At 33.4% G+C, this 72,089-nt stretch overlaps 2 protein-coding genes and 2 long non-coding RNA genes across 6 annotated transcripts; 1 reads left to right on the top strand and 3 right to left on the bottom strand.

Moving 5' to 3' along the window:
- Window positions 1-21,540: 21,540 nt before the first annotated feature.
- LOC120086846 (protein ENHANCED DISEASE RESISTANCE 2-like) lies at window positions 21,541-22,903 on the bottom strand. Its single transcript, XM_039043659.1, has one exon. The coding sequence runs from the start codon at window positions 22,745-22,747 to the stop codon at window positions 21,869-21,871; it is 879 nt and encodes a 292-aa protein (XP_038899587.1). The 5' UTR covers window positions 22,748-22,903; the 3' UTR covers window positions 21,541-21,868.
- A 2,563-nt stretch (window positions 22,904-25,466) lies between these two features.
- Window positions 25,467-33,265, bottom strand: LOC120085991. 2 transcript variants are annotated; one of them, XR_005484106.1, is made up of 4 exons: window positions 33,081-33,265; window positions 32,852-32,981; window positions 32,660-32,754; window positions 25,470-25,841 (listed from the first exon to the last, which is right to left on the bottom strand). It is a non-coding gene; the product is annotated as an uncharacterized LOC120085991 (long non-coding RNA). The 2 variants fall into 2 exon arrangements; XR_005484105.1 differs by lacking the exon at window positions 33,081-33,265 and having other exon boundaries at window positions 25,467-25,841; window positions 32,852-33,074.
- A 15,357-nt stretch (window positions 33,266-48,622) lies between these two features.
- On the top strand, window positions 48,623-53,171 carry LOC120086384 (probable protein phosphatase 2C 59). 2 transcript variants are annotated; one of them, XM_039043004.1, is made up of 9 exons: window positions 48,623-48,782; window positions 49,060-49,310; window positions 49,874-50,001; window positions 50,178-50,276; window positions 50,378-50,536; window positions 51,359-51,445; window positions 51,526-51,617; window positions 52,438-52,512; window positions 52,676-53,171. In XM_039043004.1, exons 2-9 carry the CDS (start codon window positions 49,228-49,230, stop codon window positions 52,832-52,834), a joined length of 882 nt encoding a protein of 293 aa, XP_038898932.1. In that variant the 5' UTR covers window positions 48,623-48,782; window positions 49,060-49,227; the 3' UTR covers window positions 52,835-53,171. The 2 variants fall into 2 exon arrangements, with proteins under 2 accessions (XP_038898932.1, XP_038898933.1); XM_039043005.1 differs by lacking the exon at window positions 48,623-48,782 and having other exon boundaries at window positions 48,789-49,310.
- LOC120086385 lies at window positions 53,009-54,742 on the bottom strand. Its single transcript, XR_005484193.1, has 2 exons — window positions 53,922-54,742; window positions 53,009-53,815 (listed from the first exon to the last, which is right to left on the bottom strand). It is a non-coding gene; the product is annotated as an uncharacterized LOC120086385 (long non-coding RNA).
- Between the last annotated feature and the right edge of the window lie 17,347 nt (window positions 54,743-72,089).

Genomic DNA, 72,089 nt, shown 5'->3' on the forward strand with positions numbered 1-72,089 from the left:
GGGGATTGAACATAGTGGCCACAACTTCTCTTTGGAATAGAGGACTCAGTCATAGTAGGACTATGACTTATGTTCATTAGAAGGATCGGTGGTACTTAATGAGTTAGATGTAACTATAGGAGCATAACGGTTATTGGCCGAGCTGTATTTACGAGCGATCTGTGAAGGGTTGTTGCACTGTTGATTGGTTAAGATGGACACATAATGTATCTGTAGTAAGGATAGTTCAGCTGTCAGTCTTTAGTGGAGTGCCTGACAGTTAACGGATGGTGGATCCCGTGACTAAAGAGTTTAGTCAGTTATTCATGTAATGTTGAAGCTTCGAGCTATAGGTTCATAAGGTCCCCTTAATAGCTCAATAGATTCAAGTTGAGAACCAGTTCTTAGTGTTGATTTGAAATGTTTAAATTGACAAGAGGTAATTCGATTATATATGATATGATCGGTGTGGTATATGAGATACATCTATTGGAGAATTAATGTAAATGAGATTTACATTAAGGACCATGGAATAGAAAAAAAGCTATGGTTTATATGTTTCATGAGATGAAATATTAAAACTATAGGTTATAAATATAGTATAATAAGTTGGTTATCATTTATATTTATAATAATATTAATTATTGGATAATTATCTCTTTTTCTCTTATAACCAATTGAGTGGGAGGTTATTGGTGGTTTCATGGTAACTGTGAGATAAAAGAAAAAATGTTTTCCTAATTTTAGTAAGATTTACAAAATTGTGAATTTGAGATTTCCTCTCTTGGAAAATACTCACGGGAAGTTGTCGAGTAAATGAGATTTACTAAGCGACAGCTTGGATGAGCTAAATGATCATGGAGTGTTCTTAGGTGATAGACACTCAGCTAAGCGATTAGCTAAACGATCGCATAGCTTTTGCTAGACGATCGCTTAGTTTTTCCTATACGATTGGGCATCGACCTACACGATAGGTTCTTCCATCTGCCAGTTGCTCAATCGTTTACACGGTTGTGTTTCCTCCTGCTTTCTGCCTCAAACCAAGTCCACACAGAGCTCACCCTCTGGATTCTCACACCGAGAATACCAAGGTATCCTTCTTAGTGGCGTCATACTCAACTCGACACTGTCGAGGTTCTGTGGAGGCCGTTTGTGGTGTTCGAGGTGTTCGTGACTTTGGCGATCGCTTGGTTCGAGTGCGTGGCATTCATGCAGTGTAGCGGTCGTGTGTTGCCGTGTAGTTGTGATCAAGCGTTTCTGATCAAGGAGCTTTTTGATAAGTCTGCAAAAGTGTGTTACTCTTGTCCTTGATCATTTGTATAGCATGCTGTAATTTATGAATTTTTGCATAACCGTATGTATCCGTTTGTGATTGTAATAGTAAAGTTCATATACGATTGTAATTTGGAATGATCTTTCCGCTACTCATGGAAATCCTCGTGTACAATTTCCTTCACAATAAACTTGGGCATACCTCAATATCATCTTCCACTTGTCCTAGACGATATGTTGCATGTCCCACAGACCCTGACTCTCTAGGTGACCCTCGAACACTTTAGCCATGAAAGCCTTTGTAAAGGGATCAACAACGTTGTGCTCTGGTGCGATCTTCATGACTATCACATCACCGTAATGCACAATCTCCCTGATCAAGTGGTATTTCTGCTCTATATGCTTACCTCGACGATGACTCTGAGGCTCCTTTGAATTTGCCATAGCCTCGTTGTTATACAATAAAGAGTGATAAGAAAATCCATATTTGGAACAACTTCCAAATCTATGAGGAATTTCCTCAGCCAAACAGCCTCCTTAGCTGTTTCACAAGCGGCTATGTATTCGACTTCCATAATGGAGTTCGTGATGCATCCTTGCTTGATGCTTCACCACACTATAGCCCTTCCAATCAAAGTGAACACTGAACCCGGTGTCAATTTGCGAGAATCTCTATCAGTCTGAAAGTCAAAGTCTGTGTATCCTGTAAGGATCAGATCCTTATCTCCATACACGAGCATGTAGCCCCTCGTTCTTCGAAGATACTTGAGAGTCTTCTTGACCGCCGTCAAATGATCAAATCCTGGATTGGACCGATACCGACTGACAATCCCTACTGTATAGCAAATGTCGAGTCTGGTACACAACATTGCATACATTAAGCTTCCTACAGCTGAAGCATAGGGAATCTGTCTCATCTTCTCAACTTCTTGAGGTGTCTTAGGACAATGATCCTTAGACAGTACAATTCCATGCCTGAAGGGTAACAAACCCCTCTTGGAATCCTGCATCCTGTATCGGATCAACATTTGATCGATGAACGATCCCTAAGATAAGGTTAACCTCTTGTTCTTATGATCCCAAATAATCTGGATCCCTAGAATATACTGTCTCTCACCTAAATCTTTCATTTGGAACTGGGCAGCTAGCCACTTTTTAATGTCAGTTAAATATCCTACATCATTCCCAATGAGTAGGATACCATCCACATACAGAACCAGGAAAGCTACCGAGCTATTGATGATCTTCTTGTAGACACAAGGCTCATAAACGTTATGATTAAAGCTAAACGACTTGACCACAGTGTCAAATCTAATGTTCCATAGTCTAGATGCTTGTTTAAGCCCATAAATGGATCTATTAAGCTTGCAAACTTTTTGCTCTTGATCTAAAACTATGAACCCCACTAGTTGAGTCATCTAGATGGTCTCCTCAAGATTACCATTAAGAAAGGCAGTCTTGATGTCCATTTTCCATATCTCATAATCATAAAATGTGGCTATGGACAGAAGTATCCTCATAAACTTGAGCATGACAACATGTGAGAAAGTTTCCTCATAGTCAACTCCCTCAACCTAGGTATAACTCTTTACCACGAGTCGAGCCTTAAAGGTTTGTAGATCCACTTACACCCAATAGGTCTAACCCCATCAGGCAGATCCACAAGCTCTCAGACGTTATTGAAGTACATAGACTTCATCTCCTGGTTCATGACTTTAACCCATTCATCCTTGTCAACATCCTCCATTGCTTTCTTAAAAGACAATGGATCCTTGTCTCCATCATTAGAAATGATGTTCTAGGCTTCAGTCAAACCCATATAGCGATCTGATGGGTTCATAACTCTCCCAATACGTCGAGGAAGTCTCAACTCTTGAGTTAGTTGACGAGATGTACCAACATAAAAACCTCTTGTTGATCTGTCAGTCTGTTCAATAACTTTTGTTGAACCCTCAGTAGTCTCAGTCTCACTAGAAATCTCACGTAAAACAAGCGTACTTCATGGCTTATGATCCCAAATATGGTCTTCTTCAAAGAAGATAGCATTTATAGAGACAAACACTTTGTTCCCACTCGAATCATAGAAGTATCCGCCCTCGTTTCCCTGGGTAGACTACAAAGAGACAAACTTTCGAACGTGGTTTCAACTTCTTCGAGTTAATCTCAAGCACATGTGTCAGCCATTCCCAAATCCTGAAGTGGTGTAAACTACCTTTACGGCCTATCCATACCTCAAAAGGTGTTACAGAAACACTTTTTAAGGGAACGTTGTTCAGAATGTAGCAAGTAGTCACCACCGCAAAATCCCAAAACGAGTCTGAAAGATAAGCATAACTCATCATAGACCGAACCATGTCCAACAAGGTTCTGTTTCTCCTTTCTGATACACCATTCTGTTGAGGTGTACCTAGGGTCGAGAGTTGGGACACAATCCTATGTTCTATCATATAGTTCTGGAATTGAAGGTCTATATACACTTCACCACGATCAAATCGTAGTGTTTTTATCTTTTTACCTAACAAGTTTTCAACTTCAGCCTTATACTTCTTGAACTTGTCAAGGACTTCAGACTTACGTTGCATTAGGTAGAGATACCCGTACCTTGAATAATCATCTATGAAAGAGATGAAATATTCATGCCCACCTCGAGCCCTTACACTCATCGGACCACATAGGTCAGAATGTACAAGCTCTAAGGCTTCCTTGGCTCTGTAATATTTTCCAGTAAAAGGTGGTTTGGTCATCTTGCCTTCGAGGCATGATTCACATATCGGCAAGGAGTTTTCTTCTAAACTCTTTAGAAGTCCACTTTTCACCAACTGCTCAATCCTATTGAGGTTGATGTGACCTAACCTTAGATGCCAAAGATGAGTGTTTTCCTTAGGAGAAACCTTTGGTCTTTTAGTTGTTGTCGTTGTACTGAACATTTCAGTATTAAACAAGGCTTTTATGACTAACGGCCTTAGTATATATAAGTTACTTTCCATAGAACCAAAACCAATCTCCATTTCATTCTTGAAAATAAAAACTTTATTCTCAGAAAAGGAGATAGTATACCCTTGTTCAATGAGACAAAAAAACTGAGATTAAGTTCCTCTTGATATGAGAAACTACGAAAACATTATCCAGTAACAGATAATGTTTCTTGTCCAAAAATAACTTCAGCCTGCCTATAGCAACAGTTGAAACAACCTCACTAGTATCGACTTGAAGATCTCTCCCTGTGGCAACGATTTTCAGGAACTTAATCCTTGGTAAGAGAAACTGACATGGTTGGTAGCACCCGAATCTAGGATCCAGGTAGAATCATCAGTCTCTACCAAACCCATTTCTAAGACCAATAAATCACATTTACTGTCTTTAGACATCCTCCTCTTTTAGAGAGTAGTGGGATCTGTATCATACCCTAAATAAGCTCCAAGTTGAATGTCAGAGAACACTTCTCTTCTATGAACCTCAATAGAGTTAGCAACAATTGCTTCCTCTTCCTGGAGTTTAACTTGGGAACTGACACTACTGGTTTTATCATCCATCCCTCTGTGCTTAAAAATTAAGAACTGACGTTTAAACAAATCTTGCAACGAGTCTATGATCTCTCGTGCAATGACCATATTCTCAACCCTTTTTGGCCAAAACATCAGGTATGCTAGCCAAAATGTGAAGTTGGGCCAATGAATTAGCTTTCATCCATAACTCATATGCATTGTGAACACTTCGCGGTGCATCAAGGGTCGGGACTTGAGGACACTTCTCAACCATGATAAATTCGAGATTGTTTACCACGAAATACATTTTACAAGATGCTTTCCACTGTATGTAATCGATCAAATTAAAGGCTTATAACGAAAATACAAACAGGTTACTGAAAACAAAAATTGGCCTACGTTAGGTTTTAAGAAAATACCCGTTGAAAAAATATACAACATCCAGCAAGGTTTAGCAAAACTAACATGAACCCCGTGTGACATCTAGTTTCGACACTTCAAAGGTTTAGGGCAAAAGCCATCGAAGGGAGGTCAATTATCCCTCCTCTGAATTGAGAAATTCTCAACAAGCCATTAATACCAAAACAACTCTTGCTCCAATAATGACTAGCGGTTATTGATTTGGTCAAGAGATCATTAACTTACTTAACAATCTCCCGTACATGTGACCTGCCATTTTAGGCCCTAGAGATCTTCCCCAAACAGCCAATCCGAAGGGAAAAAATCCAATTCGGGCAAAACTTAAAGCGACCCTATCCATTTCTAGAGTTTACCTTGATCTTGACCAACTGTACAAAACTCATCTGAAGGGGGATGCTCCCAAAGCGCCACGAGGGAGTACAGAATGATCTCACGGTGTGAACCAATCACAGAGACCGTAGGACGTGTTGACACATGCCCTTCACCTACTTACTATAAACACTCTCTCCGTCCACCTTGATATTGACTCATGCAAACACCATCTGAAGGGGTATGCTCCCAGGGCACCATGAGGCCAAGCATGAATCTCACGATGTGAACATTCAGGGAGAAACGTGAGTAGAATCATTGATATATTAGATACATCTCTTCCTCCCACTAGTATTTTATAACCTAGGGTTTAGTTTACTTAGATAAAACACGGCTAAGAGTTTTAACTAAGTGACTTTTAGGTTTTCCCAAGAGTAACTTTTATCTTGGATAGCTGAAACAACTTTTGATCATCATCCATCAAACTCTTTAACGGAGTATTTGACCAGTTGTCGCATGCTTACTTATCTATCTAATTCACCTTTCCAGGTAGGTTCCCAGGTAGGGATGTTCTGTTTCCATCAGCTTAAGTACCCCAGCCTAGACAGAACCCCCCTAGACAAAAGGTTCCTTATAGATAGATTTAATACAATTTTAATCTTCTATTAAACCGATTTAAAAAAGATTAAACTAGATTGCTAATCCCGTTAGAACCTTTGAACTTAGGTCTATTTCAATCTAATTTTAAAACCCTTTTAAAACATGAGTTCACCCTAAGTCTGCATGCAACTCTTTCTTATCGATTTTAATTCTAATTTCCTTTATAACACTTATAAACGGAAACAACCAAAACCAAGCACAACGCAAAGCAAACACATACAAGGCATTCGTAACTTTTATAAACAACCTAAGTGTCATGCTCAATGCATTGTTCATTTATTGCTAACTTTTTATATAACTCTTATACAAACAAGTAACGAACCAAGAAAAACATGTTTCCATTCACCCTTATACTATAACGCTTATGATAAAAGGATGATGCATGAATATGCTCAATGCATGCAAAAATATAACTCTTATATTTTCATGATGGATGTGCATGCTTTCATGTAATTTCTTCATGCAATATTATAACTCTTATAATACATGATGCATAAATAATTGCACAACCTAAGGTGGATTTCAAATCTATATGTCAAACACTTTGCCATATAAACCACATACATCTCATGTATAATAAAAAAAAATATTGATGAATCAGGAAAAATTGCCTCAAATCCTTAAAAACTAAAGCTAACTATTACAAAAAAAAAAAAAAAAAAAAAAGGAGTCGTCGGTTCAAACAGGTGAACCGGGTCTTGAACCATCCGGGCGAAGCAACGCGTCTCCACTGATCGTGTATCAAACTCCTCGCGACCGTCTACACAAAAAAACAAACGCATTGCTCAATCATTTATCTACGCTTCCAGAGTTAAACGATCGTTTAGCAACGATCGTGTACCTTTTACTATGTGATGAAGCATGAGATACACGATCGTGCAGTGCGCAACACATAACGCAAACTCTATACAATCGTCTAAATGACTACGATGCAATCAAGCACGATCATCTAAACGATCGCTGAGCAAGCGCCTTCGTATCATATATCGCATGATCGTGTAGTCAGTGGCTATGCGATAAGGCATGCTAACTACACAATCGTTTAGCGGGTGCCTTTTTCTAACGGATGAGCATCATATGCTCCAACTACGATCGTCTACCTCCAGCGTCTATGCCATTGGGCAATCAACGCTATGCGATAGAGTAAACAATTTACCCCATTATTTATAAATACTACACGATCGTATAGAAAAATCTACACGACCATTTAGCCAAATCCCAATGATCGTTTACTTGAGGCTACAGGACACGACCAACTCTTGGTCTTCTTCTTGACTGAGAACCGCATCTTCATGCTTCGGAACTTCATCACGAACGACTCGACTAACTCAAACACTTTGAATTACAGACTCAATAGCATGTTAATTATGCCCAAAAACACAGGGGCCCTTACAAATTAACAGTTTGTAATTTAAATAAAGCTTTAACAGAGGCAATTAAACTCGTAAACATTCATCAACGCCATCCATAAACGCATTTAACAATTAAATGCAATGCAGAAAACCCACCATGACTGTAAAAGAAGTTCAAAACAGAAGTGAAATTTGGAATATCAAAACAACCTGGCTCTGATACCAATTGAAGGAAATCGGACATGAGGATTTCCATGGATAGCGAAAGGATCGTTCCAAATTTCATTCGTATATGAACATTAACAATTATAGCACACAAACAAAAACAATAGGTTATGCATAAAAAATGAAATTACAGCATGCTTTACTAAACGAACAAGGGAAAGAAAACACATACTTTGAAGACTCATCTTCAACACCCTTGATCATGAACGCTCGAAAAGACTCCAGGATTGTACACCACGACCACTACACTGCACGATCCACAGCAAAGAACTCAAACACCATGATCGCAGCAAGATCACGAACACAGCGGACTCCACACGAACACCACGAACGACCTCCAAATAACCTCGCCTATGTCGAGTTGAGTATGACACCACCACAATGGCTACCTTGGTATTTTCGGTGTAAGAATCTAGAAGTGTGGGTTCTGTGTGGACTTGGTTAGAGGAAAAGACTGGAGGAAGAACAATCATGTAAATGATTGAGCAAGTCGGAGGTATCAAAGTCTATCGTATAGATGATGCCCAATCGTTTAAAAAACGTTATGCGATCGTTTAGCAAAAGTTGCACGATTCTTTAGCTAATCAGCCAGCTGAGTGTCTATCGTATAGAAACACTCCACAATCGTCTAGTCTCTCCAAGCTGTCATTTGGTAAATCTTATTTACTTGACAGTCTTTCTGTGAGAACTTTCCGAGAATTGAAACTCTCAATTCAACAACTTCTAAATTTAGAAAAACATTTTTCCTTTCTCATGGTTACCATGAAACCACCAATAACCTCCCACTCAATTGGTTATTAGAGAAAAAGAGATAATTATCCAATAATTTATGCTATTATAAATATATATGATAACCAACTTACCATAGTATATTTATAACCTATAGTTTTAATATTTAATCTCATGAAACATATAAACCATAGCTTTTTTCTATTCCATGGTCTTTAATGTAAATCTCATTTACATTAATCCTCCACTAGATGTATCTCATACACCACACCGATCATATCATATATAATCGAATTACCTCTTGTCAATTTAAACATTTCAAATCAACACCAAGAACTGGTTCTCAACTTGAATCTATTGAGCTACTAAGGGAACCTTATGGATCTATAGCTCGAAGCTCCAACAATACATGAATAACTGACTAAACTCTTTAGTCACGGGATCTACCATCCGTTAACTGTCAGGCACTCCACTAAAGACTGACAGCTGAACTATCCTTACTACAGATACATTATGTGTCCATCTTAACCAATCAGCAGTGCGGCAACCCTTCACAGATCGCTCATAAGTACAGCTTAGCCAATAACCGTTATGCCCCTATAGTTACATCTAACTCATTAAGTACCACTGATCCCTCTAATGAACATAAGTCATAGTCCTACTATGACTGAGTCCTCTCTTCCAAAGAGAAGTTGTGGCCACTATGTTCAAGCCCCGGAATCAGCCCTTAAGGGAGCAATCTATCTACTTACCCTTGCTTCGGGGAAGGAGTGAATTCCATCTTGTGTAACTGAGTTCCCAGCTCTCAAATCAGACAAGTCCCCAAAAAGGTAGGCATGTTGAGTTGGCAATCTGGCCACTCTCACCCATACTAATCAAAGGCCACCCTCAAAGGCAAGAGTTCCCAAAACACTCAGGATTGAGGTCGTGTCACCTATGGTCGTTTAGGTGAGATGTAAGTCTTCAGTATCAATGACGTTATATACAGAGTCTAATTATCTCGTGGTCTAGTCTTATACAAACTCTTTGTATAGAACACCCCCGCTCGCATATCTCCACATGAATGGTCAGGATCTACCCTTTGTAGTAGTTCACAACACTTGCAAACCCCTACAAAGCGAGTCGTATCCATAGTGTCACCACGATCAGATATGTCACCTTAATCCTTATACTACAGACCTATTTAGGTTATCACTTAAGGCATGATTCACTTGTATATCACATATACATGCTTAAGCTTACATATAATAACCATGGATCTTTGTTTTTTGGATATGAGTAAATGCCAGAATGAAATAACTCTTATTTTATTCATAACAATGTGTATATATTACAAACTACGAGACTCCATGAGAATTAGGACACCAATCCCAACAATCTCCCGCTTGTCCTAATGCCTCGGGAGACTAATGTACAATATACAATAAAGTAGAGCATACCCCAATATCATCTCCCACTTTCCCTAGACAAGATGTTGCATGTTCCGCAGACTCAGACTCTTCAGGTGACCCTCGAACACTTTAGCCGTGAGAGCCTTTGTAAAGGGATCAGCAACGTTGTGCTCCGACGCGATTTTCGTGACTATCACATCACCGCAATGCACAATCTCCCTAATCAAGTGATATTTCCACTCTATATGCTTGCCTCGACGATGATTCTGAGACTCCTTTGAATTTGCCACAACCCTGCTGTTATCACAATAAAGAGTGATAGGCAAATCTATATTTGGAACAACTACCAAATCTGTAAGGAATTTCCTCAGCCAAATAGCTTCCTTAGCTGCTTCACAAGCGGCTACGTGTTCGGCTTCCATAGTGGAGTCCACGATGCATCTTTGCTTGATGCTTCACCAATCTGCAACCCCTCCATTCAAAATGAACACTGACCCCGATGTCGATTTGCGAGAATCTCTATAGGTCAGAAAGTCAGAGTCTGTGTATTCTGTAAGGATCATATCCTTATCTCTATACACGAGTCCCTCATTTTCCGAAGATACTTGAGGATCGTCTTGACCGCCGTCCAGTGATCAAATCCTGGATTGGATTGATACCAACTGACAATCCCTACTGCGTAGCAAATGTCGGGTCTGGTACACAATATTGCATACATTAAACTTTCTACAGTTGAAGCATAGGGAATCTGTCTCATTCTCAACTTTATGAGATATCTTAGGACATTGATCCTTATACAATACGATTCCATGCCTGAAGGGTAACAAACCCCTCTTAGAATCCTGCATCCTGTACCTGATCAAAATTTGATCGATGTACGATGCCTGAGACAAGGCTAACCTCTTGTTCTTACGATCCCATATAATCTTGATCCCTATAACATATTATGCCTCACCCAAATCTTTCATTTGGAAATAGACAGCTAGCCACTTTTTAATGTTAGTCAGATATCCTACATCATTCCCAATGAGTAGGATACCATCCACATATAGTACCAGGAAAGCTACCGAGTTTTGATGATCTTCTTGTAGACACAAGGTTCATCAACATTTTGATCAAAGCCAAACGACTTGACCACAGTGTCAAATCTAATGTTCCATGATCTAGATGCTTGTTCAACCCATAAATGGAGCTATTAAGCTTGCAAACTTTTTGCTCTTGATCTGGAACTACGAACCCCTTTGGTTGAGTCATATAGATGGTCTCCTCAAGATTACAATTAAGAAAATAAGTCTTGACGTCCATTTTCCATATCTCATAATCATAAAATGTGGCTATGGACAGGAGTATCCTCATAGACTTGAGCATGACAACAGGTGAGAAAGTTTCCTCATAGTCAACTCCTTCGACCTGGGTATAACCCATTTCCACGAGTCGAGCCTGAAAGGCTTGCACCTTTCCATCTACACCTCTCTTACGCTTATAGATCCACTTACTCCTAATAGGTCTTACCCTATCAGGCAGATCCACAAGCTCCCAGATGTTATTGAAGTACATAGACTCCATCTCTTGGTTTATGGCTTTAACCCATTCATCCTTGTCAACATCCTCCATTGCTTTTTTAAAAGACAATGGATCATCGACTCCATCATTAGAAATGATGTTCTAGGCTTCAGTCAAACCCATGTAGCAATCCGGTGGGTTCATAACCCTCCCACTATGTCGAGACAGTCTCAACTCCTGAGTTGGTTGCCGAGATGTACCAACATCATCAACTCTTGTTGATCTGTCAGTCTATTCAAAAACTCTTGTTGAACCCTCAGTAGTCTCAGTCTCACTGAAATCTCACGTAAAATAAGCTTACTTCATGGCTTATGATCCCGAATGTTGTCTTCTTCCAAGAAGATAGCATTTGTATAGACAAACACTTTGTTCTCACTCAGAACATAGAAGTATCCATCCCTCATTTCCCTAGGTAGCCTATAAAGAGGCAAACTTTCGAACGTGGTTCCAACTTCTTTGAGTTAGTCACAAACACATATGTCGAACACTCCCAAATCCTGAAGTGGCGTAAACTACCTTTACAGCCTCTCCACAGCTCAAAAGGTGTTTCAGAAACACTTTTCGAGGGAACGTTGTTCAAAATGTAGCAAGCAGTCTCTACTACAAAACCCCAAAACAAGTCTGAAAGATGAGCATAACTCATCATAGACCGAACCATGTCCAATAAGGTTCTGTTTCTCCTTTCTGATACACCATTCTGTTGAGGTGTACCTAGGGTCGAGAGTTGGGACACAATCCCATGTTCTATCATATAGTTCTGGAATTGAAGGTCTATATACACTTCACCACGATCAAATCGTAGTGTTTTTATCTTTTTACCTAACAAGTTTTCAACTTCAGCCTTATACTTCTTGAACTTGTCAAGGACTTCAGACTTACGTTGCATTAGGTAGAGATACCCGTACCTTGAATAATCATCTATGAAAGAGATGAAATATTCATGCCCACCTCGAGCCCTTACACTCATCGGACCACATAGGTCAGAATGTACAAGCTCTAAGGCTTCCTTGGCTCTGTAATATTTTCCAGTAAAAGGTGGTTTGGTCATCTTGCCTTCGAGGCATGATTCACACATCGGCAAGGAGTTTTCTTCTAAACTCTTTAGAAGTCCACTTTTCACCAACTGCTCAATCCATGGTTATCTGCTATAACTTAAACATGTATGTAGAGACATGCAGGTGGATCATGTTTAAGTGATAACTTGAAAGATCTGTAGTAGATGGATAAGGATGGATACCTTACCATGGTGATACTACGAATACGACCCGCTTTTTAGTTGTTACAATTTTTGTAAAGTTCTACAAGTGATCTGATCCTAACCACTCATTTGGAGACATGTGAATGGGTATTCTATACAAAGAGTTTACATAAGACCGGACCACGAAATGAATAGTCTCTCTATATAACAACGTTACTAGAAGAGACTTATATTTCACTAGAATGACCATAGATGACTTGATTTGAATCCTGAGTGAGTTGTGAACTCCTACATATGAAGGCGGTCTTTTGATTTGCATGGGTGAGAGTGGCCAGTTTCGCTGATTCAATATGACTTCCATTTTGGGGATTCGTCTAATTGAGGAGCTGGGAACACAACTACACGAGAAGGAACTGGCTCCTTCCCTAGTGTTAGGATAAGTTGAGAAATTTCTTTGTTAAAGGCTGATTTCGAGGCTTGAACAATGTGGCGCCACACCTCCTAGCCCTAGAGAGGTTCGGTTATAGTTGAACTATAACTTATTATTCATTAGAGGAATCAGTGGTACTTAAAGAGTTAGATATAACTATAAGGGCAAAATGGTAATTTTGACCCAGCTGTACTTACGAGCAATTTGTGAAGGGTTAACATACTATTGATTGGTATATCCAATAAACACGAAAATACAGTTGTAGTGTGAAGAGTGCAGTTGTCGGTCTTTAATGGAGTGACCAACAGTTAATGGAAGTTGGTTAATTTAATTAAAGAGTTTGATTAATTAATCAAATATCATTGGAGCTTCAATCTATAAGTCCATAAGGTCTCCTCGTTGGCTCAATTGGGATAATGAGAATCGAATTAGTTTTGGATTAATTTGAATTGTTCAAGTTAATAAAAAGAATCATTGAGATATAATTAATACAATGTATATGATACATTATAGTATAAAATTCTATTTGGGAGAAAATAAATATTTGAATATGATTCAAATATTAATTATATGAATGTGATTAATTTAAAAACTATAGGTTAAAATTAATGTGGATATGATTCATATTAAATACTATAGATTAAATGAGAGAATATTATACTATAGATTATATTACATGTGATACAATATAAACTATAGGTTATACAGGAAGTTAGGGATTTATTCTCTTCTTCTTACATTTTCACGTAGAAGCTCACATAGAACTGAATAGATCGCTCACTCAATCTCTGCATTTCTCTATCAAATCTATTCTCCTTTCCTTGCCAAAATTGAACGAAGCCCATTAAAACTCTCGTCAATTCTCTACCTTCTGAGAGTACCAAAATCTCCGCATGGTCGTGTCCAGAATTTAGAATTCCAATTACTCTGCTCATAAATTTGTGGAAAAATGAAGAGTTTGTGACTGAAGAGAGATCGTGAAGAGATTAGTCTTTAAGGGTAAGTGTTCTTTGACCCTTTTATTCTTCTAATTTTTTGTATAGCATGCTTAATTAAGAATGTATATTATGTTTTCCATCCTCTGTAATTTACACGTTATGTGAAATTAAATTGGAACTATGATCCGCTTCTACTTCAGACGGTCACACATCCTTTCAGCTACAAATTGAAAAACTCAATTTGTGTAACCTTGTACATAACTATTGAGAACAACACCTACACAACAATTGTCAAACAGAAAATTTAGACATGTGAGAATCCAAAAAGCCTTAAAATAAAAAACATATATATATATATATAGACAAATAATATTAACTCAGAAAAATCCTTTATCCTAATTCCGTTCGTCGAAAAATTTGATAAAAAATTCAAGTCTTGAAAATATTAACCCTTACGACCTTCAGCGGTCCTTGGGCAGCGTACCAACTTACGACCTTTCTATTTTCAAAGCTTCAATGACGGTTTGCAAGAATCTTGAAAAGCTCGTGAGATATTTTTTATGGGAATGAGCCAAAAGCAAGGTAGGGCACATCAAGTGAGATGGGATCTCATTGCTTTGCCTAAAGATTTAGGTGGCCTTGGACTCGACAGTATCAAAATCACAAATGAAGCCTTATTGAGCAATTGGATCTGGGCTGTCCGTAGTGCCGGAGATACCCTCTTTTGGTATCATAACTGGCGTAACCTTGAATCTCCTAAAATCATCTGGGCTGTCTGTAGTGCCAAATTATGGACCTCGATTGCTGCCTCAAATCATGCGGTTTTGCCTTCCACTTTAAACTCTCTGTTGCAGCATTGGATGCAACTTCCCCAAAGCAGCAAGGCAAACATTCTATGGAGTAATATCATTGGGGCTGTTCTTTGGAACTTATGGATCGAAAAGAAATAATCGTATTTTCCGGGATGTGGTCAGAACTAATGGTGGAATATGGGATGATATCATATCATTGACTGCCATTTGATCGCTTTTAGTTTTGGTGTATGATGGGGATGATCAAAATAATTGGAGAGAAGGAGATTCAAACCATAGATCTTGTGGGTGTTAATAACTTCATATATCATTTGAGCTAAGCTCTTATTCACCATAAAATAATCACTTAAAAATAGTATATACCTATAAATTAAGATAATTATCGAATAATAACATGTCAAATATTAAAAACAACTATCTACAAAAAAAAATAGGGTTAAATTACAAGTTCAATCCATAAATTTGTAGACTTATATTTATTTAAATGGTGAATGTCTAACAAATCTAAATTTTTAATTTTCAAAAGATAAAATTACAAAGTTTTAGTCTTATAGTTTGGAGAAAGTTAAAATTTAATTACTATATTTTATAACTAGAATTGAATATATATGGTTTGTAAATTCTTGACGGAATTATTTACAAGAGATTTTATTAAAATATAGATCAAATTATAACTTTTAAAATTATATGTCCGTTGAAAAATCAATCAAACTATTTCATTCAAAAAGTTGATATATTAAATAAATTTTAAATTTAAATTTGGTATCTAATAATAAATCTAGAAAGCAAACACTACCAATGTTTTATTTTGAAAAATAATTATTAGAAGCTTTAGGTCAAAGGAAAGTAACTAAATGAAAAGTAATTTAGTGAAAGTAATTTAGTATCATTCCTAAACATGAAACATGTCATTAGTCTTTAAGGAAACGCTCTCTAATGATAATATATCAGTAACAATAAATAATCATTATGGAGTGTTTATATAAATTGTGTACCAAAATCTACCGCTTATATAAAAAAGTATATTCAAAAGATCTTCGATAGTCTTTGGATCGAAAAGTACAAAAAAAAATATATTTTTTAAAAAAAGAATAAAAAATAAAGAAGCAAAAGAGCAAAATTGCTAAAACAATAAAGAAACAAGGCCAAAAAGAGAACCAACTTGGATATTTTGAAAAATAAAATTCTTGGAGGTGAATAATCTACCTCCAACAATTTTCATATTATCTAGGACTTCATTTTCAAGTCTCATGAGAAAACTAATTTAGAAAACTAGCACTCTAACAACAAAAAGAAAACATTATACTCAATATAAAATTTGTCATCAAGACAACAGAATCAGAGTAAACATTCTTGCAAAAAAATAAAGAATCAAAGTCATTTACCAAGCTTTTTTCACAGCATGAACTTGGGATTTTATAACCACCTACAACTTTCTTAAATCCTTAAGAGAACAAAGACACGATCCCTTAACAGAATAAGAACACAAATAACACAACCCCTTAAGAGAACAAGAACATAAAATCGATATGTACTAAAATAAGTAGTAAATGACATTTATCTTCTTGTGTACCAAGTTTCCAGCTTTTAACAATATCACGTTGTATGTCACCTAGTATTTTTTATTGCATAATACACAAAACACGACCATAGAATCAATAATTCAAGATACTAATTAATGGTATTAGTGAAAGGAAGATTCAAACTACAACATCAAAAAAGAAATGACATAAAACAAATCAAATGATTGTTTACCTGAGGAGATAGAACACTTCTTGAAAAAAGCTTGATAGGATCCCTTGCCTTGGCAATAAAATACTTGCAGTGAGAATAATTGAAAAAAAAAATTTCAAACAACAACATTGAAGCCATCCATTCAATATGGTTATAAACTTTAATTCTTCTACTAGGAGTTTGCTGACCAAATTCAGTTCACAAGCAATACCAAGATCTTTCTATGCAAACTTCACAACTATTCAAGACAACCAAAATATCCAACAAGAACTTTTAGAAAATAAGATCAACTGGATTTTTTTAAAAAAAAATTATAGGCATGCTTCATTAGTTGGCTCCACCACAATAGCAGAACTATAACACATCACAGTTCTACCACAATAGCATATAAAACAAAAATCTAAAAATCAACAAAATAATCGTAAAGTAAATTAATTTGAGATTTAACCTTCTTTTCGACTACCAAGGAGTGAGTGAAAGTTTGTCGTTGTTGATGGACTTAAAGATCTACAACTATTACTTCTACAGTGTCTACAATGTTTCGATATAGAAAAAAATATTTCTTGGGCATTAATGAATTAAAGTTAAAGAAAGAATGGAGGAAGATGAGAAAAGAGAATACCTTTATTTTGTGTGTGCCATAACTTGACAGGAGAAATAAATCATTCTTAATGTAGAGTTTATTTAGGATGAAAGTTTTTGTAATGAAACCACGTCAATTAGAAAAAAGAATATTGGCTGGTCTTTTTAGAATAAGCCGTAAAAATATGGTTTGCCTGGATCATCTTCAGCAAAGAGTTTAGGGCATCAAATTTTTTGTTGCAAAATCCACTGAAGTGTCAAATATGGTTTAAGAATACCCTATGCTTTGAAACACAAGAAAAAATGGCAATAGCTTTGAGAGCAAAAAGGGAAAAAAGAGTAAAAAAAGAAAACTCGGATCGAAGATGAACCTCTGTGCCTTCCAGAACCACTTTGCTTCAAGAAGGACCTCTGCCGCCCGTAACCACTCTCGGTTATTGTTAGAGTAAGAAAACATGCAACGAAAGTATCAAGGATCCATAAGCATTCAATTTCACTAATTTTGGCAGAAACTAAAGCATGCACTTCTAAAAATGGGTTTTAAGATCATACCTTTGAAAAACTCTTCAATAACTTGATCGATCTGCAACAGTCTTCACCAAAGATCACCGTGAACCACCTCAAAATCTTCCCCACTATCCTTTTGGATCTTTAGACCAAGTTGTGGGACTCAAGAATAGCTTGAAACGATAAATAACAGAGAGATACACACAGCAACTCACTTTGAAGAACTCTTTCTTCTCACTGAAATTTTCTCTCAAAATTTCCTTATTATGCATCTCTTCAATTCACTCCAATCTTCTTTATTTATTGCAGATGAATATATAAAGAAGAGAAATGTATGGCTTGCATCTCATGCTTGGAGTATTAATGAAGAGAAGGAAGTGGGTTTTGTGTGAGCGTGAAGAAGATGATATTGGAAAATCAACATTTTCCATTTTGTCAATGCAAAACAAATTTCCAATTTTCTTTTAAAATCAAATTTTGATTTCAAAAACCATTTTGATTTATAAAACTAAAAAATAATTTTCTAAAATTAATTTAAAATATTAATTAATTTAATATTAAATATTAAATTAATTTTTTGCACAATAACCATCTTCATATACTTAAATCATATTTAAATATATATTCTCCTATTCCGTCTAATTTGAACGTTTTAAATTAATTTCTCAAGCTGCTCTAAAGCTTAACCATTTACGAGCTAGTAGGAGGACCTCATAGACCTATAGATCATGGACTCCAACGATTCGAGATTAATCGACTAAACTCATTAGTCCAATCTAACTCCCATTCGTTAATTAATGGAACACTCCACTATAGCCCATAGTTGAAATCCCCTCACTCTAGATATATTATGTCCATTTAATAACCATAATCAGTAAGTTGATCCTTCACAAGTTGTTCGTAATCACAGCTAGGTCAGTTGATCCTTCACAAGTTGTTCGTAATCACAGCTAGGTCAAAATTACCGTTTTACCCCTGTGAATACATATTGTTCCTTAAGTTCTTACTGACCCTCAAATGAATAATTCTGATTCATAATCTTTATGAATCAAATCCTTTCTCTATCATGAGAAGGCGGGGCCCTGATTATTCAAGATTCGGAATCAGTACTTTAGAGAACAATCTATCTACTAACCCTAAATAGGGTAGGAGTGAATTTCATCTTGCAAGGCGTCTCCAGCTATTCATACAGTATTATCCCAAAATGGGAAGCTTATTGAGCAGTGCTGTTGAACTACTCTCACCGTTTGTAGATCAAAGAATAATCCCAAATAAACAGGAATTCATAGCCAACTCAAGATTAAGATTGGGTTAACCTAGGTTATTTGATAAATGAAATAGTCAGTTTTAACAATCGAAAAGTGACTATTTTCATGGTCCAGTCTATATGCAAACTCATTGCATAGGATGCCTCCACTCACATGTCTCAATATGAACGATTTGTGGATCACATCGTTTGTAGCACTTTACAACTTCTTGTAACAATTACAAAGTGGGTCGCATCCAATAGTGTTATCGGGATGACATACCAAAATTCATCCATATACTTATTAGACCATTTAGGCTATATACTGTCAAGTTGATCCTATTTATGTCACTACATAAAGTTACAGTACTCAGACTATAGCCAAGGATATGTTATTGGATTTTCATAATAAGATGCTAATTCAACAAGATTGATAAATAGAATGTTTAACACGAACTGAGAGTTCTAAGACATTCCCAACAGTCAATACTAGATCTGTCGCCCATAACCATTCCGCTTTGCTGCTTGTCACTCCTTTTGTCGAACCTCTACCAAATCTACATCTATCTATTGTCGATTAGAATCCCTCATTGGTACCTGCCTTCCCTCTGCCGCTGGTAACAGATCCACCATCATGGATCTTCATTGCTCATTGTTGAGAAAATACCCGAAATTTGATGTGAAGGGTGTGGGATCCCGTCTTCACGCACGTAAAGGTCCTCTAAAACAAGCATCTTTTATCTGTAGGAAAACAGAAAGAGCTTAAAAAGAGAAAGAATGGGAGAAAGGGGGAAAGAAAGACGGAAAATCGAAAGGTAAGAGAGAAGGAAGTAAAATAAACTAAATAAAAAGGGGAATACGTTTTTTTAGATTGCCATCGTCGTCTCTTTCGGTTGCCTGCCTTTTCAAATTTAGTATTTTTTTTTTCTTTCGATTTCATATATTCAAAGGCTATAAAAAGACCTTTTTCTTGTAGTGTTAGTTCAAGTGTATCAAGTGTGTATCAGATGTATCAATTGTGTATCAAATGTGTCACATGTATCAGATGTATCACGTGTATAAAGTATGTATTGGGTGTATCAGTTATATTCGTACATTTTCTATATTTTCTGTTTTAAATTATGGGTTGAACTTCTTTTTTTTGCTATTTTTGCAAAACTAAAAAGTCTGGTTACGGACCTAATATTAAGAACTTAAATTGTTCATTTCATAGCTAGTCCATATACATAATATATGAATACAAGGATGAAGAATATTTATATATGAGTACACACTACATAGGTAGCACTAGCACTCAATTATATGTTGCAACCATTTGATTCCATAATTGAATTTCAAGCCCACCCTCACATTTTGTATGTTTTTTTTATTACAATAGGATAAGAGAGAATCAAATCACTAACCTTTTAATTGTTAACATATAATATATATCAAGTTATGTTTACTTTAACTTTTTCTCGATACACGTTAGTCTACATAAAAATATGACTCGATTTATACTATTTTAAATTTTAGCTATATAAATTAACTTCATAAAAACATTACCATAACATTAATAATTAGAAAAGTGAATGGGATTGAGCTAAAGATGCCTTGCAAGGTTAGAGAGCCACTCGAGTCAATCTTTGTCGTCCCCTCCCCTAGGATCTTGGAAGTTAAATTAGACGTTTGGTTTTAAGATTATAATAGCGGTAGTATCAGTTTGGAGGACTCAAATAGATCTCCTATATGCATCGGGTTTAAAAGAAGATATTCAAATTGACTGATCAAATAGTTGGAGCTGTGAATGTGGGTTTTCATTAATGTATTTTCACTCTTGTGATATGGCGAGCAAATTTGTGTTGGGAATGTAATCAAAGTCTTACATTGGTTAAATAAAGAGATTATCATGGATATAAAAGTGAAGACAATTATCTTCAATGGTAATGAGACCTTTTGAGGTGATACAAAAAATAAAGTCACGCGGGTTTATGTCAAATATGAACAATATCATACTCTTGTTTGTGTGAAAGACAATGAAGACTCTTTTTTTTTTTTTTTTTTGGCACTTCTTCGAATTGGATTTCTTTCTTCTTCTTTTTTTGGCAATGAGAACTTTAGGTGTTTTTATTGTAGTGGTTGACCGTTATATCGAAAATGTGAATCTCCCACCTATCCCTTGTTCGCTACTTTCTTTGAAAATATTTTTTTTGTCCAATCCACCAATTTTCTTATTCCTAGCTATAAAACACGTACAATACACATAACTAAATATCATGAAATTTCAGTAACAAACTAATATAAATTTTATTAAATCTATATAATAAATATCTTACATAAAAATTAAAAATAATAAAATAGTTAATAGCCAATACCATATATATATGGAAAAGTACAAAATTAGGAAAGAAAAGTTAAAAAATATCAAAAAAAAAACTCTAAATAGTACAAATAAAATGGTTTTTTTAATTATAGATGAGTATGAGTATAATTTATACTTAAATTTAAAAAGAAAAAGGCATACATACTTAATGGGAAGGATATAATGGATATTTAATTTTTTTTAAAAAATGACAAAATGGAGAGCGAAAGATTCCCCAAAACAGAGAGAAATAGAGATAATTGGTAAACTTTTTTTAATTATTTATCTTAAATATTTTTTAGTTTTAAAGTATAATGCAGAAAGACGATAAATAAAGCACAAAATGTACCAATCCTTGTTTCTTTTCTGTTCTTCCAAAATGAACTATTTGGCCTTGGCCCCATCCATAGCGAGTCTCCATGACCTTATTAAAAAGAATAATATAATAACAATTAAGTTAATTTTAAATAATAACTTAAAATTGAAATTTCTAGATTATATTAATACTCCACTTGGTACAATCCTAACAAAAATCATATTCATCAAAATCTAATAGTGAGTATTGATTTTGTCACTCAAATTCGATATTAATTTTTTTAAAAAAAATGAAAAACTTCCAAACTTCGAGGATTGGTTGTTTTGATTCCATTCATTTATTACGTTTGAAGAATCTTCAATCCGAAAAATGAGTTTCGTCACAAATTCTTTTCCTCAATTTCGTCGTTGCTCAAAGTCTGCCGTTGATCCTCCTTCCCATTCTCTAACAACCGCGGCGTTCCCGGAGCCTTTTCTACCTCCGTCGCCGCCGCCATCTCAATCTGAGAAACCCTAATGGCGCCGATTAATCTCTCCGGCAACTCATCCTCCGTCACTGCTTCCACCACAAATCCCATGTCGATCGTAACGGAATCTACGTAATGCAATGTCAATCGCAAAATCGCGCTCGCCAAAGCCGAGCTTCCGATGTCCACGTCGATCTCAAAGTAATTTGAACCTCTGTGATAACTACACGTTAATGATTTTCCGAGCAAACAGGCGCTGTAATTTCCGACGGTTTTCTTCACAATCCACGGTCCTTTTTCGATCCGGTTCACGATCTTGAAGCGCTGGTTTCTGAAGGAATCATCGCCATGAATAAACCGGTGGAGAAGAGAACCGGCCGGGATCGGATCTTCCGCAGCGAAATAGATCACGGCGCTGTATTGATCCTTGTTAGGGATTTGAAGATTAACGGCGAAAACAAAGCTCTTCGACGATTTTCCTGCGGATTGTGCTTTACGGAGAGATGAAGAGACGCGATTGTCTTCACGCGCCATAACGTTTTCAAGTTTAGAAGTGGATTTCAGCCAGTCCATACCGGCGGGGAAAAGCAAGTAATCGCCAGCGGGAGATTTCTGATGTTTCGTGAAATACTCTGTGGAACGGACGGAGAAAAGGTCGCCGGGGGGTGAAGCCCAGCCGTTGGTTCCGGTTTGAAGATCGACGTGGCGTAAGGATCCGCCATTGATGGATTCGGAGATCCAATCGTCGGCGGAGGAGAGTTCTGTCCGGTGGTTCTGAGAAACGGGAAGCATTTTGTTTTAATAGAAATGGGTGAAATGGATTTTGTTGTGAAGAGGAAAAGGCAAAATAGGAGAAACGAAGGAAGCCTTGGCTTCAAGCAAAAAACGGGATTCTGATTTTCTTTTCTTTCTTTCTTTTTCCATTTTTTTTTTTTTTTTTTTAAATATCCCTCGGCTTTTTATCTCCATTTTTCCTTTATTTATTTATTTATTTATTATTTTTGTTTTTATTTAATTATGATGGATTATTTTACTTAGTAATTGTAGGTAGATTAGAGCTGTAATTAAGAGTTGGATAGCCAAAGTAATGTAGTATTTATGGGAAATTAAATGTGATTTGAACAGCTCTTGCTAATTTACAAATTGGTCAAGTTTAGAAGCATTAGCTTTAACCCTCCACACAAGAAAAAGAAAAAAATAGAAAAGAAAAGAAAGAAACAAAGTTATAAGGTTTCAAATCGTTCTTTATTTATAATACTATATATGAAAAAGAAAAATCGTTTAAACCTAATTTAAGTGATTATCTAATGTATTTAACTTGTTCAAGAAGTTATAATTTTTTTAAGTTAAATCAGTACCACTTAGCTAAATTCTCTTTGATCAAGAGATTATAATTTTAATGTAAAAATAAATAAATAAAATGCTACATTCTTAAAAAATTAAATTGTTAATATTAACTCCCATTAAATATTTTGTAAAAATGTTGCCATAATTGTTTTTATTTGAAAGATCTTAGAAAACACTTTTCCTTTCTATACTTTCATAAAAGTAGCAATTAAGCCTTTAAACTTTGATTTGTAAATATTCAAATCAAATATTTTTATTCTGGTAACAATTTAATTTTCATCATGAAAAATCAAATCACAATCATGCCAATCTTTTTGAGAAAATTGCAACTTATACCCTAATGTATGGGGATAATTTTAATTACACTCTCAAATTTTTAATTGTAAAAATTGAACTATCAAACTTGTGCAAGTGTCGAAATTAGATTTTGTCAAGTCCATGTATCTTCTTACCGAAATGAAATTGGTTTAGTGGTATTGGCATGACTTCTGTTCCAAGAGGTCAGATGTTTAATCTCCCTCTTATTTCCAATTTCCCTTCATCCCATATCAGTACTTGTTGTTCATTCATGATTTTTATATTAAACATAGTTTGAGTACTTATTTTTTACATCTTTAAATGTTTGAAGTTCTATTTTTTACAACTAAAAGTTTAATGGTGTAATTGTTACCATCATCATAATTTATGGGTTTTTTTTTTTTTTTTTTTTTTTTTTTGCAATTTTCCCATTTTTTATGAGGTAAGATCTCATTCTTGTACAAACCAATTTATCAATGATCCCATCAAAAATTAATAGTGCATTTTCACATAATCTAAATCAAGACAAATTTTGAATGCATACTAAATTGTTACAAAATTGAATATGTGTGGATTTCTTTGGCTTAACTTTCTAAGTGCAAGTTTATAACTTTCTAGGAATAATACGCATATCTTAAATACTTAAAAAGTTAATCCAAACAGATGTTAAATCATTACAAATTAAAATTAAAATTTAAGAACAAAAAATGTTTTCTGACTTTAATTTTATTTTCAAAGTAATGCATGACATGATCTTGTTCATTGTCTTTTGCTTGTTAAATTTGAGATGCCAATGAATGTTGGAAATTTATGCGAGATATAAATAAGTGCGGAATAAACTAAATTATATCTCAAACTCCCACTTCATATATTAGAATCAAATAAGTAATTAATCATAAAATTGTAAATAAAATTGTAAATAAAAAGGATGGAAAAAGAGAACGAGACCAAAATATATTGGTTCACTCTAAATTCAGGACTCCGTCCAGTTTTCTACAATTGGAGGTTCTACTATGATGGAGATTGTAAAATACCCAATACTCATGTTACAAATCTCTCCAACAAGCACTATTTGAATACACAAATCGGTAACTTAGTATAAATAATATGAGAAACCTTCAACCTAAACAAAAAATAATATTTTCTGTATTTTTTCTTTTCTCACTGCCACACTAAAATGAGACACTGGAATCCTTCGGGTGTATTTTGTTCTCTTCATCGGGAAGAAGACCCCACGACCACCTTCAGTGCAATCTTTTCTTAATATATAAATACATATATGTGTGTTTCTGCCAACTAATGGGCCAAGCCCATGAACCTTCAAGAAAAAATAAGGATTTTTATATAAGAAGTTGGCCATATATTTTCATAAATATTTTAAATTTGATTTTTTATTTTTAGACAGATTTACCCTTTTTATATTTATTTATATTTTTTCCTTATTTTCGAAGCTATTTAATGATAGAGAGAAAATACATTTATTATAAAGAGAAAAAATGTATTTAATATAACTTTTCTCATTTATCAATTGGAGAGAGAAAATTCGTTTATTTTAATTTTTTCTATTTCTTAATTTGAAAAAAATGTATTTAATAAAGTTTTATTTTCTATTTACGTTGGTTTTCAAATATCTATTTATATGATTTTTTTTAACGGATTAATGGTTATTTTAAATATACCTCAAAACATTGTTAGATATTTTAAAATATCTAACCAATATATGAAATATACTACAATTTATAAATTAGAGATTGACTCGGTGTTTGACATAAATCACAATATAAACCAATATGTAAAATATACACAGTATATATCATAAATTTCATTTACACCCGTATATATATCATAATACAATAAGTCTAAATAAAAAATACTTGTTTATATTAAATAAAGGAATACATATACCACAGTATATATCAAATTTCTTACAAAAGTTAAAAAAAAGTACATATATATCACAGTATATATTAAAAAAATGATAAAAATGAAGTCCATCTTCATATGGGAGCTTATAATACATAATTCTCCATCTTCATCTCTTCTCCTTCCTCAGCCATAGCCACCATAGATCTCTCTCCCATCGTCGTCGATCGGATTTGCTCACCCTATCATGTTGTCGATTGAATCTACTCAATCCGTCACCATCGATTCGTCCAACGCCGTCCGCACCATCAATTCATCCTAAGCCATTTGTGTAATCTCGTGTCAAACCATCAATTCGCCCCACACCGTCATCTACCTCCTACAACTCACATTGCCAAAAGGAGAAAAAAGAGGGAAGAGGAAGAAATGGTTGTGAATTATGAGGGGAGAATATATAAAATATATTATTGAGAAGAAAGAATATATGTATGAAAGAGAGAGAATATGTATGGGAGAGAGAATAAATATATATATAAAATGTAGGTGAGAACTTTAAATATTCAAGTGATATAGTGAAAATAGGAGGACCAATCATTTTTTTTAAAAAAAAATAAACGTTCAAGAAGACCTCCAATTTTATCTTCCACCGACTCATTTTCTTCTTTACAAAAACACCTCCAATTTTAACCAATCAAAAACCATCTTACTCACCTCTATAATTACCCAATTAAATTATTTCTTATGGCTTAAGTAAAAATGAAGAAATGGGCTTTTGGAATTTGGGTTTTGTCTCCATTTTTCTAACAATGAATGCAATATCTATTAAATTATGATTTAGTAATATCGTTTATCATTGTTATCATGAAATATGGCATTGAGAATTAATAGTTGAGTGAATATATTTATACAACTTTAGGTTGGCAACCCTATTGTAAGCCAAGGATATAAAAACTAAAATTCCACGAAATCTAAATATACAATCAATCCTAAGGGAATTCTTACGTATTTAATGTGAACTTTGTCGATTTGGACCGAAATTAATCCTCTAAATAATTACTTGTATTATTATGTATTTTATTTTCCACTTACACAATGGCCACAATTTGCATTTTCATTCCTTGAATAAACAAATCATAGAACTTAAGAACGTGAATATTAAATAAATCATAAGCAGTTAATTATATAACTAATATGCAACCAATCCAAAGACATCCTTGTGTTAATTACTATGAATCCATTAACATTCAACATAAACTTGAATTATAAAAAGTTTAAATCATTAAACTCTAGTCGAAACAATATTTAATGGGCAAACCTAACTTAATGTAATTGGTCAAGACATTAATGCATCTACTATCTAGCATGTTTGAAACCCCACCTACACATCATTGATTAAAAACATAAATAAATAAATTCTCACCTCCAATATTGATTTGATTTTGTATTCCTAAAAAGCTCGATTGGATCAACATTTGATAAGAATTTTATCATTGACATTCGTAAAAACAATGCTTAAAGCATAAAATTGATAATCCAATGGTATGGATATACTTGTGTAGTATTGAATGGATGCTACTCATCCACTGAACTTAAAATAACCACTTTGATTCAATTGCCTATTGCAGGTTTTGGGGCCATCAATAAGTCAGCTAATGAAAATTAAAGCCACAACAGAGAGAATCAACCCAGAGGCTTGGAATTACAAAAATTTGATTATATATAGCTAACACAAAGCAAAAGATTACATGTTAAAAGTCATTTAAGGCCTTAGTTTGGTAGGTAACCATTTGATTTTTTGTTTTTGATATTTGTGTAGAAGAAAGAAAAGTCCAAGAAGCATACTCCCAAATTTACACTTGTGGTGGGGGCTCGTTGTTGGGAGGTTGCGGTGTTGCTGGTAGCGCCTCTTGAAAGTACGACTGATGCAAATGATTGGGTACCATGGGCCCATGAAGGTAAGCAGTCGGGAAGTTGAAGTATTCATGGTTGCATTCAGTTAGTTGTTGTTGGTTCTGGCGAATGGAGAAAATGTTGCGTTGTATATTGACACCATTGCCTGGCGCAGAACATCATTGCTAGCGTGCAACTCCGCAAGCGATTGGTGGAAGGAGGAAAGTTCATGGGAGAGGAGGCCTCGCATCTTATCGACTGTAGCAACTAGGGATGTGATGGATGAGTGATGGGGGAAGATGCCTTCGATGTCTCACCAACGTCGTTTTGGGGCTGATTTGAGGGGTCATCAGCACGAGACAAGGTACGCGATAAAGAATGGGTTGGTGATTGTTGGCTGGATGAAGTTGCTGGTGATGGGGGATCCGAGTCTGTGATGAGGAGGAGATTTGTAAGAGTTTCAGGGAGAAGGGAAGGAGGGATAATGGGGTTGGGAGGGAGGATGACCAAAGGTGAAGGCTAATCAATGGGCTCATCAGGTTGATTGCAATAAGAGCAACCCTACACAACTTCCTTCCCTTTGTCATTTCTGCGCTGCCTTTTAGGTTGAGGAGGTTGCAACGCATTCAAATCAATGTTGGGTCGTTTTGGTGGAGGTTATGGGCAGTGTGGCGAATCTTTCAACAAAATCCTTAGAATCTTAATGTTGATCAGGTCGTGGACCTCTGCCATGGGCTCGTCTTCAATACCATAGCCCACTGAAGGGCGTAGACTGGAGACTGTCCACGGGAAGAAGAATTGTCCTCGAATCCTACCAACATAGCCCCTTATCTACCTTGCAATCAATTTTCCAACATCGATAAGAATGTCGCGCACAATACAATATGCGGCCATAACTCTATCCCTTGAGATGGTTTTATCGTGTGTTGTCGGGAGGAGTCTCTTCTTCACTAGATAAACCCAAAGGCACGCTTCAGGCAGCAAACGATTGGAGGCAAGTGTTAAAATGCCGGCCAGGGAGACGGTCCATGTGGTGCCCGATTGCGCCAATATTTTCAAAGCATCCTCCAAATGCTCATCTTCTGGCTTATCGATCAACATGTTGCCTGGTGCCTCTGGAAAGTCTTTTAACTTGTAAAGTTGGTGGCACCTTTTGAAAGTACAACGACTGATGCAAATGATTGGGTACCATGGACCCATGAAGGTAAGCAGTCAGGAAGTTGAAGTATTCATGGTTGTGTTCAACTAGTTGTCGTCGGTTCTGGCGAATGGAGAAAATGTTGCGTTGTATATTGATCATTGCCTGGCGCAGCACATCATTGCTAGCGTGCAACTCCGCAAGCGATTGGCGGGAGGAAAGCTCATGGGAGAGGAGGCCTCACATCTCATCGACTACAGCAACTAGGGATGCGATGGATGAGTGATGGAGGGAAGATGCCTTCGATGTCTCACCAGCATCGTTTTGGGGCTGATTTGAAGGGTCAGCACCCAAATCGTGTAGGTCATCAACACGAGGTAAGGTACACGGTGAAGAATGGGTTGGTGATTGTAGGCTGGATGAAGTTGTTGGTGATGGGGGATCCGAGTTTGGGATGAGGAGGAGATTTGTAAGAGTTTCAGGAAGAGGGGATAGAGGGATAATGGGGTTGGGAGGGAGGATGACCAAAGGTGAAGGCTATTCAATGGGCTCATCAAGTTGATTGCATTCAGAGCAGCCGTGCACAACTTCCTTCCCTTTGTCATTTCTGCACTACCTTTTCGAGGTTGCAACGCATTCAAATCAATGTTGGGTCGTTTTGGGCAGTGTGGCGAATCTTTCAACAAAATCCTTAGAATCTTTATGTTGATCAATTCGGGGACCTCCGGCATGGGGTCGTCTTCAATACCATAGCCCATTGAAAGGCATAGACTGGAGACTGTCCACAGGAAGAAGAATTGTCCTCGAATCCTACCAATATAGCCCCTTATCTATCTTGCAATCAATCTTCCAACATCGATGGGAATGTTGCACGCAATACAATATGCGGCCATGACTCTATCCCTTGAGATGGTTTTATCATGCGTTGTCGGGAGGAGTCTCTTCTTCACCAGATAAACCCAAAGGCGCGCTTCAGGCAGCAAACAGTTAGAGGCAAGTGTTCAAATACCGGTCAGGGAGACGCTCTATGTGGTGCCCGGTTGTGCCAATATTCTCAAAGCATCTTCCAAATGCTCGTCTTCGGGCTTATCAATCAACATGTTGTCTGGTGCCTTTGGAAAGTCTTTTAACTTGTAAAATTAGTTGATATCCTAGACGCTGAACGATACGACCCTCCCGTCGACGATTACCGCATCCTTCGTTTCGTGTAGGCTGCCTTGGTAGAAGGCCCTCACTACCTTTGGAATGACTATAGATGGAATGACTTGAATTGGGTCGAATTTTGGACCCGAGCAATTTTAAATACTCAACCCAATCCAATTTAAGATTCAAAGCCCAATCGGTCATCCAGCCGAATTTATCGATCGTGGTCTACGTTTTACCACCTTTTAAGTTGATAAGCTCATTACTGTGATCAAATGATCAAATAGAGGACACGTGACATTTTGTGATTGGACGAAATTTCTTCTCCAACACCCAAACTTTCCCCTAATATTTTAAATCAACCAACAAGTTATGTAACAAATTTTGCAATAACAACAAAGTACAACAACCAATTTAAAGGTTTTAAAATATATAGAATTACTAAAGCCTAACGAATCAAAATAGCAAGATGATAAAAATTTATTTTTGTCCATATAAATCAGATGGTTTTCTCATTATGCCCTCATCATAGATGCTAAGCAAAAAGTGCAATATCCACCGCATAGGTCCATATCATAGACAGACTTCACCATAGGATGCAACGCTGAAAAAATAGACCAACGGTATATGTCTAATGGATCAATTTATTAAAATTTCAAACAAAATTCTACCAGATATATGATTAACTTAGCCAATTCTAAGAAGTATGGACACTTTAATTTAGCTAGCGTGTCCATATCCGATAGGATTAGCAACGGGACAGAGCGATACCAGAGATGCACTCTCCATCTCCGTCCCCACGGGGATTTTTAATCCTCATCCCCACCCCATTCTCCGTCTTAAGGAATATGGGTCTTAAGGAATCGGGGTTTAGGTTGGAGAATCTTCGTTCAGAAATCGAGTCTTCGCGAGAAAAAATTCTTCGTCTATTATTTTTTATTTTTAATTATTTTTATTTAAAATCAATAATTTTTTGTATTTATATTGAAAGGATACTTTTTAGGTAACATGTTGGTATTATTATTATTTTATTTATTTAAATTAATAATAAAAATATTTTAATATTTCTTTATTTTAAAATTTAATAAGAAGTTAAAAATTAATTATATTATGAAATGAAATAAAAAAAAGTAAAATAAGAAAAAAAAAACAAGAAAAAAACAAAAACAAAATCAGGAGCTTTAAAGCTAAGCTACTGTTATATGTATATATGTATATATATGTATGTATGTATTAAAAAAATTATTCGGGGTGGGGATACCCTCCCCATCCTCGCCCCGTCCCTACTAGTCCCGATTTGACCCCACCTTCTATCGGGGCGGGTACTCACGGGAATTTTTGCCAACATTAGTGTCCAACACTTGGATACTTCAACACTTATTGAACACGTATCGGATACTTGAAAGTGCAATACATGTGTTAGACACTAGTTGTACAAATTCAAAACAGGATCAATATTTGATAGACATGTATCAAAGACTTCTTACATATACTAAGTCAACACATGTATGACAAAAATAAGAAAATTTGAGAGTGAAACACATCAAACTAATCTTTTAAGCATAGAAATAAATAAACTCACCGACTTTGAATTTCCTTCTAGGTTAAAAATGATATATATTTTAATAAAAATGTCTTTGTCGTGTTCTTGTCCTAAATTTTTAAAAAATAGTGTCTTTGTGTCGGTGTCGTATCTTATTTATGTCTCGTATCCGTATCCGTACTTCTTAGAGTCAATCCAAAGAATCAGATGGATATGGAAATTAAAAATGGATCCTAACAAGACATTTAAGATACTGAAAGAAAACTAGAATAGAATAAGCAAGCCATAACAAGAAGATTGGTATTCGTTTTCTTACCATCCCTACAAGAAACAACACTTAATCGATGTTTTAAAGAGTGCTTCAATTAAATTATTTTGAATATTTTATTGCTTCTGTGAGTTTTTATAAAGCCTATATGAATTCTCCTACTGGCCAACTATAAACTCTACATCAGATACTTCTGGAAAGGGAAACCAACAAAGCATTGATCCTCTATACGGTCGAATATACCGATATGTAGTACACACTAATCTATTGAATGTAACAGCAACAGAGAAATATGAACTGATATTCATTTACGTACTAGGAAACATATTCAAGCTAGAACACTATGACAAAAGAGCCAATAGCAGAGGGTATATCATATCTAAGAGCTCTAAGGCAACCTTGTGCTTCTTGGGCAAAAATAAGCGAATATTCAGATGAATTGGCATTATTTCAAAACGTTAAATCACCACTCGACTCAAAAGGTTAAGTTGATTGATTACGGTAAATTTTTAATACTTCAATATTCTCCTCACTTGTGAATTTGGAAATTTGTATAATGTCCTAACAAGTGGAAAACGATATTAATTGGGAAGGAAGTGACATCAGAGAGAAACACAAAACATCCTCCTTTGATACTATGTTAAACAACCACCCAATCTAAAAGCTTAAGCTAATGAATTACGAGAAATTTAATTATATCAATACACCAACCACTAGAAGGAACCTGAGAAATGCTAGATGTGCGAGTGAGAGAGAACTATGTGCGTCAATGGGATCTATTAGTTACATTCCAGCTTCAGTTTTACAATTCCCTTGAAATTGAATAGTTAATTATAATCATTCATTGAATATCGCAACCTTTATTTACGATTATGAGTTTCTAACATTGCTCCTACAGATGCACACTGTGTTCGCTGTCACTTTACTGTAGGCTATTGACAACTAGAAATTGAAGAAACGGTTTGATATCTCTACAAAACCATGGCGAAAAGCTAGAGAATCAGCTATAAGTAAACTGATCAATCAGATCAAATGATGAACACTTGAACAGAGGAGGCAACCTAATTCGATCGACATTAAAGAAAGGATCTGTTATATATCATTCTCAACTATTAGGTACAGTAACCAGTAATAAAAATGGTACCAAACACGTTTTTCTATTAGCAATGTAGCTACGAGCTTCAGAAACATTCAACGAATTAGGGTTCCACTAACCTTCTTATTTTCCGTCAAGTAAATCAAACTGTTCTTCAATGTGCTTTCCTCCTTTGAGGCCTGTTATCCGTTGCTAATCTGTAAATCCAGTAGACCTAAAACAAAAACTCCAAGATCAAATGATGAATTTCACACTTCAAGCGGCCGTGTAATAGAATGGAAAAGTGGAGGTTGAAGTTGAGATTTAAGTACCAAAGCGAGAACATGTGCGGCAATTAGAATAACAACGATAAAAGGGACGACATCGAGAATCCACGGCCTTGAATCAACCTGTTGCTGGTTCGCCATTGTAGAAGGAGATCGATCACGATTACGATACCTCCTGGCTTGCAAACGAAAAGTTCATATTCACTTGATTTGCTTGCCAGAAAGAGAAAGTAAAGCTAGTGAGAAATGAAAATTGGAGCTGTAATGAACAGACCGTGGTGAAGAAGATGCAAGGTGGATTTGGATCTTCGTTAATGGAGTCCGATCGGCCCGAGCAAAGGCCACATGTTGTCTATGCGATAATCCACGGTCGAAGAAGCTCCATTGAAACCATGGATTTGGACGCCCTCGTGTGGCCCAAGCAAAAAGCAATTTCGGCCTGATTCATTTACCGTCAATATTGATTAGTGATTTTTACAATAAACATCCCCACATATTTCAAATATGTCATTTTTTTTAAGAAACGTTTTTAGTATTGCTTTTGGACAAGTTTACCCTTTTTATTCTTTTTATTCCCCATTTTTATATATACTAATAAAAAATCACGTGATAGTGTTAGTTGAAAAATCATTTTTTCAATTGTGGATCATGTCAATTTATCCTTACAAAGTATTTTATTAACCACGAACTTGACTAAAAAATCATTTTCATAATTATTTAATTTAAAAGATGTTAATTATTTTAAAATTATTTGTGTGTATGTTATTTGTTGCTATTAATGAAATCCTAATTTTAAAATTATATCATAGTTTGTTCATGAATAAAAAAAATAATGTAATTTTTAAAATCAAATGGCTCAATCACTCTAATATATTAGAATATAGTCATTCACTATATAAAGATGATATTGGACATACTAAAAAAATGACTATTGGGCTAGTTATTACTATTATTATTTTAATTTCAAATATTTTTTTAACTAAATTTTTTGTAGGTTTTATATGTTAAAAATATACCCAAAAAATTAAGATCTCGTTTGGTAACTATTTGGATTTTTGTTTTTGAAAATTAAGTCTGTTTTATTCACATTAACTTTCTTTCAATTGTTGTATTCTTATCCAAATTAAAAAAACAAACAACTTTTTTTAAAAAAAAAAATTTAATTCTCAAAATTTGACTTGATTTTTCAAATCATTAACTTAATTTTCAAAAATAAAACTGTTACTAAACGGGGATCTGAGTTTTTTAAAAGATTTTTTTTATCATAGCCAATTTTTTTGACAAAAATTTTGTTATTATTTTATATTTAAAATATAAAATAGATGTTTTTTTAAAACAAGTAAAATAGATACTTCATTTATATAATTTTTAAATAAAACGTTAAACATATTTTTCTTTTCCAAAATAAGTTAGTTAAAATAAATTTGATTGAAGATGTCTATAAATTAGATTACTTTATTAGTGGGGATCATCATATCTAAATGGATTGCAATTGGATAAAGAAAAAAAAACAATTAAATGAATATAAGTTCATAGCAATTAGATACAAATAAATTAAAATAATGAAAATCGAGTCAAACAAATTAGATAATCTAAGAGACCATGGAAAGAAAGAAGATGCACATTTTTTAAAAACGAATGAGATTGAATTTAAAAATAAGAATTACGAAATTATGATTAAAAGAATCAAATCAATTTCTATATGCTATTCACTTGAAGTTCTAACCTCTCTCACTATATACTTCTATTCTCTAAAAAATTCTTTTATATTAAAAGTAAACCTATAATGATAAAATTGTTATCATCAATCGATCAAAATCCATTTTGCTCTCTGATTGATATTGTCTCAAGAAAAATTTGTCACGGCCTTAAAACAATGTTTATTTGAGGTACGTATTTTGCTTCTTATTTTGTTGAATAATTTCACTTCCTTTGAAAATTTGTCTTCCTCCTCACTTCGGAAATGAACAAATGACTAATTAAGTTGTGAAACACTTTGTACAATTTATTTAGCAATTATTTTTCATTCAAATATTCTATTTGTTTTTTTTTTATATGGAATAATATCTTGAAAGCAAACCTTTTCCTTCATAAACTTCCTTGAAACAATTCAGTGGTAAAAATAAATCTTTTAAATAAATGTTGCGTTAAATTTTGATAACTCAAATTTATTGATATATTGATAAAACATTGGTCGAACAAACATTTAAGTAAATAAAAAATGATCGAATTTATTTAAATCAATAAATAAGTTTTATATTTTCATAATTTCACTTATGATAGCTAATGGATGATATTTGTATGCATTCGTAATATTTGAATAAAATATAAAAAAAATCGATTAGTCTCTGACATTAATATTGAATGGTTCAATTCGTAAATATATTAATAGATATATGGACATTTCGACATAATTTTACTGTAGTATAAAAAAAACAAAATTTAAAATTGACAGTTATTAATACTAAATCAAAACGAATCCAAACAATCTACAAATACAATTTGATAACAAGGGGAAAACACGATTTTTTATGTCCAAGTTTCTTTGGTTTATCTTGTAACCATTTCGGTTTCGTCAGGTAATTATCTTTTTTTTTTTTTTCAAAAAAATAAGTCTATAAACACGACCTTCACTTTTAAATTTATTTATTTGTTATCTAAATTTCATCAATGATTTAAAAAACTAAGTCAAATTTTGAGAACTAAAAAAGGTAGATTTCAAAAAGTTGTTTTTGTTTTTAGAATTTGGCTAAGAACTCAACAATTGTATCTAAGAAAGATTCATCTGTAAAAAAATGTGGATGAAATATGTTTAATTTTAAAAAACAAAAACAAAAAACAAAATGTCTACCATATGATCCTTTTGTTTTTTTGTTTTTGTTTTTTGAAAACGAAATCTATTTCCTCTCTATTTTTTACAACAATTTGCATATTTCTTAAGTACAATTGTTGAATTATTAACTAAATTCCAAAAATAAATATACAAGTTTTTAAAAACTACTTTTTTTTTTTAATTTTTAAATTTTGACTTGATTTTTTGATCCTTTGATAACACGTAGATAACGGATGAATAAATTTGAAGATGAAAATAATGTTTATATGAATTTTCAAAAAAAAAAATCCAAAATGGTTTTCGAGTTTGATATTTATTTGGTGCTCAAATTTTACTATTCTACACTTTTACCTATGAGCAACCCACTTTGATCTTTAACACTAACTTCCAATTAATTAAATAAAAATATTATGAAGTGAAACTCTATAGTTAGTTTTTTTAATACAAAGTGGGAGATTGAACTTTTCAATTGTACAAAGGTTATGCCAATAGCATTGAATCAAATTTAGTTAAATTTTAATTGTGATGGAAAGTCATAACTAATTAATATGAAAATAAATATGAACATTAAAGATCAAAAGTATATATTTAGGGAAAGAAAATCAAGCTTTAAGTGAAAATTTTGAAATTTAAGACATTTTTTAAAATTTAAGGAGAAAATTAAAACTAGAGATATTTTTCAAAATAAATGTGGGATTTCGACATAAAAGGCCTTAAAATAGGAGTTATATTATACTAATATCTTGAATATTTCATTTTTTTTTATAAAAAACAAAAAAAAAAAAAAAAAAAAAAAAAAAACTATTGAATTTGTTTTCCACCAATATCAGTAGCTATTTACAACTTAGGTTCTTGATCCAACTAACATAAATTGTAATATCTGAGGTAAGTTTTTTACACTATAAATATTTGTATTTAGTTAACTAGAAAAGTTTAGTGTTTAAAGATCAAAGGGGTTGCCATAGGTAAAAGTGTAATTATTAATTTTGAGTACCAAATAAATACTAAAACTGAAACCATTTTGGATTTTTTTTTTTTTTTTTTTAAAATTAAGCATATAGGAATTTTCTATATCAAATTATTTATTTGTTTTTCTACTTTTTACCATGAGATTAAAAAATCAAGCCAAATTTTGAAAATTAAAAAAAAAGTAGTTTTTAAATATTTGTGTGTTTATTTTTTAGAATTAGCTAAGAATTCAACAATAGTACTTAAGAAATTGAGAGGAAATAGATTTCATTTTCAAAAACAAGAAACAAAAAATGAAAGCCTCGTTTGGTAACTATTTTGGTTTTTTTAAAAATTAAGTCTATTTCATCTACATTTCCTTAACCCGTTGGCTCCAAAACCGGTGGAAGTTCCTCACGTCGACCCCAAACGTGAAGCACTTCGAAATGCCATTTACACTTTGATTCCTTAGCAAGTTCGGGAACATTGTGAGAAGGGGAACGGGAAGTTCACTTTCCAGAAAATGGCAGAAATTGATTCCAATGTCACAGAGAACATGATGTCTCGCGATCTGGAAATATCTCTGGAGATGGATACTAAACCCCTCTGTAGATGAGTGGAGAAGAGAAAGGAGAACTCTAATCTTTCTTAAATACAATAGTTGAGTCATTAGTCAAATTCTAAAGATAAAAACAACTTTTTGAAATTTATTTTTTTTAGTTCTCAAAATTTTACTTGGTTTTTTGAACCATGGATAAAATTTAGATAACAAAAGAATCAATTTGAAAATGAAAATAGTATTTATAGGCCTAATTTTCGGAAAAAACAAATAATAATTACTAGACGGAACCGAAATGGTTACAAAATAAACCAAAGAAACTTGGACATAAAAAAACTGTGTTTTCCCCTTGTTATCAAATTGTATTTATAGTTTGTTTGGTTTCGTTTCGATTTAGTGTTAATAACTGTCAATTTTAAATTTTGTTTTCTTATAGTACAGTAAAATTATGTCGAAATATCCATATATATCTATGAATATAATTACGAATTGAACTATTCCATATTAATGTTAGAGATTAATTGATGTTTTTGATATTTTATTCAAATATTACGAAAACATACAAATATCATCCATTAGCTATCATAAATGAAATTATGAAAATATAAAATTTATTTATTGATTTAAATAAATTCGATCATTTTTTATATACTTAAATGTTTGTCAATACTAATGTTTTATCAATATATATCCATAAAATTGACTTATCGTAGCATTCATATTCTAACTCTTTCCTTAAAATTAAAGTTTAAAATGTTGACGTAAGATGTTAGTCTTAACAAATGTATCATTATAGTCTTTTCATTACTTACACTACTAACATTTCATTGTTTCTCTGTTATATTTCAAAATTTATATACAATGTATCAAATGTTAGAATCCCTTAATATCGAAAAAAATATGGACATGTCTGCTAAAAGTTAATAACTCCCAAACCACACAACTCCAACTTTTTCCATAAACCTTCACCACACTTGGTTAATTCATAATATTTCTTTGCACTTTTTTAAAAATTAAGCGTTTGTTTGTTTTTAATTTTTTTTTTTAAAAAAAAGTATGGATTCCTAGTCTTGTTTGAAAAAAATGTAAGGATTTCCAATCTCATTCATTTATTAAAGTTGAATGATTATGAATGTATTTGGATTACATCTTCAAGTGTTTAACTGAAAAATAAGTCATTTTGAAATAAATTGAAATGTTTGGCAACCACTCAAAATAGTTTTTTAAATATATTTTAATCTATTTTTATTAAAAATATTTAAATAAGAATATAAATTTAATTAAAAACTTTTTTTTTTCTGAAGCCAATCCAAACCAACTATTATCTCAGGCATGATACTTGAACTAAGAAATATATAGGTAAAAGTCTTGCTTTATTTTGACTTCTTTCTCGTATAGAATTCATAACACTTATTTTCTTTTTTAAATAAATATTTTAATTTGACAAAGAAAAAAGTATTTCGTGCATACTATAGTACGTTGGCATGTTCCTACTTGGGCCTAATCAGAAATATATTCAATATATACAAATAAATGAGAGATATATTATATCATCAGCTAAATATATAACTAGTAACCACGATTATCTCTTCAAAATTTGAAAATAAAATGCAGATGTTAAGATTTCATAAATTAAAATTAAATAATTTTAAACTGAGAAAAAAATAGGGTTTTATTTCATATAAAACTTGAGTTAAATTAACTTGTTAAGGTATTATATATTTTACCTACAAGATAAATGAACAAAACCTGTAACCTCACATATTCTTTGAATAAAAATGAGAGTGAAAAATTAAACCAACAATCTCAAATGAACAAGTTGATGCTTTTCACCAACTTAAAAAAAACTAAACCAATCCAAAATTCAAAACACATATTCTCAATCAAAATGTACGATAATATTCGAATCTATCACCCCTATAAATATTTAAATTGAAAAACATTGAAATATTAATTGAATACTTACTTTTAGTACAACAAGTATAATATAGAAAATTGAACTTTCGATGTTTATGGACAAGATATTAATTCGTAAGCTATGCTCGTGATATTATTAAAAAAAATTGAATTTAGTTTTTTCAAATAGTAAATTTGTCTGTAAGCTAAAATTTAAATTTAATTACAAAATCAATTCTTCAATTTCAAGAATGGGTCTCTTTAGTTTCCAACTTTCATAATTACAGCTTTTAAATTTTTTAAAACCCACAAGTCTGATAGACATAAGTCGGGAGTCTAAATTAAAATTTTAATTTTTTTTAACTAATCAAAGATTTATTAGATACATAATTGAATCTTCAAGAAATTGAAAGTTTATATATCTATTAAATATTGTTACAAATTTAAGACTAAATAGACACAAACTTTAAAATTTAAGAACATACTTTGTAATTTAACCTAAAATTTAGAATAATGGTAATGTATAGCACTTTTAGAACTGATAATTAAATATATAACAATATTTTTTAAAGGATTATAAATATAACAAAATCTATTTGTTACGAAATTGACAATTAAAGAATACAAAAAGGAACGTAGAGATAAAGAAGATCAACACATAGATATACATGGTTCACTAACAGTATATTAGCTACGTCCACGGACAGAGAAAGAACAGTATTATTAGGGAAAATATTTTTAGAAAATCACATCAAACAGCGTAGAGAGTTTATATAGCACACTACTCTAAACCCTAGAGTCATAATCGTAAATAACTACAAATAAATAAATATGCTCAATACGAATTCTGAATAGGTTTTGGGGGCGTACTTGGTTGTTCGAAGCGCCAAACAAACAAATTCAAGACATTCCAACATTATTAATGATATAGCGCTTATCACTAATAGATTCTAAAATCTAGATCTAAAGTTTGTTGTATTTGCAAATTCTTTTGCATTGTGTACTAATATTTTGATGTGATCGCTATATTTACAATTGTTTTTAGAATTTAGGCTAAATTATAAAAAATGCCCCTGAACTTTTCATTTTATCTCAAAATTTTTTTTGAAGTTTCAAACGTTTCAAAAATACCTCGAAACTTCCAAAATGAGTTAAAAAATACCATTACCGCTAGTTTTGGATGGAAATCGTTAAATTTTTTTTAAAAAAATACTCACGAGCTTTAAAATTTTTTTTAAAATACCCTTAAACTTTAATTAAAAAAATTAAAAATATCCTTCATGTTATATGAACAAAAGTTATCAATACCGTTTTACCTCTCTATTTTTCATCTTTTTCTCTCCTCCCTTTTCATTACACTCTTACTCCCATTATTATTAACTATTTGACACTTGTTTATCTAAAATAAATAAATAAAATTGCACACATTCATTACACTATATGAACTATAATAAGAATAAATATAATAAATAAAGGACCAAATAATTTTAAGTCTTGCATATTTAACAAAATTGTACAATAGTAGTTGTGTGTGTTAATAGTCAAATAGTTATTTTATTTGACTATTTATCATTTTTGGTATTTTAAGAGGAAATTTTGATTTTGGAATTTTGTGAAATTTTGTAAGATTATGTGGGATTTTATATTAAATTTTGGTTTTTATTTTAGTTGTTGGGAACATTGATATAAGCTAAGAATTGAAAAATTAAGAGAAATATGAGAATGTCTATATTTAAAAGTAAGTATATCTATATAATTTGTTTTAAAATTAATTCTTTTTTAATTTATTTTTTAAAAAAATAAATTGATCACCATATTAATGTTACCCGCATCTTTTAAAATTTTAGAAGCATTTTTCTTAAAGTTGAGGGATATTTTTTATAATTTAACATAAAATTTAATATACTTAGGTGTACCGGTGCCAGAGGTCCATCAAGCTTCCCTTCCCATACGTAAGTCGGTCGATCAGTAGGAGTAGCCACGTGGCACGTGGGTCGGTTCGGGTATTTCGAAATTATGAGATCCTTTCCTGGTTGGTTGACACGTTGACTTGAACGCCCCGTTTCCGTGGGCGGAGGACTTATGATATTTTTATCAATTTACCAACGTGCCCCAAAGAAACAGCGTGGCCGAAAATAATATATCAAAACTATGGACCCCATGACAAAATTACTTAATTTTATAGGGAAATGGAGGAAAATCTTTTTGTGCCATTTGGCTGCAAATTGTAGAGAGGAAAATGAGGAGTTTCAGTTCGTGTGGAAGAATTAATAAAATAATAATAATGATAATAAGTCTTGGTTTTGCATTTATTGCAAAGAAAAGTGTAAAATAAATATTAAATGCGATTGCGTAGTTGGTAAAACAATCAGCGGTTTTGACTGGATCAAGTGGAGCATGCGGACATAATATGCTTAACGCCAACCAATTGAGCTTTTTATATTTTATTTAATAATACTTATAATGGAAAATCTTCCAGATAAATAGAATAAATTTCATGTTATTTAAATTATGTTAGAAAAATGACGTATATGACTTAAAATAAGAAGTCCAATGAAAAATTAGTACTTTTTCTAAAGTGGCCTTATATTTATATCATCATATAGGTAAAACTATCACTTTAATTCTAAATGTATTATTATTCTAAATGTATTATTATATTTTGGACTCATAGAATATTAAGTATCAAGTATCTGGTATCGAGTATCGAGTTTCTAGTATCTAATATCTAGATCAAGAAAACTTATGAATCGCGCACTCAGATTAGATAGGTTATAGAGTCGATTTATTCTTTTTACAGGATGCTGACATGAGTAGAAAGCCATATTTTCTTTTAAATTTGAACCTCTAAAAAGAAGTCATCCATACAAGAACCCCAAACAATGTTTATATCAATGGGCTTTATAAATTATTATAAATATAATTTATATTGTTATTAATTTGATAAAATACACCACTGTCTTTTATGTAAAGGGAACAAAGTAAAATAACCCACAAGTATATTCATTATTTTATATATATCTCCTAAGTTGAGACAAATTGTCCCCATCTATTTCTCCACTCGAATCAATTATGTTGATTTCGAGCTCAATCAGAAATTGAACCAAAGTTTTTTTTTTTTTTTTTTTAATCATTGCAAATGAATAATTGAACCAAAGTCCAATTAGGAGATCCTAATAATATGGTTTCTTCTTGATTTTGGAGAAGTAATAGCATGAACCAATAAGTCTCCGGACCCTATTGTTAAGAATAGTTAATTACTGATAGGACAATGCTTTGACCGATTGAACTACAATCCCAGGAAAATTAGGTGTACAGCTTAAACTTCTCAGAAGCAACCTTTCGCGCAGCAGCTCTGTTTAATTTTCTTATATACACTTTTTATGAAAAAAAAAAAGACAATGAAATGAGGTTGTTACGACTGTATGATGAAGAATGCAATTGAGATGAAGACATGATACTGTTATGATAGTCAACAAAGATGAAAAGAAGTCGATTCCTAGATGGAGAGATAAAGAATATAGAAAATTCAAATTGTCAAAGATGAAACATAAAGTAGACTAACTTTGTCATCTACTATTGTAGAGTTTTAAATTTAATATTTGAAAAAGAAAATATTTTTCGATTCTAAAATTAGTTTATGGTTAATTTATAATTATACCTATTTAAGGAGCACTATCGAGCATTTTAATAATTTTTCAAATTACACAATTTTTTAGTTTGTTTTATCCATTCATCATGTAAGGGGAACACAACCAATATATATAGAGATATTAAAATTGATCACAAATTATAGAAACACGACAATATAATTTTCCTCCAAAGTTTGAGGAAGAGAGGGTATTTTCGATTGGTATCTACCTCGACTTTGTAATGGAATTTCGACACATACATACAAAAGTTTTCAAAGTCAAACTTATTCCGTTGGTCTTTCAATAAATAAATAAAATAAAATAGAACTTTTTAAATTGAAGTGAAAGTGAGAAAACGAGAAAATATTGATTGAGGCTAAGAAAGACTCCTCTCTTTGAGGGCATGGAAAAAAAATCAAGGCAAAGAAGCGATTCGATGGGCATAGACTTTTCTATGGGTTGTCCACTAGGTAAAGCACACGTGTACATCAACGCTATCTTTTTATATTAAGAAATTTAGAATAATAATAAACTTTAAGACGTTAGAAAATAGTTTTCATCCCCTAAATTTTAGTAGAATAACCATTTGTAATAATTTAGTTTATCCACTTTTAATTTTGTAGTAATTTAATCTATGAATTTTGATAAATAGTAATTTATTCACTACAGTTTAAAATTCGTGACAATTTAAACTCTAGCATGAAAATATTTCCTCAAAATCAAGTGTCAAGTTTTATTAGGCATTGACTTTGTTTTTATAATTTATATAAAAAAAATATATTAAAATATTATTTTAATCCTATATGTTGAAAGTTGTTCAATTTTAGTATGTATATTTTCAATTGTCTAATTTTAGTCATTGTACTTAAAAAAAATCTTAAATTTAGTTCGTTATGCTAGTTTATTGCTTTTTTTTTTCCCTTTGTTATCTATCATAATTTTACTATAAATTTTAGAAACATATTCACATATTATATTTCCTGAATAAAAATTATTATTATTATATAAACAATTTTCGTAAAAATTAACTTCGAGATACTAAATTCAAGATTTATTAAAAGTACAGAGGCTAAAATGGAACAATTAAAATTATAAAGACTAAAATTAAATAAACTTCAAAGTATGAAGACCAGAATGATATTTTAATCTAAGAAGTATAATTCTCTATTAGTTTTATCGATCTGCGATATGTGTAACAAATTTCTTTAAATCTTAATAACATTTTTCACAATAAGAACTAAATCATTATACGTCATGAAGTAAGGGACTAAATTTTTGTTTATTACAAATTTAAAAGTAAAACGACTAAATTCTTACCACTAAGGTTTATGGATTAAATTCTTACGTTTATGAAAGTTAACGACGAAAAGGATAATTAGTTTATATAGGTATTTTTCACATTTTGTAAATCAACTGTTAGTAAAAAGGGTAACTTGTTGAATATGATAAAGCTACCTAAGAAATGTGCAATTAACTCTAACTTTGGAGACGTGTGCTTGAGGTGTAAGCATTCTAATGCTGTTCTAATGGTTTCATGCTTGCTTCTAAGTAATCACGTGTAATTCGATTAAGCAATCTAATCACAATTAATGAAAGGTCTAAGAGCTGATTAATTTTGATAACTAACTTCATTTACTTATCCTTTTTAGACTTAATTACCGACTTAGTCAGATTTCTGTCCATCATTTAAACCATTAAAATCAATAAGAGAAGTGCAAATTTGATGGGGAGAAAATCCATCATTATAATCGATAAGAGATTAAATTATAAGTTTAGTCTCTAAGATATTTTATTAATTGTGATTAGATTTGGAGTCCTTAAACCATGTTCCTTTTAGTTACTTCAGAGCTAGATAAATCTGGTCCTTAACTTTTAAAAATTTATTGACTATGGAAAATTTTAATAGAAGTTTAATAGATAGATTGGATGCTTTAAACTCAAAATGTTTAGGTGAAGAAATGTGTATAATTGTTATATCTTGTTGAACAATATGGAATGATATAAATAATTTTAGAGTTGGCAAGCCAATTCCGAATCATACTTTGAGGAGTAGGTAGATTTTGAATTATTTTGAGGAATTTCAATCAAAACAAGATGCTAGATCGATATTTTCTCCCTTTCAAGTGCTTCCATCTTCCTATCATAAGAAATGGTGGTCTTGTCCCCTTCGACTCTCTGTCAAATTAAACACCGATGCATCTTGATCAAATAGTTCTTATACTATCGGTCTCAGTGCAATTCTGAGAGATTCAAATGACTTTTTAATTGCAGCAGAATCTTACGCTATCAATATTGCACTTGAAGCTCTCCTTTAAGAGATTTTTGCAATTCGTGGAGGAATCTATTTTGCCTTGTCGTTCCCAATCTCTAATTTGATTGTAGAATTTGATATTCTTCAAGCAATAAATCTCCTATATGGAAAGTCTTCCATAGTGAAAGAAGATTTTTGCTAGATTGAAGATATTAAAGATATGATGGAACAATTTGAATACCATTTGTTTGTCTTGTGCTCACGATTGTGTAATACTGTGGCTGATAACCTAGCAAAATTAGCAAGAAATGTTGATTGTAGAATTACTTGGTTGCCCCCATTCCTTGATGGGTTATATAATCAGATTAATTTAGATAATTGTAATGATTTAGCCCACGTGGCATTTTAATAATTTAATTAGGCTTTTCCAGTTTTAAAAACGACGTAGTAGGATCTTAAATATTCAAACTTGCATAGAATAGATTCTTGAGTTTTTGAATTTGGTTTCTAATAGGTCATTGGTTTATTTGATCTACTAGGTTCAGACATAAATTTAATTTTATATCTAATAAATAAATAAATTTTTAATTTTTTAAAAAAATATAACAAAGATCAAATAGACATGAAATTGAAAATTCATAATCTATTAAATACTTCTAAAATTTATGAGTTAAATAGACTCAAATCGAAGTAAAAGATTTGTTCAATATTTTAAACTAATTAGACTAAACTTGTAAATAATTTAATATTTAAATAAGTATTAATAATTTATAAAATTAGAAAGCATTTTGAGTGGAAATGAGAATTTTTACTAACTAATATAATAAAACAACACACCTTTAAAAGTGTCATCATTTAGAACTTTATAAAAATGGTTTAACTCTATACTTTTCCCCTAACAAAATATTACGTAAACTTGTAATATACGCGGAGTTAAAAGTAATAAAAAGACATCTATTCAAATCATAAAATTATTTATAGAGTGATAGAAATCAATTGAACCACGTTTCTCTTAAATAATTACTTATTCTCATTGAGCTTATGCCAACAACCAAAAACAGGAAGTGAAACCAAAAGCTTTTGTTATTTCACTCCAAACCGCTCTAAGTCATTGTTATTTTTTAAAACAAATAAAATATTTGTAAGAAACACTTTTTAGAAAGAAAAAAACTAAGAATATTATAAAACGCTTATGTAAAGTCAAGAATAATATTACAAAATTTGAAAGAATAATATATTTTAAGAATAAAAGGAAAAGGTAGAGGGTACTTTATATATATATAAATATAATTTGAACTAAATTGATATACATTTTAGCATATAAAAATAAAGGGGACTTTTGGGACAATGAATTAATTATTATAGTCCTAAATTATTTAATTAGGTCATGATAGTTTGTGTTTGAGTATAATAATATGTGTCTGAGGTGTAAACTATTTTAGTTTGAGAAGAAAATAGTAAACATTGTAGCAAATAATAAAAAAATGATGAATGTAAAATAGTAAAAGCTATAGTGAATAGTAAATACTGTAACAAATTGGGATTTTGAAATAATGTTGATCATAGCTAATTAGACGTTTTGAAATAATTTTTAGGTGGTTATTATAATTTGATGATAACCCTTATCCCAAACGTCTCAAATATTTTTAAATACAAAACTATTTGAAAGTTTACAAATATAATAATTCAGATGAAACCCGAATTATTGGTATGTATAAAACACAATATAAAATTTCACTAGTTATATCAAAAAATAAAACGAAAAAGACGTGACAATTTCTAAAATACATATTAAATTGATGCTATCCAGTGGAAAATAGCTTGGCAATATAGATTAGCAGCTTATGTCTCTGTGACTAGTTTATATTATAAATTTCCATATTTTATAAATAAAGATATAAATGTAACAGTATCATAGCGTGACTTACATATACATTCTCTACCCTAAATTTTAAGGTTGTGTTTATTTAGGCTTGTTTGTTAATAATTTCATTTTTTTTTTTTTTGAAATCAAGTCTATTTCATCCATATTTCTTATAATAATTTGTATATTTCTTAAGTACAATGGTTGAATTTTTAGTCAAATTCAAAAAATAAAGCCAATTTTTGGAAAACTATTTTTTTAATTTTCAAAATTTGGCTGGATTTTTTGAACTATTGGTGAAAAGTAGATAGAAGGCATTTGGAGGTGAAAATAGCATCCATAGACTTAATTTTTAAAAAACAAAATAACTACCAAACAATATCTTAATCTTTTGTCTTTAAATCACATGACTATTAAGTTTCTAAAAATTTATAATTATGTAACGAATTTATAAATTTTTAATCTTGTGTTTAATTAATTTATAACATATTAAAAAAGTTTAAAGATTAACTAACCTATTAAATAACAAAATTTCAATTTATTTAATAGGTATGTAAATTGTTTTAATAAGGTTAAATAAGTAAAATACTTATTTAAGATAAAATTGTAAATTTAGAGGTTATTAGAGACAAAATTGAAAAGGAGATAAACTTTATGGTCTAGAGTTGAAATTTAACCAAAAGTTAAGATAAATTCCATACATATATCACATGACCGCACGGAAGCAACACAAAAAAAAAAAAAAAAAAAAAAAAAAAAAAAAAAAAAGGACAACTTTAAACTTAAAAAAGAAAAAAGAAAATAAAAAATAAATAAAAAAGAGAATAAATTTGAAGTTAATGGAAAATGTAGGGATGTGGTTGAGGCTCACGAAAAGAGTGGTGTACCGTTGTTGCATGTGTGCCACGTCTGTGGTGTGGGCCCGAGAAATCCGGCCATTCAAACCGCTCTTCGAAATCTCTCACGGTGGCATTGACTCAGTCCTACCGTAAGCTCACCTCTTCCTACGGCGACGCGTAAATCTATGACCCCTTCCCTCCTTTTCAGTGCTACCAAAGAACAAAACTCCTTTTATTATTTTTTTCATTAAATTTTTATTAGTACTATTTTTTTTTCCTCTTCTCTTCTCTTCTTTTCATTTTTTGTTTTCAAATTCAAACCACACGTTTTTTACCGCTAAAATATTAGTAAATTCACTTATATTCGTTTTGACATAAATAACAACCAAGAAAATATCAATTTTGATCCTAAATTATATCGATTTAGATTTTAAATTTTTAATTTTATAAATTTGACCTTAGTTTATTGTAATTTTAATCATTGATTCAATTTTAACTAATTTACCTATTAATTTTAACAAATAAAAAAGTATAATTTTTCATAAATTTATCAAATTAAACAACTGAACTAAATAATATTTTCAAAATTCATAAATATTTATTTTTTTTAAAAAAAGTAGTTTAAATGTTGTTTTTACTTTTTTTTTTTTTTAATTTGATTTCAGTTCATTAAATGCATAAGATAATTTTTTTTAATATACGTGGAGTGAGAACTTAATGTTGAACTACTTTTAAAAAAATTTAAGATTAAAATTGCAACATTAGTTTAAATTTATAATTAAAATCGATTGGAATTGAAGATTTAAATTTAAAATTGATACAACCTCACAAAATTGGTTTAAAATCGATTTTTTTCCTTTTAAAAAATATCCTTTCTTATTTATCCTGATATTCAAATTTATTTTCCAAAAAAAAAAAATAATAAATTAATTTTAATTAATTATTTCCCCTTAGTTGCCTAACAAACCAAAGACCCAAAAATTGCAACAGAATCCTCCCCTGTTTTTCCCATTCCTTGTCGACTCGTCGTTTTCTCCTTTAAACGCTCCTTAAGCTGTCCCCCCCTTTTCCTTTTCCTTTTTCCTTTCATTTCCATTTCCCCTTCTATTCTTCCTTCCTTCTTCTTCTCCTTCTTCTTCTTCGTCTTCCACCAGGTACTCTCTCGTTCTAGAATCTCATCTCTCGAAGACTTCTTCTATTTATCTTCACTTTTGTTGGTCTTACTTTTTGATTCATTCGCCATATGGTTGTAATTATTGCTCCAATTATCATAATCGCTATCTGAAATTTTCGCCGATTTTTTTCGGTTTCACTTGGCGTAGCTTGTTCTTGGAAATAATAAGATCTGTGTTATTGCATCATTTTTGCGGCTTCTCTCTCTTTATTGTATAGTCTGAAATCGGAGATTTGTGGTTGTGGATATAATTGCAGGTTCCCGTCAACTTGGGCAGTTGAGCACCTCCACGGGCATGCGAGGAACGGCTTATTCCTTCCACTTCTGTAACCATAGCTACTAGATATTGTTTGTTAGTTTTCTTTTTCCTTTCTTCCATTTTGACCGAAGAGATTGGAGCTGGGCATTTTCAGAGCCTACACGATATGGGCTATCTGAATTCAGTCTTATCTTGCTCGAGCCAGATTCATGCTGCCGAGGAGGCACCTGTAAGCGGCGGAGGATTAAGGTAGATTCGTTGTTTCATGTTCGTAAATCTGTCTGGTGGATTCATAGATGGTTAGATTGATTAATATATTATTCTGTGGATTTGTGGTTTTGTTTCAATTTCGATGTTGAAAGAACAGAATCTTTTTAAAGTTTGGCCGTGCTTTCTGAGTAATATTATTCCTTATTGTGTGATCGATTGGGTTTGTAATTTATCGATGTTTATTTAAAGTGCCTTTAATTTGAGATTCCTTGATGATTATCTTCGTCTCTGAAACTTATGCGTAGTCCCTTCGTCAATTCAAGTATGCGATTGACTGGCAAGGATAATGTTGATTTGAAGTACCCCTGGCTCCGGTTGAAGGAATAAATCTCAATTTCAGGACGGTGGAGGTTGAAGTTTTTTCTGATGGTTTTATTGTTCATAACGAAGTTGATTGTGCTGATAGATGGTTTTGCTTGTAGGGCGTTATTGGATTGTTGCTTTTCTCTACATATCTAAGAATTTGATTGTTTCTTCTTTCTGATTAATTTTCATTATGAGCTGTTAGAAGTATACTGAAAATATCTTTTTACTTGATGCAGTCAGAATGGAAAGTTCAGCTACGGATATGCTAGCTCTCCAGGGAAGAGATCTTCGATGGAAGATTTTTATGAGACACGAATTGATGGTGTGGAAGGAGAAATAGTTGGTCTATTTGGTGTTTTCGATGGTACGGCAAATTTCTGCTCGCTCATCAATGTTTATATCTAATATGTATTGCAGCTTCGGTGGTTTCTGGTGATATACAGCTATGTCGTGATGTGTATTAAATCTATCACTTGAGGCTGCTCTTATATCTGGTAATTTCAAGGAAAAACTCTAAATTTTGCCCTTTTGTGGTCTCAGGTCATGGTGGAGCACGAGCTGCGGAGTATGTTAAGCACAATCTTTTTAGTAATTTGATCAGCCATCCAAAGTTCATTTCAGATACCAAATCCGCTATAGGTATGCGCCTTATTTTTCTCTTACTTTAATCCTAAGCTTCTTTCATTTGCTTGCCTAATCAAATGTTTGTTTTATCTCTAATCAAATGACTTCTTGCGCAGCTGATGCATACAACCACACAGACACAGAATTTCTGAAGTCGGAAAATAACCAAAACAGAGATGCTGGATCAACTGCTTCCACTGCCATCCTAGTTGGGGACCGCTTACTTGTTGCAAATGTGGGCGATTCTAGAGCAGTTATTTGCCGGGGTGGCACTGGTGAGAATTTCCATTCATTTCCATGTTTTCCTGAGGGTTTCCTGACCCTCTCCTCTTTTAAAGTTCGGTTGATCATAGTTTGTAAACTAGTTGGTGCAAATTTTATGACTCAATGTTCCTTTTTAATTCATATTTTGGTAGACCTGTTCAGTTATTGGAATTTTCTCTTTTAAGCAATGTGATCCAATTTTTTATTCTTTAAAACGTTGGAATGAATTTGGCATAGGTGTTATAAGTTAAAGAAAAGAATTATTGCGTTGCAGTTTTAGTATAGATGCAATACCAGATCTGATTGCTTCAATGATACGTTTACATGCGGATTAGAGGCTATCCTTATTCTTTCCGAGTAATAATGGGAACATTGAACATGTTTGAACTTTGAAGGAGGAAAGTCCCTTGATCATTCTCCCTGCCTCACTCTCTGGCAATGGAAGCAAACACTCTTCTCTTCCATGGGAGTGTTCTTAAAGTTGATAAAAACAAATTGTTGTTTTTAATATATCAAAGATAGGTCCCCTTCCTGCCGTCTTCATTACCTTAACCAATAATACAGTTGATAATACATTGCTGACGTGTTTCTGCAACTTCCTCCCTTTTTCTTTTCTGTTGCAATTTTTGGATTAGTATACGATAATTTTTTAACTTTCCATGTATATAGAAATTGAAGTAGACTATTTTACATATATGGTACTATCATATGACACTTCTTATCTCAATCCCGGTCTAGGTTTTGTTGAACTCGAACAATTAAATGCTTGTAACTCTTTTAATCTTTTCCCTCAGTTTTAATTATTTGATCCTAATATCATTTATTTTGTATAGCCATTGCTGTCTCTCGAGATCATAAGCCTGACCAAACTGATGAGCGACGACGGATTGAGGATGCAGGAGGATTTGTGATGTGGGCTGGTGAGGTTATCTTATCCTCTAGCATAACTTTTAAATAACGACACTCATCACATTATAATCATTAGAAGCTCAATAAACAGGAACTTGGAGAGTTGGAGGTGTTCTTGCTGTTTCACGTGCATTTGGTGATAGGTTGTTAAAGCAATATGTTGTTGCTGACCCTGAAATTCAGGTACATTTCAAGTTGTCCTAATTCCTCAATATGTAGAGTAAATTGGTTTGACTATTCATAAAGTGACTGTTGCTTAATTACATTATATGATGAAAAGAAAGAAATTGATATCGGGCAATTACTGCAGTAGCTGTGCCGACATTGCAATTTTGAATTAGTTGGTTTTTTATTGACCCAGAGAATATACACCAAAACTAAGTTGTATTACATGCATCATGTACGACGTGCATGTTCATGGATGGGGGGGTGCATGGACATGGGGTACATCCGCATCTTACGTGAGAACTGTATCTTGTTTAATGAAAATGCAGTTCTATTCTGTTGTTTTAGATGGAACTTTTTTCTTCAGGTATATATATACAAATATAACGGAGGACATTAACAATCCTACACAATATTCCAAACAAAACATTTGGGTTGTACTTAAAATTTGCTTTAGTTTATTTAGAGCAGAGTTCGCTCAGTTATGACCCCTTTCACATTACATTTTCTTTCACGTCCATTTCTGTAGTTTGAGAAAAACAGATACGCTGAGATATAGAAGAAGACTAAATATTAATCTTCCATACAAATATGGCACTGATGGGAGGCTCAAATTTTTAAATGATAAAAACTTGTGCAATTTCTGAGGTCTTGTTTGAAAGAGTCCAATTGTTGTTCCTGGTTGATTCGGACTCCAAATCTTTTTTCCGACTTGCAACTTGTATTGGTATTTTATAAATCTTCTATTGTGGGAAGGTGGTCGTATCTCTAAATCTAATATTCTGATTCATTAGGGTCCCGAGTCTAAATTGTTTATATTCCATGAATTGACTTACAGGAGGAAAAGATTGATAGCTCTCTCGAGTTTCTTATACTTGCCAGTGATGGACTGTGGGATGTCGTCTCTAATGAGGTTTGCTAGTCCATTCATTTCATCCAGAGTCAATTTACAACTCTCATTTTTTACGTCAAATTGCAAGTGTTAGAGAACATCCACGATTCCTTGTGGTCTGGATGGTCGGAGCCTCATATTGAACCGTGAAGTTGACCAAATGTTCTATTCATTCCTCCTTCAGGAAGCTGTTGCTATGACTAAACCAATTCAGGACCCCGAAGAGGCGGCGAAGAGGTTGATGCAAGAAGCATATCAGAGAGGCAGTGCAGATAACATTACTTGCGTCGTCGTTCGTTTCTTGGCAAATCAAGGAAGTCCCTCTCGTGGAACATCTGGGTAAGACAAACTGTTTTTCCTAGCTTTTCGCCCTCTGGTTCTGACTCGTCCAAAAGTCTCGACTGAACTGCAGTAACATTCGGTGGTTCATAGTCATAGGAAATTCCAGTAACATTGATGATTGTACTTATAAAAAAAAAAAAGAAATAGTAGACATAACGAGAAGTTGTCAGGTTGGTTTTTTGTGCAATACGGTGTCTGAGTTGCTGCCTACATAGTCTTTAGCTTCCTGCCTGGAGGTTGTAGAAATGTGCATTGGTTTAATTTGTAAAGAGTCTTTAATGGAATTGTTATTGTTTGTGTTGTCTTCAACCCTTCCTAAGGTGATTGGCTTTTTCTCCTTTTGGTTAGGTGTGATTTTTTTCCTTTTTTTCCCCTTCTAATAGTATAACCTGGGAATACAGTGTATCAACTTCTTCTGGTTGAGGGAATTTTATCCCACGAATTTTAAGGAAGGTACTGATATCTTTACTCGTTGAGTTGAGTTTGCTTTGTACAAGTTATTATCTTTATTAGTATGGTTGCTGTTATTATTGTTATGTTTTTCTTTACAACTTTGGTTGGTCACCTAGAAGAATATAATTGGACTTCAAGTTTTTAAGAATATGTGCATATGGTCCATATTGTTATAGATTGAACATTTTAGTTTCGAATTTTTAAGAATAGGGTTAAAGGATGCCGAGTTCCCTTGCGTCGACTTGGACTTGGACTAAAACTGGATGGCCCTCTCCATAATGTTGTGACAAACCCCATAGGCACCTTGCAAGCTCCCTTAAAGGGTCGATATGGCCTAACAAGGCAGCGCTAGCAGAAAGGACCACACCGTTTAAATCCTTATCGTTCTTTGAGCCACCGCTGCTGTTGAACTGTCTGACAGCGAGTGAGTATAGTGTTTTGCCGCCTTTGCTTCTTGGCGCGTGGGAGCCAATCACCGCCTTTGCTTCTTGACGCATGGGAGCCAATCGCCGCCTTTGCCATTGAAGTTCTAGACAGTAAAATAAAACATAAAAAGGGGAAGGAAAAAAAAGAACCATTCAAAGACTCAAAACAGAAAAGCGGGGAAATTTTCAATTCCCTTTTAATCCTATTACCATGCCAAGAATGTAACTTTCAGTTCCCTTTTAATCAACGTTGCCGGCGTCAATGCACTGTTCGAGGAACCGGCGGGCAGATTCCAACCAATTTTTGGCAAAGAGAAGAGAAGTAATAAGAATAAGATGGAGAGGGTGGAGAGAGAACAAAATAGAAGATGGGGATCATAAAAACTAAAAAAATTTCTTTCCTAACTCATCTAGTCACATCATCCATTTAGACAGTTTTTGATAGTTATATTAGTAGATAGATTTTTTAACTTATTATTGAATAATCGAGGACTAAAATAGTCATTTTAAAATATTAGAAATCAAATGGACACATTCTTAGAAACTGAGGGACCAAAAAGACTTAAAATTTTCATATATGCTGTGACAAAATTGTTATGATCGTTACATTTGAGGGTTTTTTTTTTTTTTTTTTTCTGTCCAATTTAGTTCATGTTTTGTGAACATTTTCAATTGGATCTTCATTGGTGAATTTTTAAATTGGTTGATAAAAAACTTAGTGAAAATGGTGATTGAAAAATAAAATTAAAAAAAGAAAAAAAGAAAAAAAGACATCCATTTTGGTTTGGAATTTAAATGGAAATAAAACTCTTCATTCATAATTTATAAACTTACACCTGAGAATTGAGATGATATTCAATGAGTTGATAGAAATGAGATGATGTTGAGTGGGTTTATAGAAATTCATTTTAGAGAAAAAAGAAAAAAAAAAGTTTTGTCCACCAAAGAGATTAGTGAGAAGAAGGAAATTGTTTATAAATGGATGATAAGTAAGAAAAGAAAAGTACTTTTGACAAGGAAGCGAGAAGGAATCAGATGTACAATACGGGGAGATGGTTAAAAACAAAAGCATTTTGTTTGAAAGTGCTTTTACAAAATATACAAAATTCCGATTTCGATTTCAAAATTTTAATTCTACGAATATATCCATAAATAGATAGATATATAAATAAAACATGGATATTGATGTAAATAAAAAGTTAATAAAATTTATCTAACTCAATAGTTAAGTTGTTTTTACATTCAAGCTAAGTTATAGATTTTATTATGAATGCAAATCTCCATATTGAACGTAATAGATACACAATTTTATGTTTTATGCAAACTTATCAAATATATCAATTAATTTTATTATCAATTATATCGTCCAAAAACATTTTAATATATAGATATTAGCAAAAGAGAAAGACATTAGTTTGAGATAAAATATTCTCTAGAAGGAGAGGTTTGCAAGGGAAAAAAAGTATTTTCGAAAAGAAGGTTGAGAAGGGATCATAAATCAATTTATTTTAGAAATTGTTAAATTGATTGTTCCAAAGATTTTTCTACGATATTTCAGATAGATATTTAATATTATTGTGTGTTTCACATAAATTCAGTTTTTAAAATCTAATATATTATTGAATTTTTTAATATCCTACGAATGTGAGACTTTTATGTCTGGCAAATGACTAGTAAAAATATAACTTAACTAATTAATGAATCAATATCAATTACACATTATTATTAATTTTAATTGATTATTATATATAAATATATTAATTAGATTCAATAAACTTATACTAATATCTTTACCATTAATACTTATGTTATCTTAACTATTTAATATAAATTATTATTAGGATGATTATCAATATTCGAATTAATTTATAATAATTGAATTTTTTTTTAGTAATTATTTTAAATTAATTAATTACGTTTAATAAAGATTTAAAATAAAAGTATTCATATATTTTTATTTTTATTAATTAAATAATGCTGAATTTATTTAATGACCACAATAATTATCTCTATTTAGCGTAACAAGAATGAATTTCTTGATTGTGGTGCCCCTTCTTTCCATGGTTCCTTCCTTCATTTGTCTGTGCTCCATCTCTACCAATGATGAAATCAAAATGAGGTTTGTTAAGGAATTATTTAATTTTACTTTCTATATACAAAATTGGTAAATTAAACACATATATTTAACGACATTAATTATCATGCATATCCTAACACTAACCTCAATTATCAAAGATATTTAAAATCCAATCATTCAAATCTAATATATTTAATATGTATATGCGTGAAACAATGTCTGCAGTCTAAATGGATGGTAAAGATATAAATAATTTTTAGATTTTTCTTTTTGATTTCAAATCATTTTCAAATCTGTATTTGTAAAAAGTAAGCTCATGTGAGATTTTCTTTTTTCTTTTCCCTTTTCGTGAAAGATACATTTTAGCCTCTAGGTTTTTAATCTACTTTTTATTTAGTTCTTAAGTTTTGATTTTGCATTTTAATCTTTAAGTTTCAAAATATTGTAATTTTATCATTTCGTGCTAGGTTTTATAATTTACACTTTTAACTTTAATTTTTCATGAATGAAGTGGACTTTAGAATTAATTTTAGTAGCGATGTTAGTGAAATTTAAACCATACTTTTTTAAATAACCATTTGGTTTTTTGTTTTTGAAGATTAAAATCTTATAATCATTACTTTCACAGATTCATTGTTAAATTCATTTTTTTAGAATTTGATTAAAAATTCAAGTGTTTTTAAAAATCATGATATAAAATTTAGAGAAAAAAAAAAAGCAAAAATTTCAAAACCTTAACACTAAAAGCAAAACCATTAACATAAAGTCGAAATGATTATCAAATGAATCTAAAAAATTAGAAAGAAAGGAGAACTCAGAAGGAGAAAAATGCAATGTCTCGACAAGGCAGATTTGCCCTTACGCACGACGAGCGAACCGAAAGCATTTTTTTCATCACCGTCCTCCACTTCTTGTTCAGTAATATTTTCAAAAGGAAAAATGTCACATATTAAAAAAAGTCAAACTATCTATAAATAGTAAAAAAATACGAATATATTAATGAGCTTTTATCAACATCTATTAATGATGGACTTCTATCAACTTCTATAAAAGAATACTAAAATTCTGTATAAATAGTTTATTTTCAAATTTTCAAAATTTATATAAAGAATTAAAAAAAAAAAAGAATAAGAAGTAGGGGAAGAAAGAGGGAAAAAAAACATCTCCTCAGAAAATAGAGAGAGAGGTAAGATGGTTGATGGGTTGAGGGCCTGAGGCCAATGGAAGAAGCTCTTAGGCTTTTAAAGCTGCAAAAGTTGATAATTATTTAATATTTAAATTAAAAAAATGATGTAATAAACTTCATTTTAGTGGGTAGATAGGGGATTTATTAATTTAATTTTCTTCAACGTGCTGGCCAAGGCATATTGTTTAATTGGATAAAATCTGAAGTCGTCTGACAACCGATTGGGATGAGCTGGTCATTGTCTTTCAACAATATAAATAAATACAATAAATATATAATAATAATAATAATAGTAATTATTTTATTTTAAAAGTATAAAAGGACAGAAAGGAATCCACTTTGGGTGGAAATGAAAATATTGAAAGATCTCGTTCATATTTGGTAGGTGGCCTTACTTTCGTTATCGGATCGACCCGACCCGTCCCGACTTAATCCTAAAAAGACTCGGTTGGGTCGACCCAACTTTTAATACTTAAGTTTGGTTATTGGTCCAATCTTTGAGTTTGGTTCATTAGATCAAAATTTGGGCGAGTCTGGATTGTAATTGGGTCAGCCCATTGAACACTAGTTATTTAACAATTTTTCATATAGAGGTAAATAATTTCTTTAGATCATCAATTTTCAAAAATCTCTTTTCTTTTGTAATTTTCGTAGACAGATTTACTTTAAAAAAAAAAAAAAAAAATTCGTGCATAATTTTTTGGTATAATAATTATTTTTTTTTATTTTCGTTTTTTCTCATTGAATTAATGATGGAAAGAGAAACTGCATTTACGACGGAGAGAAAAAAGCAATTTAATATGATTTTTAACGTTTTTCAAATGGAGAAGAAAAAAATTTGAATTTTTTTTCCTTTATTTAATTTAATTGGAGAGAGAAAATGCATTAATGATTTTTTATTTTCTGTTTTCGTTGGTTCTGTATTTTTTTTTTTTTTTTGGATTCATGGTCATTTAAAAATATACCTCAGAACATTTTGTTAAGTATTGAAAATATTCTAACAAATTATATGAAATATACTCCAGTATATTAAAATTAGAGATTGATTCAGTTCTTAACATAAATCACCCATTTTGTTTTCTATGTTGATATTTTATATTATGTGATTGATTTCAATGTTTGTTTCACTTGAACATAGAATTTAAATATTATCTGCATTATTAAATATTTGGATGACATTAAAACAAATAATGAACCTATACTGGTAGATATATTTATATCGTCACTCCAAATATTCATGGTTTATTTTAAATATTACCTATGAATTCCTCAATACTTTTGATATTATGTAATAAATATCTTATTATGTTTTTATAATTGGTTGTATATATCCCAAGTATTCCATGGATATATACTACAGCACTTATCCTACATATAGGTATCGATATTTTTCATGTTGCTTTGTTGCTTGTTCGTGTGATATGTCTCTATTTCGAGATACATCATTATTAACATTGTTGCAAATATTCAAACCAATGTATAAATATACTAATAAATATGTAAACATTATAATTTACCAACGTTTTTTTAAATATACTAGAAAATGATTTTTTTTATTATATATATATACCATTAGTTTATAATTCATGGTTATTTTTAAAATATATGTAGAACATTTTGCCTTTAGATCTTTTGTAAAAATTGTAAACAATATATGAAATTCATACCAGTAAGATTGGAAACAAATATTATATAAATCACAAAATGAACGTTAAGTTCAATATATATAATTAGATGTAAATCATAATAGAGAAAGTCTCATAAAAAACGAAGATATAATATCACAGCTATATTGAAAAACACCTTATATATCGGAAAGGAATATATATATATATATATATATATATATAAACCACACTATATATTGAAAACGAAAAATCACCATATGACAGTATATATATATATAAAACCCCACATGACAGTATATATCATAGTATATATTACAAAAGTTTGAGTCAACTGGTTCGAACAGGTGAACCGGGTCTTGAATCGCTCACCTTGAAGCCTCGTCACTTGATCGTGTAACAAATCCTCTGATCGTCGAGCAAGAGCGACGAGTGTAAATGATCGTGTAGCAACGATCGCGTAGCTTAGGACTATGCGATGAGCATGAAAGACCATGCCATCAAGCAGCGCGCTTCAAGTAATGCATGGCATGCGATCGTGAAGCTAACGACTATGCAATGAGCATGATAGTCTACATGATCGAGTAACAAGCGTTGAGTATCATATACTATGCGATCGTGTAGCTAATGACTATGCGATGAGCATGATAGCCTACACGATCGTTTAGCTCGCATGCCTTGCGTCAAGTATTGATGCATTGTAAATGGTGATACGATTATGATATGAATTTGCGGTGATGTGTTATGCATTGCACATGCAAGTTTTCCTAATAAGACTCAAGTATAAGCCTCACTAGGTTTCCTGGTAAGTCCAGGGTCGAACACAGGCACTACTGAGTAAATATGCGACAACTAATTTTGATTCTCTTACGGTAGTGAAAGCAAATAAGTTGGATGGTGTTTTAATTAAGTATATTTCCTATGCGACGAAATTCGAATAAAGAGTTGATGAAATCGAGAATTACAATGAGTATGCGATGAAAGGGTTAAGAAGGGGTTTAGCTAACACTTCCTAAGATTGCGTACAAGTTATGCGATCATGCTACACATAAACAACAGCATGTCATCTCTCAATGAAAATGCCATAATTCCTATTTCTAGGATGTATGCTATGTATACGAAAATGTCATAGGACTTATGTCTAAGCATCTATTCTTGTCTATGCGATGATGAATGATGCACATGTACACAAGGTGACCGCATACTATCATATCCTATTTCTAGGGTACATGCGATGTGTAATAGCAAATAGAACTCATGTCTAAGTTTCTATATCTTGCTTATGCGGTTCTAATCTGACTCTCTCAAGCTTAGATTTTAATCTGACTCTCTTAAGTCTAGATTCTTTCTTTAGATTACTCTCTCAAGTATCTCTAAAGGGTGAATGACGCATACATAAGACAAGATGATCGCATAAAATGTAAATCTTAGGTCATGCTAGCTAAGTACTTCTCAATCCATTCGAAAATTTAGCTACTCATACGAAGTATAGAGAGATTGAACATAAGTTGAAATGAGATTTCCATTTTCTATAAATAAATGCAGAATACAAAATAGTAATGGAATATAGAGATAAGAAGCCCGGTAGCAATATCTTGCTTCCCGTGGCCTTTTACACTGTCTTGTTCACTCCAACTTTGTCCAGATGAATATCCTTGCTTTTGCAAGTGTCGGCCCTTTCTCCCTTTGTAGCACTTCTCGGCAATCTCTCGATCTGCCCGGGAATGATCTTTCGGCTTCTTTGTCTCTTAGCTCGTCTCTGTCTTCTAAGTATAAGTATGAATATGAATAGACTAACGACTCTCTATCTTGTATATGACTAACTTGTTAACCTCTTTTACAATGGTGGCCTCCGGTATTTATAGAGCTCAAGGTGAAGTAGCCTTTCTCTCTAATGATTGCAATGATGGGCGATATTAAATCTCCTGCTCTGATGCGCCGATTAATGGTCACCAAAAGTTGAGTGTACTTGCTACAGTGTGGCTTTAACAGCTTGTCAACTAAATTCGGATTCGACTGTCATCAGCTTTCCATCCCATCATGATTTATTATGCTGTCACCTTGATGCGTAGTCTTTATGCGGCCACCTTCTTGAGTAACTTCTCACGATTGCATACGATCGCATGACTTTGTGATCGCAATCTTTCAATGCGCGCGGATGTCTAATTCCCTGGATCGTAATTTTACTTGCGCCAATGCATTTTTCTTGCACAAAATAAGTAAATTAACTGCTTTTATGCGATGGACGCATGCGATCACAATTTTCTCAGTTTAACACTTTTGGACATGATATTGTTTGTTTTTACCGTCGCATTCCCTCATTGTTTTACTTATTTGCGCTGTAATAACATGCATTTCTACCCGTTATCAAGTATCAAATACCGTGCGAGCGTTTACTCTCGAGCATCTATGTGATCATGCAGCCAACGCAACACGATCGAGTAAACACTTTACATGATTGCGTAGCATTAGCTATGCGATCGTTTAGCAAATGTTACACGATCACGCAGAACAATTCTACATGAACACATAGCCAAATCTAAATGATAGTCTAACTTAAGCTACACGATGCGACCACGTTTTGTCTTCTCCATCGAAGTGAACTGCAACTCTTGCGTCTAAAGCTTCTTCACGAACGACTCAAAAACTTAAATGAATATATACTCAATTGCAAGAAATTATGCCAGAAAACACAGGGGCCCTTACAATTAACTTTTGTAAAAGTAAATTGAAAGCATAAAAAAAGACAATTATCCCGAATTTATCCATCAACAACATCCACAAATATTTAACAGTTAAATGCATTGCAGAAACTTAAAACCAACCAAGCTGTAAACGAAATTCAATACACCAAATGGAATTTGGAAATCAGAACACAACCTTGCTCTGATACCAATTGAAGGAACTCTTTTGATAGAGAACCTTTGAGCGGAAGCGGATCGTCCAAATCCTATTTCGATTTAATGCATACATTTACAGTCAACAAGAACAAATTATGCATAAAACTAAATTACAACATGCTTTTTAAATAAAAACAAAGGATTAAAAGATTACACCCTTGAATAACTATTCTTAAATTTAATCCCTTGGTCGTACTCGTTCACGAACACATCGAACAAGTCACGAACTCTCGTTGAACAGCAGCAAACAGCAACGAGAACTCAAACCAACAGGACACTACCACTTAGTGGCCTTGGTATTCTCGGTATGAGAATCCAGGAGTGGTGGGCTCTGGCTATTTTTTGTTAGAGGAGAGTTTGGAGTTAGAGGAGGAAGACAATCGAGGAAGTAAAGCTATCCCATAAGAAGAAGTCTCAATCGTTTAGGCGATGAGACTATCGTATAGTCTCTCAAAGTCTATCGTCCAGAAGATCTCTTACTCGATCATAAATTCTGATTAGTTGGAATAATCAAAATCACATTTTCATTTATCCCACATTTTCCATAAAACCAAATAACTCCCTCCTAAGGGTGGTTATGGAGAAAAAGAATTTAATTATCAAATAATTAATAATTATAAATAAATATGATAACTAACTTATCATATTATATCCATAACATATAGTTTTAATATTGTATCATATAAAATATATAAATCATAGTTCTTTTTCTCTATTTTATGACATTTAATATAAATCATATTTATATTAAATTTAACAACTATGAATCTAATTCATAGAAAATATATTTGAATCATATTCAAATATTAGCTCCTCCAATCAAACAATAATGTATTAAATACATTACATCATAAATAATTAAATTCCATCGTATTAATTTGAACATTTAAATAATCCAAAAACTGATTCTCAACTTAAATCCATTGAGCTACCAAGGATACCTTATGGACCTGTAGCTTGAAGCTCCAACGGTACGTGAATAACTGATTAAACTCTTTAATCACATTATCCACCATCCGTTAACTACTAGGCACTCCACTAAAGACTGATAGCTGCACTCTTTGCACTACAGATATATTTCTGTGTCCATTGAATATAACCAATCAACGGTACGATACCCCTTCACAAATCGTTCGTAAGTATAGTTGGGCCAAATTACCGTTTTGCCCCTGTAGCTACATCTAACTCCTTAAGTACCACGGATCCCTCTAATGAATAATAGATTATAGTCCCACTATGACTAAACCCTTCTCGGGCCAGAAAAGAGTGTGACGCCGCATTGTTCAAGACCCGAAATTAGCTCTTGATGGAGCAATTTATCTACTTACCCCTACTTCGAGGAAGGAGTGGATTCCATCTTGTGTAGTTGAGTTCCCAGCTCCATAATCAGATGAATCCCCAAAATGGTAGGCTTGTTGAGTCGGCGATCTGACCACTCTTACCCATGCAAATCAAAGGACCGCCCTCATAGGCAGGAGTTCACAACTCATTCAGGATTAATGTCATGTTACTTATGATCATCCTAGCGAAATGAAAGTCTCAATTATGAACGACGTTATATAACGAGACTAAACATTTCGTGGTCCGGTCTTATACAAACTCCTATGTATAGAATATTCCTGCTCGCATGTCTAATACATGAATGATTAGGATCAAATCATTTGTAGTACTTTACAACATTTGTAACACTTACAAAGTAGGCTACACTTATATTGTCACTAGGATAAGGTACCCAGCATTATCCATATACTACAGACCATTTAGGTTATCCTTTAAACACAATCCACTTATATGTCTCCACATATATGTTTAAGTTACAACGATAACCTTGGATGTTAGTTCATTAGTTTGTGGTTAATGCAACTAAAATATCATATATTTTATAGACAATGTGAATAAAATATCATATATTATAAATCACTGAAATGTTTGTTCATACAAGGTTTTCAAAATACAGGACCCTACGAGATTTAGGGCATCAACCCCAACAATAATATACCCAAAATTAATTATTTTTGCAACAATACTATAGTGAGTCAGAATAAGTGCTACCAAGGGGCAGTCAAATACTCATGCACTAAAGCAAAACATTCTTGACTAAATACTATCTCCAGAATAACTCATATTCCAGTAGTCATTTAGTAATTCCATAAGTGTAACCCTCCATTTTCAGACCTCAGAGGTCGGCCCCAATGATGCTATCGAATTGGAAAGTCAAGGTTGGAAAATGACCTAAGAAATCCTATCCATTTCTAGAGTTTGAGTTGTTTCGAATCCTATGTTACAACCCTCCGAGTGGATAGTTGTCGTTAAACGACTAGCAAGGTCGACTTAAAGACAACAAACAGGCGCAACATAGGAACCTCACGGTCCAAACAAACGGAAGAGACCGCAAGACATGTTGACACATATCCTTCACCTATTTACTATGAACTACTTCCCCCATTCACCTTAATATTGATCCATACAAACACTTTCCGAATGAAGGTCATTCTCAATGTGACACAAAACGTCATATGAATCTCACGGTGTGAACTTTCTAGGGACGTGAGAGTTGAAATTAATATATCATATATTTGATTTTACATTGAACAACTTCCCTTCATTTGCCTTGATCTTGACTCATGCAAACACTTTTCGAATGAAGGTCACTCTCAGGGTGACACAAAGTGTCGTATGAATCTCACGGTGTGAAATGCTTTAGGATGTGGAATGAAAATCAAAGCATCACTTAATTTTACTGTGAACAACTTCCCTTATTCACCATGATTTTGATTCATGTAAACATTTTTTGAATGAAGGTCATTCCCTGGGTGACACGAAGAAAAACATGAATTTCGATTGTGAACTCTCAAGAACGTGAGAGCTAAAAATAACGTATCCTATATGTTATTAATCTCTCACTAAAGCATTCTTAAATTCCCACTGAAGTGTTTCGAATAACATATCATATATACTATTAAACTCACACTGAAGTGTCCTAATGTTTTTTTTTTTTTGGGTATATACTTACTTAGGAATGTTCCGGCTAGTTAAACAACCTAAGTCTAGGTGTTTATGAAGGAAATCGAACACGAGGATTTTCATGAGTAGTGGAAAGATCATTCCAAATTACAATCGTATATGAACTTTACAATTACAATCTCAAACAGAAACATACGATTATGCATTAATTACAGAAATTACAACAGGATAAACAAAAGATCAAGGACAAACACTACACACTTTTGTAGACTCATCACAATGCTCTTGATCACGAACGCTCGATCACAGCAACACAGCAACCACGAACGTTCGTCCAACACGACCGCTACACAACACGAAAACCATGCACTTGAACTCAGCAATCGCCTAGGTCACGAACACCCCGAACAACACAAACGACCTCCACAGAACCTCGACATCGAGTAGATCACATCCACCTAATAAATGAGATTTTGAGTTAGATATCTCCTGATCAGTTGTTCATTTTGCATAAAACCTCAATTTAGGTAGTCACTCCATTTCCTTGTTGTCCTGTTCGTTTATATAAATAAAGTACCTTACCCTCTCCCTATCGGTCGACCTCTACTCAATTACATCGATCCTCTCCTTTCAGTCGACTAAGCGAAGGACACCACCAAGAAAGCTACCTTGGTATTCTCGGTGTGAGAATCCAGAGGGTGAGCTCTGTGTGGATTTGGTTTGAAGCCGAAGACCGGAGGAAATACAAGCGTGTAAATGATTGAGCAAGTGGGAAAAGGAAAGAACCTATTTTATAGGTCGATGCCCAATCATTTAGAAAAAATTAAGCAATCGTCTAGTAAAAACTACGCAATCGTTTAACTCATCACTTAGCTGAGTGTCTGTCGCTTACTAACACTCCATGATCGTTTACTTCATCCAAGCTATCACTTAGTAAATCCTATTTGTTTGAAAACTTCCGTGAGAATATTTTCGAGAGAGGAAATCTCAAATTCACAAAATCTCAAGCTTATTAAAATTAGGAAAACATTTTTCCTTTTATCTCACGGTTACCATGAAACCACCAATAACCTCTCACTTAATTGGTTATTAGAGAAAAAGAGTTAATTATCCAATAACTAATATTATTATAAATATAAATGATAACTAACTTACCATATTATATTTATAACCTATAGTTTTAATATTTCATCTCATAAAACATATAAACCATATCTCTTTTTCTATTCCATGGTACTTAATGTAAATCTCATTTACATTAATCCTCCACTAGATGTATCTCATACACCATATCGTCATATCATATATAATCGAATTACCTCTTTAATTTGAACATTTCAAATCAATACCAAGAACTGATCCTCACCTGAATCCATTGAACTATCAAGGGGGGACCTTATGAACTTGTAGCTCGAAGCTCCAACGGTACGTGAATACTCTTTAGTCACGGGATCCACCATCCATTAACTGTCAGGCACTCCACTAAATATTGATAGCTGAACTCTTCTTACCACAGATATATTATGTGTCCATCTTAAACAATCAGCAGTGCGACAACCTTGAAGGAACTCTTATTCAAGAGTACCTAGGAGCGGAAGCGGATCTTTCCAATTCACTGTGAAAGAATTACTGCATATACATACAAACATACTTTCATAATGCTAAAGGGATCAAGAAATCATACCAGATGACGATTTCTCGAGTCTGAAGCCCAACCGTCTACCTCGAACAGAAGGAATTGGAGAAGACAATACCACTTAGAGCCCTTAGTATTCTTAGAGTGGGAATCTAAAGTGTGGGCTTTGTTTGGATTTGGTAGAGGGAAGGAGGAAGAGTGACCGTACACAACGATCAAGCAAGTGGGAGATACGGTCTTCTATCGCATAGACAATATGCTTGATCGTTTAGGAAAAGTGTATGATCGTGTAGTAAAAGTAAGTGATCGTCTAAACGATCGTGTAGGAAAAGGTAAACGATTGTCTATACGATTGTGTAGAAAAAGGGTGAGCGATCGACCAAAACGATCGCATAGGAAAAACTAAACGATCGTCTATACGATTGTTTAGTAAATACCCGGAGCTAAACGATCGCTTAGTAAAAAGGTAAACAGTCGTTTAGATAATAGCACGCGACGGTGTAATTGGTATGCGATCGCTTTGCAATATCGTATATATAAGCGATCGTGCAGTCCTATCGTATCGGCACTGATTTTCTAAACGATAACACTATTTTTCTCACAATACCCGCATACACCGAGATCAACATACTGTCTGCTATTTATCATGCACTCATCCGTTATTTTAAACGAAGAGGCGCCTTCCCATTTCCTTTATAACCGTCCAATTAATGTGATCTTATCACATTCATAACTTATAAATTAATATCAAATATTAATTATAATATTTTTTCCTCTACTAGATATGAATCATATTTATATCCAATTTCCTCTAAATTAATGTATCTTATACATAAAGTTAATTATATCATATTTAATTAACTCGTTCAATTATATCATATATAATCGAACTCCCTCTTGTCAATTTGAACATTTAAAATTGACCCAAAAACTGACTCTCAACTTGTATCCAAGCTACCAAGGGGACCTTATGAACTTATGGCTCGAAACTCCAACGGTACGTAAATAGCTGACTAAACTCTTTAGTCACGATATCCATCATCCGTTAATTGTCAGGCATTCCATTAAAGACCGACAGTTGAACTCTTCTTGCCATAGATATATTTCTATGTCCATTGGATATAACCAATTATCAATACGATGACCCTTCATAGATGCTCGTAATTACAGCAGACCAATTTACCATTTTTCCCCTGTAATTACATCTTCCTTCTTAAGTACCACTGATTCCTCTAATGAACAAAACAACATAGACCTACTATGTGTGAACACCTCTCAGCCCATGAGAAGGTGCATGGCACCACATCGTTCAAGCCCTGGAATCAACCGTTAAAAGAGTTATATATCTACTTGCCCCTGCCTCGGGGAAAGAGTGAATTCCATTTTGTGTAGCTGAGTTCCCAGCTCCCAAATCAAACGAATCCTCAAAATTGTAGGTTTGAGTCGGCCTTCTGGCCACTCGCACCTATGCAAATTAAATGACCACTCTCAATGGCAGGAGTTCCCAACTCACTCAGGATTGAGGTCATGTTACATATGGTCATCCTAGTGAAGTGAAGTCTCAATTATGAACGATGTTATATAACGAGATGTTAACACTTCGTGGTTAGGTCTTATACAAACTCTTTGTATAGGACACCCTCACTCACATGTCCCCTACACGAATGATCAAGATCAGATCATCCGTGACAAGTCACAACACTTGTGACCATTTCACAAAGCGGGCCGCATCTGTAGCGTTACCAGGATAAGGTTTCCCTCCTATATCCATATATTACAGACCATTTTGGTTATCACTCAAGACATGATCCACTTGTATGTCACCACATACCACTGATTGGGCCCATACAGATAACCAGGGATTTTATGTTTAATGGTTTATGGTAAATCTAAAATGTGCAAAGTCAATAGTGGAAAGTAAATATCATTTTATATTATACAATTCACAAGTGTTCGTATAAAGTTGTTTACAAACTACTGAACACAAGACTTTAGGACCACAAACCAAACAATCTCCCACTTGTCCTAAAGCGAAGTGGAGTACATGAGTATAGCACTTAAAACAATAAATACTAGAGGCATAAAAAACCCACAAATTGCCAGACAAAGATCTCCCAAACTAATGCCCTATGTCTAGCTAAAAGGGGGTCATATAGACCCTACTTTGAAGGTGACTCTCAACACTTCTAGCCGTGAGAGCCTTTTCTAAATTGAACTCAACAACGTTTTTCTCCAAGGCGATCTTGTGACGATCACGTCACCTTCGATGCACTATCATGCTGATCGACTTTAACATGGCAATAGATGAGAAGCTACCTCATTAGTCAACAATCCCTCCACCTGGGTTATAACCTTGCCACAAGTCTGATTCTTGAAGGTTTGCCACATTCCATATTAGCACCCCGTTTGCGTTGTAGATCCATTACAATCTATAGGTCTTACTCTCAGGCTAATCTACAAGATCCCATACGAGTTTGAAGTTTCCATCAACTCCATCTCGAGATTATGGCTTGACCCATTCATCCCGGGTCAACATCCCTCCATTTCCTTTTTTAGGACAACGGATCCTCAATCGCCATCTATCACCAATGCTAGGACATTTTGTGAAACCCAAATAGCATCAGCGCGGGTTTGTTACCTCCATCGCGTCGAGGTTCTCTCAACTCTTAAGGTGGAACCCGACCTACCAATAAAAATATTATCAACAATTCTGGTTGATGAAGCATGTCTTTTTCAACAACTCTTGTTGAAGCTTTAGTAGTTTCTTTGGAAAGCTCACTTAACACGTCTTTACTACGTGGACTGTGCTCCCTGATATGATCCTCCTCCAGGAAAGTAGCATTCGTGGAAACAAACACCTGGATTTCGGACAGATCATAAAAGTAACCTCCTCGTGTACCTTTTGGGGTAGCCTACAAAGAGGCACAACCTTGATCGTGATTTCAACTTCTTGGGATTTGCCTCAAGCACATGTGCTGGGCAACCCCATATGCGGAAGTGACGTAAACTAGCTTTACGTCCGTTCCACAGCTCCAGAGATATTCTTGCAACACTCTTAAAAGGAACACAATTGAGAATGTATACCACAGTCTCCACTGCGAAACCCCAAAACGAGTCCGGTAAAGAAGCGTAACTCATCATCGAACGAACCATGTCCAACAAGGTTCTGGAGAAATTCGTTAGCATTTAGATTGAGTTAGGCAGATTTAAACATCTCTATGTGGGAACTTACGGCTAAAGGTCTTAGCACATACAAGTTATTTTCCAGTTTAGCTGTACAAATTGCGATACTTTCCTTACGAATAAATGCTTTATTCAATTTAAAAGAAATGGTGTAATTTTATTGTAACATACACTTTACAGAAATAAGGTTCCTTTATAGTTCAGGAACAACAAAAACATCATTTAATATAAGAAACCTATTATGTAAAGTAAACTGGATGTCTCCCACTGGCACAGTTGAGATGACGTGTCTGGTACCTACTCGCATCATCATCTCACCAGCCTCCAACTGTTGTCAGGATCTAATCCTCTTTTTATGCCTTGGCAACCTTCTTTTCCTCCAGATAACGAGGACAATTCTTCTTCCAGTGTCTGTCTAGGTTATAATAGAAACATTTTCCTTTTCCAACCGATAGTAGACGCTTCTTCTGGGCGACAGGTGGTGGGTTAGCAGGCACATTCCCTTTCCTTTTACCACCCTTCTTCTTCTTCTTCTTTTCAGAGTTAGAAGTTGAAGGTGCAGACTTTGTTCCTGAGGTTGAACCTCGATAGAACTTTTTAGAGGACGAAACAATATTTGCCTCACCTTCCTTTTCAGCAAGGATTGGTATATCTGTAACTTTTTGAAGAGAATGGTAAGGGAGTAGTCCACTTTGTTAAGAATCGTATTGCTAACAAAGTGGATGAAGCTCTACGGTAATGAATGCAAGATAATGCTAACCTGACTGCCTTCATCGATTTTAGATCCATTCATCTCTGCCACATTAAAGTGAACCATCATTTTTAGCACATGTTCATAAACAGAGGTGCCTTCCCCTATTTTGGAGCTGAAGATGCGTTTCAGAGCCTCATGTTTGAGCTGTCTAGAAGGCTGTCCGAACATTCCCCGTAGGGACTCCATGATCTCACGTACTGACACTATGGACTCATGTTTCTTGGCTAACACATCACTAAGATTGGCCAGAATATAGGCTTGGGCCTTCTCGTTTGCCCGTGTCTAACGCTCGTACGCCACCCGAACATTTCGAGTAGCATCCTGAGGTGGAGTAGGAGGACATTCCTCCGTTAGGACAAACTTGAGATCCTCGATGATAAGTATCGTTGTGAGCATATGATTCCAACTTGAATAGTCGAGGCCATTCAGTTTTTTGGCGCTTAGTTAATTGATAGTGGCTGAAGCCATTAAAAACGTTGCTAGAAAAAAAAACGAATAACCTTTTATAAGACTTTGCAAAAACCACATTTTAATCAACCAATTAATTTTTAGCAAAACAGATTCCAAGTACCCTAAGTGAAAAGACTTCTATTTTGCAATGATGCCCCAAGTGAGGCAGGATAAACGTCACCGGTGGGGTGATCGGATGGCCCTTCACTAGGATGAGACATTCTCAACCACTAGGCAGAACCAACTCTTGGAACTAAACCTAATACCTACCATTTGTTCGGTCCAGAAGAGTTAACCCTTAACAATCCTGCATAAGTGTAACCCCTCATTTTCGTCCCCAGAGTCCCGCCCTAATCTGCTTACCGTAGGGTAAAGACAGATTAGGATAAGAGATTAAGTAACCTTATCCTCTTACAGGAGATCAAATAAAGAAACACGCAAAATAACCATCCTATAAGGGGACACACCCAGTGTGCCACGAAGCGATACGCAGAAACTTTATTCAATCCAACGAGGGAGATCGAGGGATATGCTGTCGCACTTCCCGCTCCCACTTACTATGAACACCCTTTCCATCCACCTTAATATTGACCTACCCAAATACCATCCATTGGGGGGACACGCCAAAGGTGCCTCGAGGCCGAGGGTAGATCTCACGATGTGAACTATGAGGGAGAAACGCGAGAGGAGAAAATGAAGCATCAAATGCCCCGAGAACCTCCCACTGAATGTTCTACCTAGGGGTTTACCTAGACAATCCGGCTACTTATCATGATCTAAGTCATTTATAAAGTTTGCTAAAAAAAAACTTTTGTCTTTGAAATAAAAAAATCCGAATAGTCACATTAAATTTTTTAATGGACTGGCCTTAGTTTGTATGCATCAAATCTATCTAAATTACCTTTTCAGGTAGGTTCTCAGGTAGAGGTGTTCCGTTGCCGTCATCTTAAATACCCCAACATAGACAGAACCCGCCTTCGATAAAAGGTCTACTATAGATAGACTTGCTACATATTGATCTTTTATTAATTATTTTAGTTCGAATTTCATTTTATAACCATTTATAAAATAAACAACTAAAACACTCATCCCACATAAAGAAGTATTTATAACGCTTATAAATATAACGAAAATAAATAAATAAAGCATACATAAATATAACCCTTATATTATATGATGCATGAGCATGCATTTATGTAAATTAAAACATGCTTATCTAAATTATAACACTTATAATAAAGAAAATATGGATGACCTAAGGTGGGGTTTATCTATATGTGCATGCCATATGACATATTAAAAAACATACATCGCATGTAAAAAATAAAGGATTTATGGACCGGGATGAGTCTTTACAAAATTGGAAAGAAATAACCCTATCTATGACATTTTTTATCGAGCAAACCGGTTCACAGGTGAACCAGGTCTTGAACCGCCAGGAGGACTCCATCGTGTAGTAAATGCCGTAGGTAGACGATCGTTCAGCGCGCACTAGACGATAAGGCATAATTAAACGATCGCATAAACGATGACGAGGTGATGCGTTTTATTGCGATGAAATCATGGTGTAGAATGCGATGGTGGAATATGCGTTGTGCATACA

Source organism: Benincasa hispida, chromosome 9 (assembly GCF_009727055.1).
Source record: "Benincasa hispida cultivar B227 chromosome 9, ASM972705v1, whole genome shotgun sequence".
Taxonomy (NCBI): Eukaryota; Viridiplantae; Streptophyta; class Magnoliopsida; order Cucurbitales; family Cucurbitaceae; genus Benincasa; species Benincasa hispida.

Bases quoted from the DNA above. Each gene is read 5' to 3' on its own strand.
- LOC120086846 (XM_039043659.1), bottom strand. From the start codon at position 22,747: ATGCTTCCCGTTTCTCAGAACCACCGGACAGAACTCTCCTCCGCCGAC.
- LOC120086384 (XM_039043004.1), top strand. From the start codon at position 49,228: ATGGGCTATCTGAATTCAGTCTTATCTTGCTCGAGCCAGATTCATGCT. The intron at 50,277-50,377 runs GTATGCGCCTTA...CTTCTTGCGCAG, and splicing joins AGATACCAAATCCGCTATAG to CTGATGCATACAACCACACA. The intron at 50,537-51,358 runs GTGAGAATTTCC...TATTTTGTATAG, and splicing joins TATTTGCCGGGGTGGCACTG to CCATTGCTGTCTCTCGAGAT.